At 34.1% G+C, this 72,089-nt stretch overlaps 4 protein-coding genes, 1 long non-coding RNA gene and 1 other non-coding gene across 9 annotated transcripts; 2 read left to right on the plus strand and 4 right to left on the minus strand.

The window, feature by feature from the left end:
- Window positions 1-3,638: 3,638 nt before the first annotated feature.
- LOC133696677 (translocase of chloroplast 159, chloroplastic-like) lies at window positions 3,639-8,355 on the minus strand. The gene has a single exon (XM_062118925.1). It carries the CDS (start codon window positions 8,103-8,105, stop codon window positions 4,209-4,211), a length of 3,897 nt encoding a protein of 1,298 aa, XP_061974909.1. The 5' UTR covers window positions 8,106-8,355; the 3' UTR covers window positions 3,639-4,208.
- Window positions 8,356-10,270: 1,915 nt separating this feature from the next.
- On the plus strand, window positions 10,271-14,842 carry LOC133696042 (uncharacterized). 2 transcript variants are annotated; one of them, XR_009842598.1, is made up of 3 exons: window positions 10,271-10,537; window positions 10,713-10,763; window positions 14,062-14,842. It is a non-coding gene; the product is annotated as an uncharacterized LOC133696042 (long non-coding RNA). The 2 variants fall into 2 exon arrangements; XR_009842597.1 differs by lacking the exon at window positions 14,062-14,842 and adding an exon at window positions 12,393-12,913.
- Window positions 14,843-15,118: 276 nt separating this feature from the next.
- On the minus strand, window positions 15,119-16,849 carry LOC133696041 (uncharacterized). Its single transcript, XM_062118056.1, has 5 exons — window positions 16,479-16,849; window positions 16,253-16,359; window positions 16,017-16,161; window positions 15,704-15,898; window positions 15,119-15,597 (listed from the first exon to the last, which is right to left on the minus strand). The coding sequence occupies exons 1-5, from the start codon at window positions 16,650-16,652 to the stop codon at window positions 15,364-15,366; spliced, it is 855 nt and encodes a 284-aa protein (XP_061974040.1). The 5' UTR covers window positions 16,653-16,849; the 3' UTR covers window positions 15,119-15,363.
- Window positions 16,850-33,654: 16,805 nt separating this feature from the next.
- Window positions 33,655-37,843, minus strand: LOC133696940 (pentatricopeptide repeat-containing protein At3g06920). Of its 3 annotated transcripts, none has more exons than XR_009842769.1 (3): window positions 37,583-37,843; window positions 34,590-37,376; window positions 33,655-34,208 (listed from the first exon to the last, which is right to left on the minus strand). XR_009842769.1 is itself a non-coding variant. In XM_062119239.1 (2 exons), the coding sequence occupies exons 1-2, from the start codon at window positions 37,599-37,601 to the stop codon at window positions 34,699-34,701; spliced, it is 2,697 nt and encodes an 898-aa protein (XP_061975223.1). In that variant the 5' UTR covers window positions 37,602-37,843; the 3' UTR covers window positions 34,425-34,698. The 3 variants fall into 3 exon arrangements, 1 of the variants encoding a protein (XP_061975223.1); XR_009842770.1 differs by having other exon boundaries at window positions 34,536-37,376; XM_062119239.1 differs by lacking the exon at window positions 33,655-34,208 and having other exon boundaries at window positions 34,425-37,376.
- Window positions 37,844-38,087: 244 nt separating this feature from the next.
- Window positions 38,088-44,168, plus strand: LOC133696941 (uncharacterized). The gene is made up of 12 exons (XM_062119240.1): window positions 38,088-38,466; window positions 38,556-38,739; window positions 38,840-38,908; window positions 38,989-39,087; window positions 39,816-39,895; window positions 40,001-40,835; window positions 41,219-41,907; window positions 42,360-42,444; window positions 42,555-42,606; window positions 42,701-42,750; window positions 42,976-43,023; window positions 43,456-44,168. The coding sequence occupies exons 1-12, from the start codon at window positions 38,210-38,212 to the stop codon at window positions 43,630-43,632; spliced, it is 2,625 nt and encodes an 874-aa protein (XP_061975224.1). The 5' UTR covers window positions 38,088-38,209; the 3' UTR covers window positions 43,633-44,168.
- A 22,726-nt stretch (window positions 44,169-66,894) lies between these two features.
- On the minus strand, window positions 66,895-67,024 carry LOC133698079 (U6atac minor spliceosomal RNA). Its single transcript, XR_009843003.1, has one exon. It is a non-coding gene; the product is annotated as a U6atac minor spliceosomal RNA (small nuclear RNA).
- Window positions 67,025-72,089: the final 5,065 nt, after the last annotated feature.

The following is a 72,089-nucleotide window of genomic DNA, read 5'->3' on the forward strand; positions in this document are numbered from 1 at the left end:
TGTACTCTCACAGGTCCCTTAGCTTACCCGCCTGCCTTCATTTTCAAACTGATCAACTGAAAGCTGGCTGACCATGCCACCTAAAGCTCCACCAGTCTCAGCAGCTACAACAACCTGAAAAGACAGTAGTAAAACATCAGGTATAAAAAGTCTGGTGTAAATATGCATATTTCATGCCAAACTTAACTTAAGATCATATTCAAAAGGTCCGTAACTTTTTATACTAACGGTAACTTGATGAGCCTTGGCAGCAGCCAGAGTGCACCGATAGCCTCAGCTCTGCAGCCAGAGTACTCAACACCTTTGCTCATTATCCTGTGTAATGATGCACATTGAGAAACTCTTTTAATGATGCATACCTACTAACATCTAATAAAAACAAAAGACCAAACGCAGTGGCTGGCGTATCTGGGTCCAGGAAGCATGGCATTTTCTGTGCTTACATCAGTCTACATGTCACCATTTACTGGGGCGAGGGAGACAGTTTCAAGTTCTACAACACAGTTTTTTTAATATATTATTATTTTAATATTTCTTTAATACTTCAATGTAGTTTGTTCTTTTATTTCTCAAATAGCTGTCCAATGAATCTTTTGATTCGGAGATAGGTAGATTTTTAGATGATGAGTTGATTTCTTTTTCTGCTTGTATTGTTCTTTTTTTGCTCTTTTTTTTTTTCGAGTGTTTCAATTGGTATTTTTGCTTATCTTCGTATCCTTAAAAAATTGAATTTGAGGGGGGGTGGGGGGGAGCACCACAATGGATGCGGCAGCATGGGAAGCTGCAGGCGTTGTTTCATCAGCAGCCAGATCTTCAGCAACAAGTAGATCATCGAGCAACATCACTACGCGTAGACAAAAGTTATGATGCTACAAATATAACGTAGAGCTAAGAGTCAAGGGCCATATGTTATGCTCACATCGACAATCCATTTGAAGGATTATTATAAACCATTGCTTCATGAAGGCATCGTCACCTTACAAAAAGTTTAAGCTTATTGGCTACCAATCATTTGAGCCAATTCATATAGGTTAGCAACATTCCAGCCCTGTTCAGGCTTCTCCAGGAAATTCAGAATGTTTGTTCTAAAACTGTCAACTTTTCGAGGCACTGAAGCACATATTACGCCAATTAAAAGCTATATATGATATATTAGCAAATCTGCTCGATTATTTAACAGCATTCCATATCTTGTCAAATTTACTCCAACGAATTCTAGCATTATGTCATATTCTGCCAGTCACATTTCATTTCAGAACCTACCGAGAAGCATCAAGTAAAATCCTCTAACAGGTGTCCCTCATCCATCTTTTCATAACATCCTGATAATTTTGCTCATCACAACGCAGAATTTACCTATACAGTGATTTTATGGTGTTGGAACCATGTAGGCCAAAAGGGCAAAAGAAAACTGGCAAGCGAATGCAGCAATTGTTATAGTAGGATCATCTCATACCACCGCATAAAACACCATAAATAAATATCAAGTCACCCACTGCAGCGGCTACAACATCTAGTTAGCTCAACTATGGTATCCCCACCAGCAGCATCAGCACTGTACCTGTTAGTCCTTGGACTGGTAACAACAGATTTGGTCTCACAGCAAACTCCTGCTGCAGTATCCAACACTATTATGAAAACATGAGGTTATAGTTAGAATAATAGGTAGAATCATTTATTGACTAATTACACAGTAATAAATAAATATAGGGGTGTTTAGGAGTGTGATAACGGTTACTTTTCAAAGTGTTTTTCGCTCAGAAATGTATCAAAATTGTTTTTTTTAATTTATTTTTAACATCAGCACATTAAAATGATTCGAAAACATAAAAAAAAGAAAAATTAAAAAAGAAAAATTGAGTTTTGGCCAACCTCTGTTTGGGCCGCACTGCTAAACAGGGGCTGTACAATCTAATAAGTAGCAACAAGATCACTGGAACTGGATTTGTTTCCACTCCACTCTAACGGCTAAATAAAAATGATGATGATGTTGAATGCGGCGTTATTAGATGCAAACAGTGCAGAAAAAGGGACAAAAAAATCATAAAACCTTGCAATATCAGCTGCAAGAGTTTTGCATCCTTGTAGGACCACATGGCACTCAGCTAAAATAAAATCTCTCTCATAGTTACATGTACACCATGAAACCGGTTAAATCAGGTATCTACCAGAAAAGCAGACAATTTCAACAACCTAGGCTGACTAAACGGCTAAATATTTGCAGGCCGTGTTATGTTTTTGAGTAATGTGTCTAAAACCATCTCTTAAAAAACCATAGGTAAAAGTCCTAAAGATTGCAAACTCAGGATTTACCTGCAACACTTGATGAATCTTCCACCATGCAATCACCACCAAGTGCCCCTCCAGAGTCCAGATACATGGAGCCTTGCATTTGCAAAGGCATAAATTGCAACATTGAGGAGCGATTAGCCTTTATGGAAAGTAGCAAGTCAATTAAGACGAAAGATAATCAAGCAAAAAGACCTGCTGCTGCATGTTGATATCTTGGAGACGGAGAGACACGAGGAGCAATTGCCCATTCCCAACAAGCATCCCTGTGTAAACAAGTCCATACTTGCAAGTGGCTGAAAAAGTTGAGGCAATGAAACAAGCAACACATATTTTAGTCGATCCCTGCCAAACCTGTCAGAATTTTTTTGAAACAGAGTAATTTCACTATGTTCTTCCCATAAATAAAAATTTCCAACTGAAATGAAGATTAGGAAGGAAAGTGCCATGATTTCAAAATTATAAACTCCTTTACTAAAAATACAATTATTCTTGTAATATTGTTATTATCTAAATATACAACGAGTGCTGAGAAGATAGAATTACATACATATTTTAGTCGATTCCTGCCAAAGCTCATTAGGTGGTTAAGATAAATTCCAAGCAATTAAAGAACAGATTTGTGAGACCACATTGATCAAAAGATTCAAAATTTCAGATAAAAGAATGGAACTCAATTGACTAATGACTACAAGAGAAAGCATATGACAAGTTTCCATACCTTCAAGGACCCAACTGACCATGAACCTTATTATGGAGGGAAATAAGTAAAACAAAATGAATTCTCACTTTTGCCTTCAATTGGTTAGGAAACCTAGTTCTCCAAAATTCATCTCCTACACTTTTACATTTAGCTTTTCCAGGTTGGGTTATCTAGATTAATAAAATAAACATCCACTAATCATTCTAGTGTAATTTTACAAAGTTTTATACACATACTCGCAAGCAGACAATCAGCTCAACCCAGAATCGAGGCTGTTAAGAACTAGACAAATCAGCAACCCAAGCAACAGAGAATCAATTGAAACCAGACGCAGATACAGCTACCAACAAAAGAGACCAAAACACATCAGATAACTATGGATTCCAAAAAACAATAGCCCATAAAAAAACACAAGAAACCATATCCAAAAGAGCACGGTGAAGACTAAGAACATGACCCTGACACAAAAGCCCACAGGAAAACCAAAATAATTCCATCTTCGAAACAAGAGAAAATATCCTGACCATGGCCAAACCGAATTCCACAACTTGCAAATAAAATTCCTCACCACCGCAAAACCAGGATTCACGCATTTGACAATGATCAAGGCATATCAAAACGATACTTGCAGGTGGGCAAATCCATGTGAATCCAAGGCAATACTGTATATTATATAAATAGCTAGCTGGAATTAAAATACAAATAAACTTGGCTGGTGTTAAGTATACAGCAGTAAACCACTGTCAAAAAATACAATGAACCAAGTCCTTTTAATTTTGTGTTTCACATTCCTATATGCTCTTTCACATATTAATTAAGATAACTAGTAAAAACAAGAATCAAAAGAGTTAACAAGCCACTTCATAGAGCACTATATGTAGTCTTCATCTCATAATGTAACAACTTGGTAAGCCTAATAAATAAATAAAATGTACAGAAGACTGAACGAAGCTGTTGTGAACATGAGCATATGCAAGACAGTGAATAGCCTTTGCTGAAAGTTTATTTCCCTATGAAAACTTGGGTGATGATTAATAGCACTGATTAAACTGGAAAAAAGCACTTGATAATCTCGTATATTTGAGTGTCCTGCATTCAAACCAGGATAAATACTCTGAAGGATGAAGGACACTGCAATTGGCACAACACCAAAGTTTATTTCCCCATGAAAACCCAGGTGATGACTAATAGCACTGATTAAACTGGGAAAAAGCACTCAATGATCTAGTATATTTGTGCATCCTGCATTAGAACCAGGATAAATACTCTGAAGGATGGACACTGCAATTGGCACAATACCAATAAGTGCAGCTTGCAGTTCCGAGCTGCTCGTCTTGATGGAGATCTGGCCACTTCGCTTATTGTTCATTCCAACATGGACAGCCATTTTGGAATTCCGACCAATGGAGAATTGAGACTGTAAATGGGCCATCAGACCTAAATCACCCCTCCACTTCATCAAGGACAGACCTAAAGTGGATTGGTCCTGCTCTATAGGAAAATCTTTACTCTTGAGCCGCACTTCAAAGTTGGCTCCATAGGCAGTATCGTTACCTGATCTCACAGTGCCAGCATTTCCCACCAAAGCCAAGCGCTTTCCAACTGCAATCTGATCCTCAATCTTGAATCCAGTGACTACATTTTCACCTAGTAGAGTAACAGATATCCCGGCTGATGATTTGTTCATCTTAAACTTTTTGAGTTTGGTCTCACTTCGCAAGATATAAGCAAGCTGCCTTCCAATAGTCTGGATGTCGAATCCCGCCATAGTTGATCCATTTTCCCCATGCTTAGCGCAAATTGAAGAATCTAATTGGATATTGAAGTCTTTCTTATCTTTTGTGATTTGAACTGTAAATGCACCAGGAAACTGACCAGCAATAGCAAGATTACTTTCGATGTTAACACCATCATATCCGCAATCATGATCCCAGCCCTGGGCATCCAAAACTGGCCTGACAAGAAACTGTGATGCAGGCTCCAAAGCTCGGTACCTGTATGAAGGATTGTCACTGTCAAACGATTGTGGGAGGACAAAGTCAGGCAGAGGCACAGGCACTGATGCTGGACCTTCATCTTCCTGGTCCACATCTTCCCCAATGTCATTACTGCAATCTTTGCCTCTCTTCTTTATCTCCTTCAGCCTTTTCAAATTGTCTCTCCACTGCTTCTTTAGAAGGAGTTTCACCCGATAATCATACTCCTCAAAATAAGCTTTCTTTTGCTCTTTGCTGAGCTTCTGAACCTGAGATTTCCTCAAAGGCTTGAATGGTGGAAGCTGGTCATATTCATCCTCATCTTCTGCATCCGAATCAGGGAGGTCAACCAAGTCCATGTCTGAATCAATGTCCTCATCACCCAGATCAGTAGGGAGTTTTAGATGAGGGCGAGAATGCAACAGAGAAGACACGAGGTGGGGTAGAGGTAAAGAGCGGAGCCGTAAACCAAAAGGCTTCTTGTGGTCAATAAGATCTTGAGGCTTGGATATAGAACTTGCTTCAGACAAAACCTTCAGTGAGTAACACAGCAGTAATAATTGGGGTCTCCAGCTTTGTCCATTAGGGAGGACATTTTCTCCGTTCTCGTTCTTCAGGCACAAAGAATGATTCTCAACAAGAGACACCGGATGCTTCATACTCGGATGCATCAGGTACGAATCACCAACTCCTTGGCTGATTGCTTGCTGGATAACATGAGATCGTTGAGCAACATACACCTCAAAGGCTAGGGATGACCCAGATGGTCCATCAGGAGGAGGAGAAGTGGCATGCGTCAGAGTGACAATTGCATTTTTCCATATTGATGAAGTTAGAGTTCTGGAAAGCGAACTTAACAACAGCAAATCATTGCGATCTCTATCATGGGTGTCTAACCGGTCAACATAGAGGACAACATCTGGAGGAAACTTTTTAATCAGCTTTTTTACAGATGCTAGTATTTTCCGGTTGGTAGCCTCTTCCTTTACAGAGGACCTGAGACCTGGTGTGTCGATGATTCTGATTTTAACTCCATCAACTGTTCCAACAATCTCATTAACCCTAGTTGTGGCAGGTGCAAACGCATTGATCTCAACTCTCTTCTCACCAAAAATAGAATTAATGGTGGCACTCTTCCCCACTCCAGTTTTCCCGAGAACCAAAATGTTCAAAGAGAAGTTTAAATCATCTTTGCCCTCTGCTTCAAGCTGCATGGCCATACTCTTAGCAGTTTCAAGGCTAAACTCTCGACTAACACGTCTCCCTTCATCTGGGTCCAGCCGATGTAGCACTGATTCAACTATAGAATCTTCAGGAGACTGTCGTAGTCGCTGGACAAGCCTCAAGAACTTCACCCTTATGTGCTGTATCTTCTCTAAAATCTTCTTTTCTTCTTCACTTAAAGTACGCTTTACCATATCTGGTGGGGGAGCATGTCTCCTTGTGCGAAACTGGAAACCTGAACCAGCAGGATTTTCAAGAGAAAATAATCCAGAACCATCAACAGAGCTTAGTGCTATTCTGCCTCCATCCAATTCAGCACCAGTTGCTGCTTTTAAAAGAGCAGCAAATGCAGCAGAATCAAATAACTGTTTTCCTACTGGCTCTCTAACTACGTCTGCTTCTTCATCTGAGTCTGTATCTTCATCTGAGTCAATAGTAATCTCTCCATCTATCGTCTGCGGATGATCATCATAAGCTTCAATACCTGGGGGGGAAGAGAAGGCTGAATTTTGCTCTAATTCATTCATGATGAGCTTGGTTGTTCCAGAGCCACCAAAAATTAACTCTTCAATGTCATCATCAGAAAGTAAGCCTTTTTGTCCTCCTATTGTTTCTGAATCACGGTTTGCTTCATCTTTGATACCAGAGGAATTTGTTTTGCTTTCTCGCACATCTTCCATTTTATCACCTTCGAAGTTTTCAGGAGAAAGTAAGCCTTTTTGTCCTCCTATTGTTTCTGAATCGCGGTTTGCTTCATCTTTGATACCAGAGGAATTTGTATTGCTTTCTCGCACATCTTCCATTTTATCACCTTCGAAGTTTTCAGGAGAAAGTAAGCCTTTTTGTCCTCCTATTGTTTCTGAATCGCGGTTTGCTTCATCTTTGATACCAGAGGAATTTGTATTGCTTTCTCGCACATCTTCCATTTTATCACCTTCGAAGTTTTCAGGAGAAAGTAAGCCTTTTTGTCCTCCTATTGTTTCTGAATCACGGTTTGCTTCATCTTTGATACCAGAGGAATTTGTATTGCTTTCTCGCACATCTTCCATTTTATCACCTTTGGAGTTTTCAGGAGAATCACCATTCACCCACAAGTTCGTGGGCTGAGTAACTGTTACAACATGACCATAGTCCTCGACCAATTTAACTGAACCAGAGTCATTAGCAGAACCATTTCTCACAACCGCATCTTTAGGACCCAAAACACAACTATCAGCTCCAAAATCCCTCTCCGTTGACAGCCTAGATTTGTTGTCATCAGAAGAAGAATTACTCTGAACCAATAACCCATCTTCTTTATCTTCTTCAATATCCAGCACCTTAACTAGAGGTGCAACATCCACAATCTCTTGAGCCCCAAAACTAGGAACGTTGACAACACCTGAAAAGCTTCCATCGTCCACTTCACTCACCATTCCCACATCACCAGTCACCTTATCAAATTCATCATCATCCATTGACAACTGAGCAATAGGCCTAATTCCATTCGAATTCGCACTGTCCAACCCAACAACAGGGATAAATTCATCATTTACACCACTCTCCTCCTCCTCCTCTACCTCCTCAAGAACTGAAATTTCTTCATCTGGGTCAGCCACAAAAGGCCTAGAAACCCGATACACGCCACCAAAATCATCCTCTTCACTGTTTTCCTCATCTGGGTCGCCTACAAAAGGCCTCTCGGATGCAGAATCAAACTCTTCTTCACCACTCACAAACCCATTATCAATATTACTACCAGTACCACTACGACTACTGCCAATGTCGCTATCAGAGGTGTCAGTTTTATAACCATCTGATTGAAAATCATCAACAGTTATAGGAGCTCGGATAGGGAGAAAACCTGTGGATGATGGTAGTGAAGGTGGGGTTCCTTGTGTTGTGGAAACAGGGACGTGGATCTTTGAGGCCATGGCTTCAAGTTCTTTTTTTTATATATCAGCAAACACAGTATAACAGCACACACATAAATGCCAAAGCAAGGAAAATCTCTGGTCTGGTGAGGCAGGGCAAGGAGATAGGGTTGTGTTGGTGGGGAAGGAATAAGAGATAGGGTTTTTGCTTTTGCTGTTGTTTCAGGTTTGCCGAATTGTGATGATGCCGCTTAACAACAGGACATGTGGATTCATTGCATGAGACGGGGGGATTTAGGTTTTGTCTCTTTTGATGTTTTTCCTTTGGTTTTTGTAGGTAGTGTTTGGTAATGTGTCCATGTTTAATTTTTAAAATATTTTTTATTAAAAAAATATTTTTTTATTTTTTAAAAATAATATATCAAAATAATTTAAAATTAAAAAAAATTAAAAATACTTTTTAAACAACCGTTTGAAAGTGTTTTTTAAACTAATTTTTATTTAAAAAAAAAGAAATTATTTTTTATATATAATTTAATAATTTTAATGTATTAATATTAAAAATAAATAAATAAATATAAAATAAAAGATTATTTTAATTAAAAAATAGTTTATAAAAACATAAAACACCGTGTTACACAAGTTTACCAGCACAACATATATCTTATCTATTTGTGTGATCATTACGCAATTGAATTCCCAATTAAGATTTTCACCCACAAGTTTTCTTCTCCTAGTCAGCTTGGTTTCATGTTAGATTGATAGGTTTGTTCCTTCCTGAGTTTTTGAGGTTCGAATTTTAAAGTAAGTATTTTTTTTATAAAAAAAAAAGAATCTATTTTTAAAAAAATATTAAACTAAGTAAAAAAAACTGTAACAGCTGGAGAAGATAATTTACTACGGGTTTCAGAACATGTATAGATCATGTTTTTTAAAATTTTAATTTTTTTTTAAATAAAATTTTTTATATATTTTTAAATTTTGATGTGTTGATATAAAAAATAAATTTATTTTATTTTAATACATTTCTAAGCAAAAAATACTTTGAACTGTCACCGTTATTATAATTTCAAACACAATTGAGTTAAAAACAGTTCAAACGTGTTTTGTAATTTTTAAAATAAATTATTTTTTATTTTTTTAATATTAAAAATAAATTTTAAAAAATAAAAAATATATATATTATTTTTATACATTTTAAAATATATATATTTTAAAAAAGAACTACTTCAGACACTCTAAAACACTAACCCGGACCAATAAAATATTAGTCTAGTGATTAAGATACTGTTATATCTCTGTAAGGATAAAAATATAAATTCGATTCTTAAAAAATATATTTATTAAAAATAAAAACTATAAACCTTAAACAAAACTAATTTTATCTTTTAAAATAATGTGAGGATACTTTGATTAAAAAAAAACACTCCCCCCGATATCTTTACTGAGCCAAAAGAAAGATTAATGGTCGAACGAACAAAAGAAAAAAGAAAAAGAAATGGTAAATTCCCAAAGGAAAAATTCTAGAGTTTGTCCAAGCAGCCCCCTACCGTATCCTGAAGATTTTTAATTAAATTAAGGGCCCCTTCATCTTCGAAGACATCAAATTTAATTTGAGTCACGGCATTACAAAGTAAAACATGCGATCATAGCTTCTATTTAGTATCAATTCTATTTCGAATTTGAAGGGTCAGATGATTTATTATTTTTTTTAGTAGAACAATCTTGTTTAAAATAACGTTTGATTATTATTTAGAGATAAAAAAACAAATCAGCATTACTTCCTGTTTTAAAATATTTACCCTTATATTTTTGATCAAATATATTAGTGTTTAAGAGTATGGTAGTTGTTATTCTTTTTAAAAAATATTTTTTGTTTAAAAACATATAAAAATAATATTTTTTTATTTTAAAAAAATTATTTTTTAACATCAATACATTAAAATGATATAAAAATATCAATAAAAATCAATTCAAAAAATCACAAAACACACAATTTCAACAATAAAATCAAACATTACATCATCTACCACATTTCATGGAACAAATCTTTTTCAAGAAGATGTTTGGCGTTGCGGCTGCTAGTGTGGTTATGTTAAAACGCAATTATATAGTGTTTGATCAGATATCAATTACACTTTTATGCATCTGGGTCCCACCAGAAACTGAGGCCAAGCCTCTGTTTCTGAAAAGCAATTCTCATTTGCTTTTGCGTGTATTCTCTCTCTTTGAAAGCATTCTCTCTCATCTTCATCACCAAAAATTTTATAGAGGAGAAAACTATTGGAAAAAAAAAAATACCAAAATATCTCACAGATCTGAAAATCAACAATACCATTACTAACAATTTCTGAGATATATCATTATCATCTCATTCCCAAAAATTTCCAATCTTGTTATTCCCCTTTGTTCCCTTCTCTCGTCTTTATTCTTCTAACTTGCCTCTTTTTATTTCTCTAGAAGTTTTCCTTGCTAGACTTGTTCAACCAAAGGTAATTGTCAATGATTAATAAGCTCATTCATCAAAGCTTTGTATTGTTTTTTTTTTCTGTAAATTAAAATCTTATATCAATGCACCCCTTTCTTCATTCATCTTCAAGTCGGATCAAATTCAATGTAGATTTTCATATGATGTTTCTAACATTTCTTTACTATTTTGGTTTGCAGAAATAAACAGCAGATCCGTATTGGAGAAACTTAAACGAGATAAGAGTAACCGTGAGTTTTTATTTATTTCCATCTTAAAATTTATTTTAATTATCTACAAATTTTAATTTTTGTGATGCTGCATTGTTTTTGTTTTATTGTGATTAATTATCAATGTTGTTAATTAACTACAAATTATTGCACTTGTAAGCAACCTATTCTTGAAAATATATTATTTTTCTTTATATATATTTTTTCTCTGTTGAAATTACTCATGTTTTATGGAGTTTTGTATGTTTGATTAATTTATTAACATGGGTTTCGTCTGTTCTAAAATGGGTTTCCTTTAGTTTGACTAATAGTTGGATTTAATTGTTGCTTCTTTTATTTTATTTTATTTTGTATATAGCTGGAAAAAAGTGTAATATTTTGTTTTGTAAGGATTGAATTATGGTGTTATGTAATTGATGAAGTTATAAGGTTTTTTTTGTTCATATAAAGGAGTAAATAACCATCTTGTTTGTAACAATCAAAAGTTATGAATTGTAAATTGGGCTTGATTTGTAGAAAATAGTGTTTAAAGTCTTGAACAAATTCACTTGGTTTGTACTATATGATTGTGATGCTAGCTCTGATATATGTCCCTTATGCTTTCCATTTGATATCGAGGGAAACAAGAAATCTAAAGGCATCCAATGCTTAAACAGAACTGAAATTCACTTAAAAAAAACTGACAAGAATAATTGTTGCTCCAATAATAACCCTAACAAATAGATAAGGTAGTTAGTTTCAAAACTTGAAATCCAATAAGTAGAAAGCCGGGAAATGAACAAATTAAAATTCATTGTTGATTTTTACAGTAAGCAAGCGCATGACTTGTCTATACTCATCTTTATAATTACCCCTCATAGCCTACTGTTTTTTATTTTGTTTTGTCTTACAAATTATTAAAACTACATTGTATCAACACCTCATGCTTTCAGTTTTCCTTAAAGAAGGGTTGTTAAAGTGTTCTTTGTTAAATATATTCAATAAACTAAAGTCTTTCACAACATGCATTTTATACTTTTCAGTTTTCCTTCTTATTTATAATAAGTATTTTGTATTTGTGTTAATGTTGATTTTTACATATAACATGATATCATTGCTTATTTTCTTTTGTTAAATGTTTTAAAAGATACAATGAAAGGTCTTGAATCTATTGATAAGGCTGCTTGGACAAAGAAAATATTACATACATTTTGTGACCTATACATTAAAGCCATTGATATGGGAATGAGACCTAATACTCATTTTGATAAAACGAGATGAAAATTTCTTATAACATCATTCAAAGAACAAACTAGTCATGCATTCACTAAAACACAACTGAAAAACAAATAGGATGGATGCAAAAAGGATTTTAGGATATGGACAAAGCTGATTTCTGAAACTAGTGTGGGTTGGAGTAATGAATTAGAAACAATTTTAGCTAGCGATGAGTGGCGGAAAGCAAAAATTCATCTTAATTCCTCATGATCCTAACAATTTCATTTGTTGTTGTCAGATTTCATAAATTTTTTAAACACATGATGTTGCATTAATTATTTTTATTTCTTTTATGTATGAAATTAGAGGAGCCAAAAATTTTAGACATGCTAGTATTGAACCATCTTTGAAGATTGAATTTAACAGAATGTATTCCAACATTGTTGCTACTAGAGAGTATGTATGGGCTTCATCGCCAGGAGTACTTGGTGGCAATGATGTCGATCCTGACACAAGTAATGTCAGCATTAATGGTGTTGATCTGGAAGAAGGAAGCGATGATTTGGAGAAGGATGGGATTCCAAATTTGGAGAATGACATGTCTCGAATGGTTGGCGGGGTGAATATATAGAGCAGCGGCAACACAAAGAGTAGTGACAAAAGAAAAGAAATAGATCCTTCTAAGGTTCGAGGTAGAAAGAAAAAGACGTTTTAGAATTGGTGTTCAGCTGCTGTCAATGTGGGATCAAATACTTGAGAGTATGTCGACTAGAAGTGATTCCACTTCTTTGCATATGGATCGACAAGGCTGTAGTATTCCACTCAATTCATAGAGTTTTAATTGATGATGATTTTCATGACTTTGTTATGGAGTATCTGAGTTTAAGAAGAAAAAGAGAAATGTAATCTAGTATGGATGGTCTTGAAGAAAAGTTGAAATGATTAATGCGAATATATGCACGACGTAAACGTGCTTCGCTAACATGGTATGATTTTATTTTCTAAACGTTAATTTATTAACTATGTTAAAGTGATAGTTAAATTTAATTTATTATGTTATTTGACATTCTTGATAATTTATTTATACATGTTTACATTTGCAGAATAATGAACTGACAGTTTTGAAAAGAATAGTTTCCAGTTGCATAAGTTAGTTTTATTCATTGTTGTAATTATGGACTTTTTATGTGAGTTATCAGACTATTGGGTTGCCTGTATTTATTTTTATTCAGATTGTAATTTAAAAGACTAGTTGTTGTTCCAAAACAGATTCTCTTTTACGAATGTTGTGTTATTGCATTGTTTAGCTCGATGTTGTTTAATTTAATGTAAACATGTAATATTTTAGTGAGTATAACTATTTACTATAAATATGTAATTCTTTTATTTTTATGAATGTTTATTTCAATAATTCAATATGTATGTCTGTTGTGAATATTGGTGGAAATAAATATTACAAAGTGCAACGGTTTGGAAGGGAAATTTTTGAAAAATTCATGTTACGATATGTGACTTTTAATATAATACCATACTTTAAAAAATAGGGAAGGAAACCTTGTATAGTAGTAGCTTTATTACCCAAAAAAGATGGATGCCAACATAATAAAAAATGAAAAGTGGGAGAATGATAATAAAGGTGAAGACAATCAGCCAGAACAAGAAAAATATATAAAAAGAAGAAAATAAATGGTACAAAAATAAAGAATGGTCAAAGGCTATAAATGAATGTCTATTTGATAAAAGCTGCCAATAAAAATGATGAATGTGATAAGTTTTAAAGTGCAACCGGCCAAGCAAGAAAAAATTCTAAAATTATAGGGATAAAAAATCTTGAATAACAAAGAAAAAAATGCAAGGATAAAGAATCTTGAATAATAAAGGCAGGATAATAATTTGCTAAAAACCACATAAAAGTAACAAGATGTTTGATATAAAAAAATATTTATATTTAAATTTTATAGCTTGAAACTTGTATAAATAATTATATTGAAATTGTATAAATAACTATATTGAAAGCAAAACATGTACAAAAAGATAAGTAGATTTCTTTTGTATATTTTATAATGATCCAGATGCCTCCTAATCAATGCTCTAATATGGAAGGAAATTTGATTCTTTGCAGGAACTTCATGAGGCAGTGAAATCGCATTCGAAGAAGGTTATTGTTGTGAAGAAAGGGGCAGCTTAAGCTCTATGTTGGACAACCATTTTCTGAGGAGGAGATGGCTTTGTACTCTTTGCTGGAACAAAATTAAAGCGCCTAAATAAATCAGCAAGCAGAGAAGACATACGAACCAGACGTGGTTTCTTTTATGAGTTTACCTAACAATGGAAGCCACTGTCAATCTGCAGGCTTATTCTTATTAGAAGTTCCCTTTCGGAGTTGGTGACTCTGCATGACAATGAGAAGTTACCGGTGGAGTTAAGGAATTTGCATGCTTATGTGAAGTTAGTGGGTGGAGTTGAAGGACTTTGCATGCCACTGGTCTTCTAAATATATGAATCCACTGTTACCAGGAAATTACACTGGCCATTCAAACCAGAAATTCCCAGCATGGCTTGCTGTTCCTCACCATCAGCTGTTCTCATAATCTGAGCCAAAAAGATGATACTTTTTCTATGGTTTGCGAGTGACAGTTTTGTCTGCTAATGGAAGTTTAAAAGATACAACCACTCAATTTTGTGCAGGGAAAGACTTGATTCAAGTAGGAACTAAATCGGTGTAAACGATTATTTTTCTTCTCATTTGAAGGATTCAGTACTCCTGTACTACTTGCTCGATAAGCATTCACTTTGATTCTTGCTTTTTTTCCCTGTCAACGCAAACAATTTGTTCGGCGAGAATTTTTGCACCAGTTGTGACACATCAAGGTTATGCTGATGGCTGAAGCCTGAAAGATACATTGGACAACAGTTAACCTTGTAATTTGATTCAATAGAAAAGGGCAGTAGCTCTGAGCCAATGACATGCTGCGGCAGTGAAAAGATTGAAAACCCAAGGATCCATAACAATGCTGCCTTTAGCAGCTACTAAAAGCAAACAGGAGAAACCTAGATCCAATAATTCCAAGAAAAGCTGTGAAACTGGATCCTATCATGTTAATCAAAGCCATTTCTTGGTATGTAAAGTTGGACAACATCACAAGAACGAATGCTAATGCATTTCATGCTTTGCCATCTTTTAATCAAATGAATCTGTACGATTAGCAATGAAATCCAATAGTCCTGTATACCACATCCTCTATTTTTTCAACAAGCAAATGCAGAACTGAGAAAAAAGAACTTGAAACACCAACCACATCACCAGAACACCTGTTACTAAATCATGTAAAAATAGAATTTACACAAAAACTCAAGGTATTAACTTCTTCGCGTGGTTCTGTTGCCTCTGCTGATAGAGTAAACATTATCACAACACGGAAAATTATTGAGAACTAGTAATTTTGACCATAGACTGAGCATGAATAGGTGGTAAACTGGATTGGCAAAAGTTTTGCCATGATTCCTGCTTCTGCTCCTCATTTCTGGTATATGCTTCATATATACAAGTCACGATGTTCCTTGCCGCTTCTCTTGCCTCAGGCAATCTATCATTCAACAAATCTGCAGCCATTTGAACCAGCGAAACCAACCCAAATTCGTTCATTGCTTCTAGGCCCTGAAATCAACACCACATAAACTCTCACCAGTTAAATATCATTCTCCCCTTCACAAGCTAAACTCGGCAACATGAATACAAAATATATAGCTTTATATAATTTTACCATCTTGGAGACAGAGTTAGAGATTGTTATGGCAGCTTTGGCCCTGATTCTAGGGTTGATATGTCTAACATAAGGCCGGAGCTTATTGAGCAAAGGCAGAGGGGTCATGGATTTCACCATTGCATTTAATGCTTTATCTGCTTCTTCACACACGAACCTTTTGTCTTGGGAAGCTTTCAGTAGTAGTTGCAACAGCTGTGCAACCACATTACAATCCAAAAACATTAACCACGATTCAAACAAGAAACATAACAAATCAAAATGCAAGCCGCAACAAATTAGGAATTGAAAAAAAAAAGTCACCAGTCCTCACCAAGTTATCAAATGCGTTATTAGCAGAGTCAAGTGACTGGTCACCAAAGACCTTGAAAATATCAGATGAAGCCATGATAGATGTCTTGCACAAAGCACTTCTTGGATTCTTCATAGCTTTCACCACCATTAACATCACCTTTTCCCTATAACAACATATTTACCCAAAACCCCATCATCAAAACACTTCAAGAAACACTACTGATCATCTCAAATCTGAAAAAAAAAAACCCTTACAAGATTGGCAGCAAGAGCAACGAGTGATAGAGTGCAAATCTCCTAACATTATTCAGCGACTCGCAAACCCTTGTCCAGTCCTTTGAATCTAACTCTTCTACTAAACCCTGAAAAAAAAGAACCCAAAATTAATATCCACACAAAAAAAACCCATCAAAATCTAAAATGAAATGGCATCTGGGTATGGGTCTAAAAATAAAGAAAGATCCAAAAAAGAAAGACTTGCCTGGATCTCGGATTCAGGATCTGAAATGGGTTCAAGATTCTCAGAAGAGATATAATCAATGATCGGATCTGCAGGAGGAGGAGGCAATGATGCAATCTTGCTTTCTTCATTTACTCCAAATTTGGCAGTTTCATGTGGAAGTGGAAGAGCGTTGTCAATAGGTTTCAGTGCCATTTCTTTTGACCAAAGTACTGTGAAAGAAAGATTGATTTTTGAAATCAAGAAGAGGGTTATGCTATGTTATTGATGCTTTCTTCTCTTGCTTGGCTTGGCTTTGGGTATGCAAAATGTGAGGATGGGTGTATGACTGAGAGAGTGATGAGACAATTATAGAAACAAAGAAGCCCTTTTTTCAACTTCCTTTTCTACTCCATTTTGTACCTCGTACTGTGATGTTTATACCAGCTGCCGGTTTAGATAAAATTTGAAATTTTTTAAAAATTAATTTTATTTTTAAATGAATTTAATATAATAATATCAAAAATTATTTTTAAAATATTAAAAAAAAAATTATTTTAATATAATTCTTAGTAAAAAGCAATTGGTATCACACTCTCAAACTTCCTTTAAATCATAAAGTAGTTAAGAGTCGTAAATTTTTTATGTGTTTTTTATATAAAAAATCAAAATATAAATTCAAATGATTATGAAAATACCTAATTAAATAAATTGATATTAATCTATGTAAATAAATAAAAAATAATGATCTATAGTAACTAAAAAAAATTTAAAACAATGAAGAGGTAAATATATATCAATATATTCAATCACACAAAATAAGATACTTACTGATTGAATTTATTGAACTTGTTTATTTAAATCAACTACACAAAAAGATCTTTTAAAAAATTAATTAAAAGAATGAGGGTGAATATCAAAATAAAAAAAAATTAATTAAAGGGCAAAAAAAAATCTTAAATTGAAGGGTTAAATTAAATTGAAAAATAACTTTAACTAGAAGAAAAACAAATCAAAAGAATGAGGGTTAAATTGAAAAAAATAAAACAATTGAATGATGAAATTGAAAGTCAATAAAACTTTAACAAAATGATCAAAGAAAAAAAATTAAAAATTAAAAGAATAAAGACCAGAATGAAAAAATATATATGAGAAACTATAATTAAAGGATTAAATTGAAAACAAACAAAACTTTTATAAAAGTTATAAGAACGAAATAAGAAACAAGAATGAGGACTGAGATTAAAAACTAAAAAACAAAAAGGACAATTATGCACTTTATATAGCAATAACAATCTGACCACCATACGCTGTCATACACCACACCATGAGGAAGAGGACACGGTGACATTTTAAAAAACACAATGAAAAGTCAGGTTTGGCCATTGAGCAATGTCACACGTGTTGCCCAAATGGTGTGGATGCCACCCACTCATTGATGCGTAATGAGCATGCGTCAACAACTTTCTTAAATAAAAAATTCAAAATTCAACATAAAAATACCAAAATACCCCATATAACCCTGAAAATTACTAAAAAAAACATACGTGAAAGGATAAGGTAGCGTTTGTTTACGCTGCTGCGGCTGCGTTTTGAGTAAACCGTATATTTAAGTTGTTTGGTAAAGAAAAAAAATGAGATTTACGGTGCATGGGCCCCATTGTTTACTGCGTTTACAACGCAGAGGGAGAAGAAGCAGCTTGGAGTTGTTTTTTTACAAACTGTGTTACAGCACAGTAACCAGAGGCGCACAACTGAGCTTCATTCTAGTAACCAGAGGCGCATGTTTTTTCTTCTTCTTCTAGTAACCAGAGGCGCACACTTTTTCTTCTTCTTCTGCACTTACATGTCTCCACTGTTCACGTGAACAGTGGAGACATGGAAGTGCAGAAGAAGAAGAAGGAGAATGAGGGGCAGAGGAAAACAGGGAAAGAGTCCAACTCCAGCACCAAGCAAACACTATGAGAGGAGAAGGAGCAGAACAAAGGAATAGAAAAGTGCTCAACTTTCTTCTTCCTCCCGCTTTACTTTTATCAACATTACACTGTTCAAGTGAATTTTAATTCACTTGAACAGTGTAGCAACACGCGTGAATTTAGTACACGTGTGTTGCTTTGCCCAGCCGAGTCACTGGCTTGGGCCAGTGACCAGGTCGGGCTGGCTAGGTTTAGCCCAGCCCATATGGGTCGGACCGGGTCCGATCCAAATCTAAATGCATTGACCCGGGTCTGTTCCAAACCTAAATACATTGAACCGGGTGTGACCCAGTAAAATAAAAAAAATCCAATAATATTTTACAGATATTATGTTTTATTTGAAAAACTAGTGTTAAATATTATTCAATGACGCTACATTAATTAGACGGAAATTGTTTGATGAGGTAGCATTTGCAGAATTTGATCACAATCCTAATTTTGTTTCTGATTATATTTTACCTGATATTGTTGCACTCTTAAGAAATTTGTGAAAAATGTAGTCCTTGTCTGATGTATTTCATACGTAATGGAATTGTAGATAGTTTAATGGAACAATAAAAAATATTTAAGTATTATTTATTTCATGATGTAATAGCAATAGTTAATCTATAATATTTAAATTAAAAATCATAAATATTAATATATATTTTTTAAAATTATTTTATAATCTCAATTTCAAAAGCATTTTTAACCAAACACATTAAACTACTTTTTGTTCAACCTCAATTTCAACCATAATTTTAACCAAACACATTAAACTACTTTTTGTTCAACCTCAATTTCAACCACAATTTTAACCAAACATATATTTTTCCAAACCAACTTCAACTAAAAGTACTTTTTATAAAAACAACTTTTTTCAAACCACAACCACAACAGTTACCGCAATACCAAAGACACTCTAAGAGTACCCACGAATACATACCTTATTTTTTGTGTTTTCCAAGGTCAAATAAATATTTTAATTGTATATAAAGAAGGGAAAAACAACAAAAACTTTGGTCAACAACTCTATATATTTTTTATCCTAGGGGAAAAATAATTATTTTTACTATTTAAAAGTTTATTAAAATTAAAAAAAAGATTTAAATTCTTTTTCCACTCTCCAAATCTTCTTAATCATTAAGGTTATGTTTGGTATTGCATTAATTTTTGTGGTTAAAAAATAAATTAAAAAAAATTAAAAATTATAGTTTTTTCATAATTGAGGTTTTAAGAGAGCATTTTTAGTGAAGACATATAAAAATATAATGTGTTTTAATTAATTAAATACTTTCAAAACTATGATTATGACAAAACACAATTCCAACCATACTTAAATGTCAAGCAACCCCTAAACCAATTCCTCTTGATTGTCCTTTAAACTTCAAAAATTAAATAATTAGCTTCTAAATCAATATCAATTATGCTTAATTTATTTTTTAAAAATATATCTTCATGGCCCATCAATTTTTCCATTTGTTCTTCTTAGAAAAATGAATTGAAAAGAAATATGAAAATGATTAAGGATACTAGTTAATTAGCTTGTGAAACTAAAATAATTGTTTAATTTGTTTTACAAAACTAAAGGGACTAATTTATAATTTACTCAAATCCTACACAAATAGTAGAAAACTAGACCTGTGACCAGCGCTACGTTGCGAGGCAATCATTTTTTCAATGTACAATAGGGATGTTTAGGCAATGATAGTATCTATAAAGAAGAAAGAAAAACTTGATGCTCGAGTCATTAACTTAACTGAATCCAATAAGGTCGAGAAATGTGATAGTATGATTTAAACTATAAGTAATGATAGCATGCAAACCGTACAAAAAATATTTGGTCACAATTAACTAAAATAAATGAATCACCAATATTATACCTAAAAGGAGAAGAAAGAAAAGATCGATGCAAACTCATCATCATTTCATTGTGGACATTGTCCACCACTAGAAGAGCTTGTTGAGATGGTCAAAACCCCACTGCAAAAGACTATATGACAACATTAAAAGAAGTCATATAGGTCGCTAGAGTAATGACTTATAAAAGAAAACAAAAAAAGAAGAAGTGACCTTTCGCTTATATTCAACCAATCAATTCTATTTAACTAAATAATAAAATTTATTTTTAAAAAATAAACTTAATAAAGAACAATAAATAAAAATACTTGAGAGAACACAAATCAAATAAAAAACAAAGGACATAAAAAGCTATAAAAAAATAAAGCTCAATCTCCAATTAAATAAATAATGAAGGATAAAAACAAAAAAAAAATTAGTTTTATAAAATATAAACAAAACAAATAAATCCCAAGCAAACCCTCTAAAGGTGGGCTAATTTTCAAAATTTGAAACCCATGAAATCCTATACACGGGATTAATAAAGAAGCTAAAATCCAAAGAAATTAAAAATTGAAGGATGAAATCGAGTTAAAAAAACAATTTTAAAAACTTAGCAAAGTAAATAAAAAGAATCAAAAGAATGAGGGTTGAATCTAAAAGAAAAAAAATAATGGAGGGTGAAACCGTAAAAAAAATATGCTCTAAATATTATTTCAAATTCTATACATATCAATTAAAAGAATGAGGATTAAATTTGACAAATCAAGAGCTCGAATGAGGATGAACTTGATATAAAATTTTCATAACTTATTTAAAATAAAGCAAACAATAACTAAAAGAAAAAGGGATTAAATAAAACAGAAAGAGAAGTGTAATGGTTGATCTGAAACATTGAAAGGCAATGCAAATAACGAGGAAAAGAGAGGAAAGAAAGGAGAGGAAAAAAAGAATGGCCACCAATGATAAATTGGCGAACTTCGATGTGCATGCGCTGCCTTTTCATGGAGAATATTTTAAGACACATCATACCCCACCCCAAAACAACAATCTTGATTATCATAATCAACCACACGCGTTAGCCTTTTTTTAATTCATTTTTTATTTAGTAAAATAATAAGATGACCCCACTAGTAGTTAGAAAAAAAATGACAAAAATACCATTTAACATAAGGCTTAAATTATTTAAACTCAAGGGTGTTAAGGTCTTTTCACTGTTTATTTGTAATGAGAATATACGTAAGGCCTCTTCAAGCATTAGTAAGTTTTCTTTCCATTCCAAGGGTAAATAGCTTATTTTATTGTGTATTTTATTTTAAAAGACAAAAGTGATGTGCCTTGGGTTTCTAACCCGAACAAACTAGTAATATGATATGAAGATGAAGGAAGATAGGTTTGATTATATGGTTTTTCTTATGATGTTTAGGTTGAAAATTATATGATTTGTAATGAAAATGAGGGATAAAGTCTGAGTGAATCTCTTTGATAAGTAAGACATACCACAAAGGAATTCTAATCAGGATAAAGGTACCACACTCATTGCGATTAAAAGTAATAAATCTGATTTGTTTTTCAACCAATTTTAAAAATGAAAGAATAAGGAAAAATTCTCTCTAAATGAGAAGTTGAAAAGTTTTATATTGTTTCCAAAAGTTTCTAATACTTGTTCAGAAACATCATTTTATACTTGGAATAATCCTTCAAGTCTAGGAAATACCAAAATGACATAATTGAGATCCAGATAAATAATTTTGTTCATAAAATTAGACAAATAATAAATAGCACATATTTTTTTGACTTATAGAACACACATACACAGAGACACACACACACACATACACACACATATAAAAATAAAACAACTATAACTTCTCACACACAACTCCAATGCATGCATGGTTATATAATTTGGAAAGATGACATTTTGAACTTGAAAACCATATAGAATAGGTTTGTTTTTCAATGCAATAAGGTGGTGAAAATTCAGACTCAAATCGACCTAAGGGCTGATAGAAAACCCAAAGTCTCTAAAACTCTCAAATCATGACCTAGATCTTATTTGAAAACAAACAAAAAAACATATCTGAACCATTTCCATTCAGTTTATAAGCCTCCAAACTTCAGTCATGTTAATCAAACTTGTTAAGACACTTTGTAGTTGTTTCACCGGAACTCTCATCATTGGACCATCTAAATACCCATACACATTAGAATCAACCCCTTCCATGTTATAATCATAATGCATATCATCACCCTTGGGTTGAAAGTGATTTGTCCTCAAAACAGAATCGTCAACATCTTCCAAGTAAAGTGACAAGTGTTTTACATTAAAAGAAGCCGAAACATTGTACTCACCAAGAAGGTCAACCTTGTAAGCATTATCATTTAACCTTTTGAAAACTCAAAATGGTCTATTAAGTCTAGGTATTAATTTGGACTTTAACTTGCCTGGAAATTTGCCTTTGCTAAAATGAATTCAAACAAGATCTCCCGGGTCAAATCTGACCATCTTTCACCGTTTATTAGCAAGTTTTGCATACTTTGCTGTCTTCTCGATATGAGATTGAATCTTGATTTGTCCATCAATTTGCATATTACATGTCATACTAAATAGTAGTTTTATTCCAAGCTTCCTTTAAAGAAACTTCCAAAAATGGTTTAAGAACTTTTCATCATAATCAGACACAATACTTTTAGGGACTTTATGTAAACATACAATTTCTCTAAAGAACAAATTAGCAATATTCATAGCATCATCAGTCTTATGGCAAGGTATAAAATGTGACATTTTAGAAAATCGATCAACCACAACCATGACTATATCCTTTCCATATTATGTTATAAGAAATCCAAGTATAGATTCCTTGCTAGCATTTGTCATAACCTAATTCTAGGTTATTCCTAAAAAATCACCTTTTTTAAAATAAAAATAAAATAAATAAAATAAAGGTTGGTAACGTGAAGAAAACAGGTTGGGGAATACAACTGCAATTTTAAAGAAAATTCAAGGCCTAATTGTATCCCATTATGCCCAAAAATGAAGAAACAATGAAAATTCAAGGTCAAATTAAATGATTATTGGATGAATTTGCATAAAAATTCAGTCCAAGGACATAATTAAATTTTTAATAGGCCAATTTAATTTAATCATGGGCCAAATTGATTTTTAATTATGTTTAAGAATTAATTTTGGTTCAATTGAAGGATTTAATTAAGTAAAAGGACTTAATTACACTTTAAATAGGTCAAATTAATTTTATTAGGGGTTTAATTGGTGAAAAATTAAGTTTAAGAGCCCAATTCGGGCTTAATTGAGAATATTGGAATTTTAAAAGACCAAATTTAATTTTATACCAAGTTAATCGGTTGAAATCATAGGTAAAATTGCAAGAAAATTAAAGTTTTAGGGTCAATTAGGGGTCTAGTTGAATATTTTTGCAGCCAAAGACCAATTTGTAAAAGGCGTCGAACTACAAGGGCTTAATTGATTGAAACCGGGGGTGAAATTGAAGAAATTGAAAGTTTAATGATTAATTAAGGGTTAAATTGCATAAATCCGAGACCAAGAACCAAATCGCAATAGTCGCGTAACTTCAGGGTTCAAATTGAAGTTCATTAGGGGCTTAATCATATTAAATCGAAAGTTTATGGTCAATTAGAGGTACAATTGCACAAATGTGTAAGCTGGAGACTAAATTGAAGATCAACAAAAAAAATCTCTAATTCAACCTAAAACGACACCATTTTGATTTTTTTTTTTAAAAAGGTCAAATGACGCGTCGTTTTGTCACTGTTTATTGTCTTCCCTGATTTTGCAATACTGCTCGGGTGACTACTTTTCAGATGCATTTAATACCTTATATGTCCACCAAAATTGACAATACATGAACCAAAATAGTCACCTGACATCCCTTTATCCCTGAGTATAATCCGTTCAGGATCATTATCAAAACAGCCCCGACGCTGACTTAAAGTAGCCAACTCAGGCAGCCTTGAACTGTCAGATTTGACAGTTCATGGTGCCTATTTTGAATCAACAGTTGGGATCTTTACCAACCGAATCAAGAGTTGGAATTTTTCCCTTGTGAATACAAGATTACCCTCTTCCAATTTCTATAAATAGAGGTGGATTTCATGGCCTGAGTAGGAAGAAAATGAGGTGTAAAATCAGTCAAATATCAGCTTCCCCTCCCTAATTTTTTCTGCAACAAGTTCTCTCTCTTCTTTCTATCTTCATCATGACCTTCGGCCACCACCACACTCACCATCGGCTTGAACACCATTGTCTCCACCAACCCAGACCCTTACCAGTGGCAGAACAACCGTCGTGAACTCCTTCTTCTTCCCTTTACAAATTTTCTTCTTCTTCTTTTCATTCCTCTGCCACCGACCGCCAACTTTTCCACCGTTCCTCGCAACAACAACGCCCGAACCATCAGCTCAACCTCCTGATCACGACCGTGACCATTGCCTTCAATAGTCTTCTCCTACACTTGTCTCCATCTTCTGCAACCTTTTTGGTTGCATGCAGAATGTGAACTACTATTTACATTATGCAAATAATTCACTTATATGGTGGGCCTGACCTGATTTGGCCCAGCCCAAATGGTTGGGCCTATTCCGGCCCACTCTTGAAAAGAAAAAATATTTGTTGAGCCGAGATCGATCCAACCCAATTATTATTAGACTAAGTCTGACCTAGTTAGCTAGGCCGACCCCGCCCAAATATTTATTATAATATTATATATTTATATTTATATATTTAAAAAAACAAAAAAATCCAAAAAAAATTTCAAAAATCATTTCAATATTTTTTTTAATTTTCTCAAATTTTTTTCTACCAATTTTGCATAATATCGGGTTGTATATTTACACTGTAAAATACAAATCCGGTATTAAAATACCCGGTTTACTCTAAAATATTTCAAAAAAATTCAAAACATTTAAAAAAAAGCTCAAAAACTTTTAAATTAATTTCTCATTTCAAAAATAAAAAAGGAAAAAAAAATTCATGCATATGTCTAAATCCTAAAACTTTTCTAAGCATATTTTCATAAAAAAATTGCATCTTTCTCATCTTTCAAAAATCCAAGAAAATGGATATCATAACCAATTTGTGATAATCTATTAGGGTTTGGCAAAAATATTAAAAACTTTTTTCCAATCATTTGTTTAGGGTCCAGAAGTAGACTTTAATATCCGTGGGGTGTAAAATTACATGATAAAGCACACCCTTCGGTATTAAAGATACAACGTATAAAAATGCAATGCTAAAATTTAGAATTTAGAACAGTAGGATTTAACCTGATAAGGTAAAGACTTTCTCATGAAGAGAGATCTACCTTAAACCTTAGAAAAGACCAACGAATAGAAATTCAACTTAGAAAAAAACAATCAAATAACAATGCAGCTTACCTTAGGTAGAGTGCATTGGGGGTGATGTGTCTTTCCCTTGCACAACCAGTCTTTTACCAAGACTCTCGCAGACCACAGGTTCCTAGTGATCATAATACTAGGTGGCGACTCTTGAATATTAATCAAAATTTTATGATTAAATCCAAAAACCTTTCCAACACAACACCTCATCAAGAGGCATGAAAAAAGCCTTAGCCATTGCCGACGACGTCGCGACGCGACCCCGCGACAATATTCATCAATGGATGCTTCGAAATAGACAACAACATATATAACTCATATGCATTCTCCTTGCTCTTAGCCTTCTTGCACACAACACATCTCCCAATCACTTTGCGAACATCCTTCAACATGCCAGGCCAAAAGAAATGTTCTTTTAGTAGCTTATAAATCTTTTTTTCACAAAAATGACCACCAAGACCACCATCATGAGCCTCTCGTACAAGCAAACCCCATAAAGAACCTGAAGAAATACACATTCTACCCATCTTGAATAAGTAACCTTCATGTATAAAGAACCCATCACAAACTCCTTTAGCACATTCGACAACCACATTAGCAAAGTAATAATCATTAGTATATTGATCTTTTACTTGTTTAAAACCCAACAACCTTGCATTCAACATAGAAATTAGTGCATACCTCGTAGAAATAGCATTGACAACTAAATTAACTTGTCTCTTTTTATACTTTATGACATATGAAAATGACTTTATAAACTCTACCTCCTTAGCATGTCTTTAGTTTAGCTTCTTTGACCCTTGATATATTTTAAGGATTCATGGTTAGTATACGCAACAAACTCATTTGGTAATAAATAGTATTGTCATACCTCTAGATCTTGAGTTAAAGTATAGAACTCTTTGTCATAAATTGATTAGTTCAATCATATACCATTTAGCTTTTCTCTAAAGTATAAAATAGGCCTTTTTTCTTGTAATAACACAGCCCCAATTCCAACTCTGGAAGCATTATACTCTATCTCCAACATCTTAGAAAAATCTGGAAGTGCTAAAACAAGAGCAATACATAACTTCTCTTTAATCAACTCAAAAGAATTCTGTGCATTTTTGCTCCATCGAAACTCTTTTTTTTTTCAAACATTCAGTTAAAGGTGTAACTATAGAGCTGAAGTTCTTATCAAATCACCAATAAAATAAAGCTAAACCATGAAAACTCCTCACATTAGTAATACTAATAGATTTTAGCTAATCTTTAATTGCTTTTATCTTTTCCTTGTCAACCTTAACCCTACCACTAGAAATGATATAACCAAGAAACACAATATTTTCTTGACAAAAATGACAGTTCTTTAGTTTCCCATATAACTTAGCATCTCGCTAAGTTTCAAATACAACCTTAAAATGCTATTTATGATCATCAAAAGTTCTACTATACACCAAAATACACGACAACAAACAATCCAATATGCTTCCTTAAAATATGATTCATGAGTCGCATAAATGTACTAGGTGCATTAGATAACCCAAATGACATTACCATCCATTCATACAACCAATTTTTAGTTTTAAATGTTGTTTTTCATTCATCCCCCTCTTTCATCCTAATGTAATGATAACCACTCTTTAGATCAACATTAGAAAACAACGCAACACCATACAACTCGTCAAGCAAATCATCAAGTCTAGGTATAGAAGATTGATACTTAACTGTTATCTTATTGATTGCACGATTGTCCACACACATTTACATGATACCATCCTTCTTCGACACAAGCAAGCTAGGCACGAAACATGGACTAAGTGACTATTGTATGTAGCCTTTCTCTAAGAGCTCACCAACACATCTTTGAATCTCCTTTTCCTCCTATGGATTGCACCTAAAGTTTGGTCAATTAGGAAGTGAAGCTCCCAACACCAAGTTAATTTGATGCTCAATTCCATGAATAGGTGATAAACTTTTAGGCAACTCTCCTGGAAACACATCTAAAAACTCCTTAAGCAATTTCATAATCTATCTTAGCAATTCCACATTCACTACTTGCAATAATGGTTTCACTCACACCATGAAAACAACCCCAATCAAAGCTAGTGCTTATTCAATGTCTCCCTTCTTGGCTAACATAATCCCTTTACCTAATTTCACCTTATTTTTTTACTTCACAACTTATTCTCTCTAACTTGTCAAGAACTTAATAACAACAAATTCACCTTCTTCTCATTTAGTATAAATGATTAAATATTCTTCCATCCATTGTAGGTCACATCATTATCAAATTACCACTGACACCATAATAATATATGGCTAGCTGACATCGGAGCCATATCACACAAAGCCTCATCATGATAGGTTTTGATGGGAAAAAGCACACGAACTTGCTTTGTCACCCAAATCTTTCCATTCTCGTTAAGCCACCGTAGATTATACGATTTAGGATGTGGAACAATAGCTAAACATAATTTCTCCATCAAAGTAGTGGACGCAACGTTAGTGCAACTTTTATTGTCAATGATCATTCCACACACCTTATCTCGAATCTGGCATGTTGTATGAAAGATGTTCTCATATTATTTTTCACATACATCAATCTGTGCATTCAAAACCCGCTGCATTACTAATAAATCCCCTTCCGCTGGCTCAAGATCTTCTCCTTCCCCATCCTTAACTTCAGTTTCGACGTCATTACCACTGACCAACTCCTTATATTTCCCATGAACCGCAATAACTCTCTTGTTTAAACATTTAGAAGAAATATGTCCATTCCACAAATATTTGAAACACTTAATGTCTCGTAACCTCTTAGGATGTTTAGGTTCGATCACCTTTTCTTTACCCTTCTGAACTTGTACCCCCCTTCCTAAACCCCATTTTCTCATCTCGTTTAGGTTCGATCACCTACGGGTTTGCCTTTATTAGGGGTTACAAATTGTTCCTTTGCATCATTTGTATGAGGACATATATTTGATCATGAATTCCTGTTATTTCTTCTTGAATCTCATCATAAGATCGTTGTAACCTAATAATTTAAAATTGTTGCAAACTGATTTCCCTCAAAACTTCATCTTTTTTTTCAGCCATAGTATATCAATTTCTCATAATTCACTCACAAATTCAAAAAACAATGTCTTTCAACTCAGATCACAAATTCAATAAAGAATATGAATAGCCACCACAATCACCAAGGAAACATTCGTTCCAATTCGAATCCAAGTTGAAGAAAACAATTTGTTTTAATTCATAATCCTTGATATTTCTGATTCCAAGTCAGCCATATTCAAAGTCCCAAATCTGTTTTGAAACCTTTGTTCTGATACCAATATGATGCGCTTTGGGTTCTTAACCCGAACAAATTAGTAATTTGGTATGAAGATGAAGGAAGATAGGGTTGGTTTTATGGTTTTTTTTATGGTGTTTAAGCTGAAAATTACATGATTTTTAGTGGAAATAAAGGATAAAGTTCGAATAAAATTATTTGACAAGTTAGAGATACCACAAAGGAATTTCAATAAGGATAAAGATGTCATACTCTTTGTGATCAAGAGTGATAAGTTTGATTTGTTCTTCAACCAATTCTCGAAATGAAAGAACAAGAAATGAAGCTCTCTAAACGAGAAGTTAAAAACCCAAAGGTGTCAAGGTTTTTTTTACTATTCATTTGTAATGGAAATTTACAAAAGAGCCCACCAAGCATTAGTCTTTTCATTCTAAGGTTAAATATGCTATTCTATTGTGCATTTTATTTTGAAAAAACAAAAATAACCCTCAATTTAAGATAAAAATCTATTTTTTTAAAGGGCAATGATGTGATTTTACTATACAATTAAAATGTAAATTGCTTGTCTTATTCCTAGTTAATATTAAAATTTTAAAATTATCATGATGCAAAGACTATTTTACCCTCAAAGATTTAGCTTAGAGTCTATTTTTTTTAAAGGCCAAGAAGGAGAAAACATTATTACCATCCACAGTAAATTATGTGTAGATAAACATTGTTTTCTCCCTCTTCTTTTTAGTTTTAGTTTTAATTTTAATCTAACTCAAATTTCTTACTCCCAGCTCCTTCACTCCTTAATTTGAGTTTTATTTGCCAGCTTTTACAGCACATCAGTCTTGTACCGGCTCATTGTATAGGATTAAATTATTTTTATGGAGAAACTATCAATATAATATATAGTTCTCATTAAAATACGTCATACCAACACATTAAATATGGAATTTAATTTTTTATTTTATTTTTTGAACTAATCTTCTTGCATTAAAATTAAATATATTTCCTATTCATATTTTTATTTACTTTTTTTAAAAAAAAGAGAGTTAATAGCGGCACTTGATGGCTTTATAAACCCTAGCAATAATAATGGTGATTTCCTCTTGTTAACTTTAGGAATTTCAATGACAATGAAAAGGTAATTTTGTTTTCTAAAAGTATTATATAAAAGTTTCATAATCCTGAAAATTTGCTTAATTTCTTGCGTATCAGATTTTTTAAAGAATGCTATGAAAATAAAATAAAATTTTGAGAACTAAATACCACATAATTAATATTGCCTTCATTTTTAAGAGAGGCATGCATGTCAATGCAATATTAGATAATTTGTAGTCACATTTGAAAAAAAGAAATTCAAGTGAAATATTCTACCATATAGAGGGAATAATTACCGAAAAGACCCGTTAAATATTCTACCATATAGAAAACCCATTAAAATATTTGTGTATGCATAAATTTCAAAGTAATTTTCTTTTCTATAAAAACACCCTACTAATTAACTTTCCATTTAACTTTTAAATAATTATTTTTTAGACTACAAGTGAAACGAGTCGAGTCAACTAGTATCATCATTGATTCGTTTAAATTAAATATAGTCTAACATATCAATGAAGTGTTGATCTAGAAGTTAAGACACTGCTATATCCTTATAAGGATGAAAACACAAATTTGATTATCAGGAAGCGTACTTATTGGGAGGGGTAGTCACGAACCCCGAACAAGACTAATCTCACTTTTTAAAAGAATGTGAGGATACCCGGATTAAAAAAAAGAGTCTAACATGAATCTAAGTATCATGTTGAGTTCTAAAATAATATTCAAGCTTGGTTGGTTATTTTTGTTTTTACCAAGCTTGAGCTTGCTCATGAACAATATAAAATAAAATAAATATGGATATTTTAATATAATTATTTTTTTAAAAAAACTTTATCCTTTCATCGTGTGTGAATTTTATAGTTAATTAATAAATTATTTCCTTATAATAATATTCTTTTTAAAAAATATATAACATGTTCAAGAACTTTTAAAACCAAGTAGTAAATTATTCAAACTTAAAACAAAAACATTTATTTATATATGTCGGTACATTCTACATGTCAATTTCTGCACTTCACATATTGTACTTCTGACTATTAATTTAATGTTTAATACTCTCTCTGTGTGTGTATCATAAGGTTTGCCTAAATTGACACTTGTACACCTTTAGCTCTAAGAATTATAATTACATCCCTAGAACATTAGTCGCTGCCGATTTGTTAGTTGAGGTATGAATAATAAGATGACGAAAATACCCCTGGATGATGGTGAGTCATTCTCTCATATCTCTCTTTCTTCTGTCTCGTTGTCACCATCAATTTTGGAAAATAAGAAATAATATCTCTCTCAATATATGGCATGATAATCAAAGAAAATAAGAGATTCTATGGTTTTATGGTAATTAAATTCTTGTTCATGTATTAGACAAAAATCTTCAAGATTTATCAAGCATTTTAAGGTATTTATCAGGTGAAAATAGATTGAAATTTTATTTTTTTGAATAAAACAAACATGTTTTCAATGGTGGAAAATTAAATTACTAGACAATGTGTTATTCACCACTACAAATGACATATCATTTGCATAATTTTTTAAAATGAAATGACAAAGTAAAGAAATACAGGCACATGAGCCTGTTTTTATAGGCCTATTAATTTCTTTGGGCTAGATGTTTGATCTTTTTCTATAATTTTTTAAAAATTATTATTTTATATATTTTTATTTTAAAAATAATGTAATGATTAAAAACATATTTTTTTCGCTAAAACAATAAAAAAGATGTATTAATAATAAAATGAGGTTTGGGTTGAAGATATATATTTTCCCACTATATTTCAAATGATTTAGATTTTTAACAAATTTATATTCTAATTGTAACTGTTTTTTATGGGAAAAAAAAGGAAAACATGTTACTAATCAAAATTATACCATCACGTTAAAGAATATTATGACTTTTTTTTATAGTGATATTATCTATTGCCTTATAGATCAAATAAAATATATTCTCGAACATGATTTATATTTTTATATTTATATATGATTTATATTTTTTGAATAGCATAAATCATACCAATTATAATAAGCGTTGATGTGATTTTTAATTTTGTTCTCATTTACATTTTTTAAATCAAATCAATTATAATATAATATTTGTCAATTATGACATATATCTTGATTGAGTTCATTTGTTTTTATATTTGTAACTATGTTTTGATTGTGTTTCAAAAATATATTTTGCTTCAAAAAGTATTGAATTAGGTTTTTTAGTGTTTAATTTCTGATGATTTTAATGTGCTGATATTAAAAAAATATATTTTAATATATTTTCAAGTAAAAAATATTTTTCAAAAATACATGCACTACAATATTAAACATACACATATGATGAATGTGAAGTGATAGGTATCTATGAAATGTTAGAGTTATTCTTGAGATGATGATCATCAAATTTTTCAATGAAATAATTCCCATTTAAAATATTCCAATGATATTGATACTGAATGAGAATAAAATATTTATTTTTTTAATTTTTTTTATTGTAAATTTCTTATATAATTTTCTCAAATATATTATTCTCATATTTGTTTTTTATATAGTTGTGTAAAGATGATCAATTAATGATTTTTTTTTATTGAAACTTGTTTTCATGATTATAATAAGTTTTTTTTATTTTAATAATGCTTTTTATAAAAACATTGTTTTCGAAGATTTTTTTTCATGCCGCTGATAAAAACATTGTTTTCAAAGATTTTTTTTCATGCCGTTGATGTTATTGCCAAAACATAATAAAATCTCTTGAATTAGAAAAGATAATTTTGATTTATTATATTTTTTTTAGAATATATATTTTTATTATCATATAATTAAATAAAAAAATAAATTTAAAATCAAATTGGTCTATAATCCATGTCAATCCAAGATACTATCTTTTGATGTTTTAAAAAATGTTATGATGACATTGTCTTGAAATGTTTTTTTAAAATCAAATTAAGTTTTGATCGGTTTTGTCAAGTTGCATCTGAACTCATTAGATTAATCATATTATATCAAATTAATTTTTATATATTTTAATTTAAAACCTAGTCAAGTCAACAAGTCATCATGTTAACCGTAAAGCCAGTCAGGTTTTCCTAACTAGTTACAAGAAACCAAAAACGTATTCATCAGGTAACAAATCAGTAAGTACAATGATCTGCTTAGCAAGAAACCTTAACCACACACACGCTAATGATCTGCTTCAAATCAGTAGTACGAGAAAAACATAAATCGGACCACACCGCATCACAAAAAGAAAAAGAACCTGAAACATGGACAATCCGAACAGCGAAAAGACAAAAACAGCATTGCATATAGCCGAGGCTATCCTTCGTGGACAAAATGTCACTTGTTAATGCAAGTAAAGTTGGCTGCGGTGAACCATGATGGTCCAGTAATAAAAGTTTGGGATCAAAAAGTTTATTTTCTTTGTGGTCTCAGATTCGAGCTCTAGGTTGCTCATATAATGACTACTGAAGGCTTACATAGTTGTTAACTTCAGGACCCGTAGGATTAGTCGATGTGCGCATAAATTGGCCCGAACACCCACGTTAAACAAAAAAAAAAAAATTAGCTGCGACGCATGCTAAAATATGATGTGTCAGATGTCACAAAAGGAAGACAAAAAGAGAAGCTGTAGGGGGAGGGGCATGAGTGATCACAACAGCAGAACATGAAGAATGAAAAAGCATCTTCAAACAGGAAAAGATAGTGCGAGCAACAAAAACTGTATTGAAGCATTATCAGTTGAAAAGTATCAAATCCCATACCGCTGCCATTCCAGTTAGCATAGATCTGCGTCTATAGCAGCTGAGGTTGCAAGTTTTGCTCTTGCCAGATTATAAAATGTAACTAACTATTCCTTGGACCTCTGCCTTTCTCTAAGATTACAGTAAAAATATAGTTAGTGCAGAAAAAAAATGGCCCAATACTTGTTCTACGTTGGCATTCAAGCTATTTATTTGAACTGAAACATGCCACCTCATAATTATGTGAGGATTGAAAAAACTTCATCATGATACAAGAAACATCCCTGTCGGAGGACAAATCCAAGAAGGAAACTCAGATATATGTACCCCTTTAATCAGTGGATGAACAAAAATGAGCATTCTGCTTGTACTGTCGGTTCTGGACACAATCTGATGTTGCTGATCAGCAAGACAATGAAGTATTCAAAGATATTATCATGTATGATGTCAGCTGTGAGCATCAAATGTACAACTTCGGCATCTGATACTTGCAGCATGAAGTCAATACAATTACCTGCAGAAAGAATTGCTTGTGAAAAACCAAGAATCCGTAAAACCGCATACTCAGCTCAGCAGCTAGACATTTTGATTAGTTTTTATTTTTGGTACTAATCCAGCGACTATGAAATCAAGGGAACAAAACAAAGAAAAAAGAATATGGGAACACACAGTACTATCCTTTACATTCCTAATAGTCTCCGATTATCACTAGGGAGAAAATGCATTTGGATGTCCAGAAAGAAGTATAATTATGCAAAGGTTTTTCCTTCCCAAACTGGTATTGCATAGAAAAGTTACATTTGTATTCAATTAATTTCAGAATTAACAGATAAGAACATACTGCTGCAAGGAGCAAGTATGGCTCCGTTAAGGAAGTTAGGAAGTAAGGAATTACATGTAACTCATCCACCCAGTGAATTGATCACTGCTATGCCACCGAGCAGTTGCCAGGTTAGCCACAATGGCCTGTCCCTCAGAACCAAAGAAAAAAAAACCACCTGATATTACCAAGATCTTACAGCATGTTGAGATTTTGCTGTTTCCCTCAAAACAGCCCCCACTATTGCCGCCTGCTCAAGACATTCGGCCTTATGCAGTGCATCCAAAAGTGCAACACAAGTCTTGGTATGAATACTGCAACCCTTCAACCGAGTTTCCTCAAAAAGTTGATATGCGTCCAGTGCCCTATTTGCGATGCTCAGCCCTTCTATCATAGCATTATAACTAGCAGAATCAGGTATTCCCCCACTTGCCCTAAATCTCTCAAATAGACTACTTGCCTGTGCAACATTTCCAGACTTCGCAAGTCCAGAGATCATGGCAGTGTAGGTGATGGTATTGGGTTTTAACCCTTGCTTTTGCATCTCTTGCCAAAACACAAAGGCCTTGTTAAATTTCCTAACCTTACAGAGGCCATTTATGAGAATGCAATAAGTTATCTGATTTGGAGTGCATTTCAAGTCTTTCATGGACTGAAAGCAGACAAGGGCCTCATTAATTTCCTCGGCTTTCACCAATCCATCCAGCAAGCAATTCCATGTGTATACATTGGGCGTTAAACCTTTCTGCATCATTTCTTCCATAACTAGATATGCTTCATCAACTCTACCAACTTTTCCAAAACCATCAATAAGACTACTATAGATCACCTGATTTAACTCTATGCCATTCGACTTTGCTTCCTCGAAGAGCATGTATGCTTCATCAAGTCTATCAATTTTAGCAAGGCCATCAACGACAGAACCATAGGTCACAACAGTTGGATGGTGGCCCATTGCCTTCATTTCCTCCAGTAGCTGATAAGCTTTGTTCACCTTACCTGACTTGCAGAACCCATCAATAACAGTGTTGTATGCACGGGTGTCCAAAACACAGCCCTGGTCCTTCATTGCATAATATAACTCGTAGGTTTCCCGTGCGAAACCAGCTTTCACAAGGCTATGGATTAGGATCGAATAGCTTCTTGTATCAGGAAGAAACCCTCGAGCCTTTATTTCCTCAAACAAAGCCCTGCCTTTCTCAGTTTCACCAGCCTTGAAAACACAATCCATGTAGGTATTCAGGAGCATGAGGTCAGGAGAACATCCACTACGCATCATTTCTTTGTACATCTTGTGACCATCCTCCTTCCTGTCACACTTGAAGAAATTTCTGATGAGGGATGTATAAACAACAACATTTGGAATTTGATCAGCATCCAGCATCCGTTCATAAATCCTGTAAGCATCATCCACTCTACCTTGCTTGCCCAAACCATCTATAAGCGAACAGAATGTAGCACCATCTGGGGAGCAAACTTTATGATCCATTCCTTCAAATATTGAACAAGCTTCATCAAGCTTTTGAGCTTTACACAGCCTATCGATCATTATGTTTATGGTTCTGACATTAGGAAACAAGCCAGCCTCTTTCATGGCATCCCGAACCTTGAAAGCAGCCTCGACATTTCCAGCCTTGCAAAGCATGCCTATTATAATGTTATATGTTGGAAGATTGGGCATTGCATCTCTCTTCATCTCCTCAAAAATTCTTAATGCCTTGTCTGTTTTTCCCTTCTTCCCAAGGCAAGTAAGAATGCAATTATACGCAACCACACTTGGAATGCACCCTTTTGCCCTTTGCCTCTCAAGCAAACTGTATGCCTCGTCAAACTTTCCAGCTGATCCATAACCCATAATCATGGTGTTGTAAGCATACGCACATGGAACTTGTCTGTTTTGCTCCATCTGCTCAAATATCTCCACGGCTTCATCAAGTCTGTTGGCTTTGCATAGAACACCCATCATGCTAGTATAAGTCACATCATCAGGCACTATACCATTTGCCTTCATCTCATGAAAAAATTTCCAAGCCATATCCACCTTTCCCACCTTACCAAAGCAGTCTATGCAAACATTATAAAGCACAATATCAGCATCAAAAGTGTTGCTCTTCATTTCATCCAGTAGGGAGAGAGCAGCATCAACACGACCCTCCCTGGAAAACACACGAATTAGAGTCGTAAGCAAATGCACATTCACTTCGTAACCCAGCTCTTGCATTTCATTGAAAAGAGCAAGCATGCGATCAGATTCACCTACTTCAGACAAAGCACCGATCAAAGTTGTGTAAGCAGAAAACGCCGGGCGAAATTTAAAATGCCTCATCATTTGCAGGAGATCAAAAGCTTCTATAAGCTTCCGTGATTTAACACAGCTCGCAACTAACTCCACGCAAGTGTAATTAGTAGGCCCAAATCCTGCAATACTCATCTCTCCCAGAATCTGCTCTAAGTAATCAAAATTCCTAGTTCTAACCATCACCATAAGAAGTGAATTATAAGCTTCCGGACTAAGTGGTTCCTCACTTTTCCTCTCGACCCAACGGAAATAATTCACTGCTTGATTAACATCTTTCAACCTCCTTAACACTCCAATAACCAACTCAGGTTGAGGTTTTTCATTAAACATTGACAAAGAATTCTCAAGGGCTGGTCCCCATGAACCACTTTCCAAAACATGGCACACGTCATCTACTCCCCGTCTCACACCATCAGAACTCCTCGAGTTTTCTTGATTGACCCCTTCATTACAGAGATGAGATTTCCCACCCAAATCTGAAGGAGGGCCATTAGAAAATGAAGCCAACTTCCTTGAATTGATTAAAATGTACCAACACCTTGAATTGTAACTCAATACTATTCCTGCAGCACCAAAATGAAAGTAAAAAAGAAGAAGTATAAGATAACTAGAAATTCAAAGATCCCATTTTTGTAGCAAAATCTAAGAACAAGATAGGGTTCAAATTAAATACAAACATCCCATTTATGTAGAAAAATCCAAGAACAAGATAGAATTCAAATCAAATAAAAAATCCCCATTTTTGCAATCTTTCCATAGAAAACTTTACCCGGGTTCCTCAACATCATCTTCACCTGTGTGCAATCGCTACGCTGTTTTATCTTGCAGATCAATCTTCATAATAATCCATGTTTCAAGGAGATAAATAAAAGTAAAAAATAAATTGACCCTAAGAGGTTTTAGGGTTTAAGAGAGTGTTTATCAATGCCACAGAAACTAGGAACCCTGACAACAATAAATGAACTTAACTACAAATCAGTACCTCATCTTCTAAATCTATTCATATCCGTACAAAATGTACGGCCCAGTACCAGATTCTATATATATATATATATATATATATATATATATATAAAGAGGAAATCTCAATAATATATTCTTGAATCTCATCTATTTAAAAACAAAAATACTGTAAAAAGGAATAAAAAAAATATTGTAAAAAGAAAAAGATAGGGACTGATTTGTAGTTTCGTAACCACAGCTTCACCTTCAGAATAAACCCGATGCCTTAAAACGCGGCGTTTCACCTTCCCCGTCCCCCTCATTGACTGGTAGGAATCTTTTTTACCCCTTTCCACAATAACACTCCACAGAAGAAGGGAAAATACAGAGAGCTTTTCTCAAAAAAATAAAGAAAAAAAAATCAATGCATATCTTCTTCTGTTAAATCAATCAAATGGCAGCAGCAGCAGCAGCATCGCAATATCCGAAAGAAGGAGAGGGTTCATACAGGATGGAAATGACAATTCAACCCTCAGACAATGACGGAACAAGCACCGAACTCCGTGCACTCGACTGTAACCTCACCTCTCTCTGTGATCACATCCAAATCGAAGGTTTCAATTCAGGTTCTTTCTCCGATATCATCGTCCACGCCATGGGCTCCACCTACCACCTCCATCGCCTCATCCTCTCACGCAGCTCCTACTTCCGGTAATTACTCACTCACTCACTCGCTCACTATTAATTAATTAATTAATCATCATCGTAATTACAATTGATTTGATTGATTTTATGATTAGGAATATGTTGCATGGTCCATGGAAAGAAGCGAGCTCGCCTGTTGTTACATTAAAAGTGGATGATAAAAATGTGAATGCGGAGGCAATTGCTATGGCTTTGGCTTATTTGTACGGACATCACCCTAAGCTTAATGATATTAACGCCTTTCGCGTCTTAGCTGCCGCTTCATTTCTTGACCTTCAGGTAATAATTACAAAAACAAAATGTTTTTTTTTTAATTATTATATATATGAGTGACGGTTGCTCTGGTGTGTTTAGTGACTTTGGGTTTGGAGTGGTGCAGGATTTGTGTGCAATTTGTACGGATTTTATTATTTCCGAATTGTGGACTTCGAATTTCTTGGCGTATCAGGTTCGGATTTTATTATTATTTGGTTTGGTTGTTGTGAGGTGTGTGTGTGGTTTTTTATTTATTTTTTTGGGTTTTCTCAGGTGTTTGCGGAGAGTCAAGATTATGGAATACACGGGGAACGTGTGAGAAATGCTTGCTGGGGTTACCTTTGTCAAAGTGGTGCGATTGAGTTGAAAGAGGTAAGATTTTATGCTATTGTGTAAATGGGGGGGATTGTGGGGGATGATCAAATGGGGAACAGATGTTTAGATAATCATCGATGATTGTATTGATATCGTAAGAAGAACAGTGGAAAAATCTGCATCACCAGGGTCGATTTTTTAGATTATGATTCATTTGGAATTAGTGCCGCTTCCTCCCTGGGAAGCAAGATTTTTGAATGACAGGTTTGAGTGACTTGTGATGAGCCTTTTCTGATGTTATAGGAGAGTGAAATGTGTGATGTTGTATTAGTATTATTATGCTCTCAAGGGAAAGTGAGGAAATTGTAATGATTATCTACACATTTATCATGTTGAAGTTTCAATAGTCATGATTTTGAGTTTTTTCCCCCTTTTAATGAATTCTATGTTTTTGTTTATGTAAGATGTTTATCTAAAAAGGTGAAATTTTTTGAAAATTTAATAAAATTTGTTTGTACTATCTTATGATTTTGTCTATCGAAACTTTGTTTTGTGTGCTATTTTCTTTCAAGTGGACCTGTTTCTTAACATTTTTAATGGAGTGATTTTATTTCTTTGTCCTCTCTGGAAATGATGATTTATGATGTTAAAGTCTTCGTGGCAGCCTAAATTCATTTTCTGAAGATTGTCTTAGCTCATATGTGTGTTTTGATATTTTGGTATTTGGTTCTATCATGTTGTTATATGTGCAATCTATAAATTATGGATCCTTCCCATTGTGGTAGGTACTTCCAAAACTTTCCTCTCAAACTCTGCATGCATTACTGACTTCAGATGAACTGTGGGTATCTAGTGAAGAGAAACGGTAAGGGGTAGAGGTAGCTGATAAATCTCGTTTTCTAGACACAGGTTGAGGTTTAATTACTTTTGTTAACTATTAAGTTTTTCCTTTTCCATTTCTGTTAAAAAGGTTTGAACTGGCACTGTACACTCTTCTTGCAAAAGGTGCCTTTTGCAAGACTGAACATTCTGAGCAAGGAAGTCCCAGTGCTGAGGAGAACATGGATGTTCATTCTGACCCTTCAAAAGCAAAGGGAAAAAACTTGAGTGATAACTGCACTAGTAATGCATTGGAATCTGAACTTGGATGCTTAGCTCTCAAAGATGGCCTTGAGGGACATGATGCTGCTCGTAATCTTCTGGTTGAGCTTGCTGATGGTGTGGTTGACTTCCAGCCAGGGGTTTCTGTTTCCAAACAACAGGCTCAACAAGCTGCGTACACTCAATCGAATTTGGGGACACTACATCCTTGCAATATGGGACAATCTTCATCACTGAGCAACTCATTTTCAGTGATGAATGCAAATGGAACCTCATGTTCTTATGTAGAAATGCCAATCAGTGCTGGAACAAGTGGACTAGAATCTAGTGGAGTGGCTATGGAGGGGCCATCTGAAGACGGCTCATACCATTTGAATAATAATAATTGGCTTGCAAGCAACCAATCTAGGAATTGCAATTCTCTGGACGCTTCCGGTAATGGGCTCATTCTCAATGATTGGGAAAGATGTGACATGCCTCAACTTTCATGGGGTGGTAGGGTTGTGGGCAGAAGACAGGTGAAAGGTTATGCTAAAGGGAACTGTGGAGTTCATAGGGAGGATTATGATACTTTCATCAACATATTTGAAGGGGGTTCTCTTTTGTATTGCAACATGTCTTTTGAGGCACTTTTAAATGTAAGAAAGCAGCTTGAAGAGTTGGGTTTTCCTTGCAAAGCTGTGAATGATGGTCTTTGGCTGCAGGTTTGTTCTAACAGCTGTTGGCTTCCAATATTGTAAATCTTTTTCTATTTCATGAGAATTATATATTTTGCTGTGTATAAAAGATACATGAAAAAGGGAATGGGATATTCCATGCTGCTTATGCACACACAGAATCCAGTTCATAGGTTTTCAGGCTGGATCTGGGGTATCATCCCCTTGCTTCATACATAAACCATCTGATTTATCTGTCTTTTTGAATTTACTCCTCAATTAAATCTTGGAAACTGCCACCAGAGAATAATGCTACCAATATTATGCCTTTTATTCATCTATTGGAAGATTATACACCATTTCCCATGCCAATACAACCATTCATTTTTTTCATAAACTATGCTGAATTCTTGTTTGTATGTAACATGCAGATGCTTCTGAGCCAGAGGGTGCAGGAAATTGGTGCTGACACTTGTAAAATGTGCTGCCTAATGAGTATGGCATGCACTTGCAGGCAGCCATTTGGGATTTCACATGGAGTTGCCACCACAGGTTATTACATGCAAGAGCATGAGCACCACAATTCTCCTGGGGGTGTGACTAATGTATATGTTGCTGATTCTGGTCAAGGTGAGGGAAATGGCCTCTTTAGGCCAGTACGAGTGCATGTTAGGGGACCTATTGATGGGCTTGCAGGTATTGGGCGTGGAACTACATTTGTGCCAGCAGCTGCATGGCCCCCTACACGTTTTGTTTTCTCTCGTGTGCCATTTGGTATGGGCAACAGAAATTGCCAGCAGTCTGTTGCTAGTGATGATTCGGAGAACAGAACTGACCACAATGGAGACCTATCAGGGGATGGGTTGACAGCTCTTGTCGGGTTAAGTCAAGGGGGGAGCAACTCGACTATTCATGGAGAGCATATGGAAAGAGGATATGAAACAGATTTGCACGGAAGATTGTCTAAAACATCAGTTTCAGCACCGAGCACCAGTGGTATCGCTGTCCAGATGCTAGAATCACCAGAACATGCCATTGGATTTGAGTGGGAGAATGCAAACAACTCCATATCGCTAGATATGAAAACACCTTTAAGTCATTTCCCTCCATTTCGTTTTGGGTGAGAGTTTATTGCATACTTGTTTTCTTGCATTTCTCAAAATTAGTAATTTTGGATAATGAAAGATGTTACACAGAGAGGCTTAGGTGAGTGGACACATTGAATGATGGAATGTCTTTTGGCCATAACCTGTGCTCTGGATAATTTTTTTTTTTTTCAATTTCCTCTTCATTTGAGGCTATCACTTGTACACAAGAATTGCAAATCACAACCTGATTTCTCAGGATTGTAGTTTGACACTTTGGAGATAATATCTGAACTCAAATCATAGAGTCATGGTCAGCTTTATCCGCCTGTCTCAAGAACCAGCCATCATGAGTTTGGTCATCCTCTTCATTTGTGCTACAATTCCACCCATGATTTAACTCTCATTTTCTCCCTCGGCCTTTTCATTTAATTGGTGAATGCTTTGTGGAACAAGTTCTTACATATCTTCTGCTGAATTGACACAGGGTTGAATTTGAGGATGTGCACAGGCTCAGTGATGGCCAAGTCAAGCACTCTCCGGAACTCTTTTATGCTGGTTCTCTCTGGAAGGTATTTAAAATATCAGCTGTTCACTTGTGAACATCATTTACTAGTTTTACGAGGGTTCTTCAAATGTTCTTATAGAGGTTGATCTTTACATGATCTGTTTGATTTTATAGGTTAGTGTTCAAGCCTTTAATGATGAAGATCCTCAAGGACGTCGAACTCTTGGTATTATTCTGTTTACTAAAAACTTTTATGCTGAAAACATGCTATTCTACGTTCATCAGGATAGATGGAAATTTTGTTGCCTTTGTCTCTGCAGGGTTGTTTCTTCACCGAAGGAAGGCAGAGATTACTGATTCCCTCAGAAAGGTTAGCCTTACTTACCAGAGATGATCTGTTATCAATCATGTATCAACTATGAAAGATATTCCTCCTTTATCATGTTCTTCCTCTTCTTTCCTTTTTTTTTTTTTATGGTTTCCCTTTTTTGATGATTACCCTGTCACTGGTGGTGTATTCCTAGAATTCATGATTGCCACGTATTATAGTTGAAGCTATCAATTACCACCAACATAACTTGCTTTCCGGTTTCAGGTTCATATGTACGTGGACTCTCGCGAAAAGGTTACTGCTCGGTTTCAGGTAAACTTGCAACTAAACAAATGAGTCTTGATTTAGTTACTTTCATTAGTGCCACGAAAATGCAAGGAAGAAGGGCATTCACACGCAAAAAATATATTTCTGAACCATTGAATTGATGGGCCCCCGAATGGGTTCCACCTGTAACTGTTTCATGGTTATTTTCTTTTTCAGTGCACTGTTTGTGGATGCATTTGCATAGCACCGTAAAATTACTTACCATCAGAAGGGCATTCACACGCAAAAAAAAATATTTCTGAACCATTGAATTGATGGGCCCCCGAATGGGTTCCACCTGTGACTGTTTCATGGTTATTTTCTTTTTCAGTGCACTGTTTGTGGATGCATTTGCATAGCACCGTAAAATTACTTACCATCATTGCTCACACAATTACATATTTGTATAATTATGGCCCCCTTCTGGCTTAATTTCAGCTGATTTGTCCATCAAAGAGAGAAGTAATGGTGTTTGGAAGACTCAAACAAAGGGGCACTCTTTTACCTAAAGCTCCTAAGGGATGGGGCTGGCGTGCTGCTTTGTTCTTTGATGAGCTTGCAGAGCAACTCCAAAATGGGACCTTGCGAGTGGCTGCGGTTGTGCAACTCGTGTGAAATCAGAAAGTGGGTCTTCCTGAGTATTTTTATCTCAACTATGGAAATATTGATTCTTTATGCAAGCTCAAAATTGCTCTGCCGTGCTGTGTGCCGTGCTGTTTAAGATGTAAAAAAGTAAAAAACCATGAGAGCATTCTCCTTGTGCCTCACTTTGGCTGCAATATGATGCAACATTTCCATAGTTCAGCTATAACTGGAGACTGTAATCCGGCGCCCATTACTTTCCCCAGATTGTAGTGATAACCAGGAGTGTCACCACCACATGAAGCAAAGTGATACTGGACGGATAGAAAATACTCCTTTGTTTGTTTAGTCTTCTGCTTGGCCTTTGCCGGAATCAGGTTGATTTGATTATAGAATCGATAGTTATACACAGAAGAACGTCTGCCCCACCACAGATCTTATGTATACTCATGCTTGTACCAAACTAGCTATTTACAACGATAAATAATTTTTAAAATATTCTTATGATAGCTATACACCTATTGTATTTGAACTAATTCTTGAAATATTTTGGTAATGTGTTTGCTTAATTTTCTTTGATTCATCTCATCCTCGTGATAAAGTCGTTGTCGTCTGCATGGTGGATGATAGATCCATCTTCCATGAACATCCAAACTCTCAAGGGCGAGGAGTGTTTAAGATGAAACTAGCGGTTATTTTTTTTATTTTTTTATATTTAGAAATATATTAAAATAATATATTTTTTAAGAAAAATAATTTGATATCAAAACCATGGTTGTTGAAAATGTGTTTTGACTCGTAAAATTGTATGATTTTACAAGTCAAAACATATAAAACGTGTAAAATCAGGGTTAAAACTTGAAAATCAGTAAAATCGGTCAAACTCGCATAAAATCGGGTCAACTCGTAAAAAACGTTAAACATGTAATATTTTCACGTGAAATTTAAATCCAGCTGAGAGAGTGCTTGTGTTGACTTAGCACTCCCTTTTCCCAGTCCCCATCCCACCTGTGACCGACACTCTAGTGACTCCGCCCTTTATCCCTAACTCCCTTCCCCTTTCCCCTTTCCCAGCAGATTAAGAAATCACTTTCCCCAGATTAAGATTAAGAAATCGGTTGATTCGGTTCCACTCTCCACTCTCAGTTGGTTTTGCTTGCTATCGAGATCCAGAGTGTTCTTAGCAAGATGAAAGTAAGAATTTATTCCCAAGCTTTCTTTTTTCTGTCTCGTCTGGTATATGAATAATGGTGGTGATCAGAGACAAAAACATTATCTGGGTATTCTGTATTTATCTTCTACTATTAATTGGTTTACTTCTGTTCTGTTAAATCCATGACGCAAAGAACAACATAATATATTTTTTGATGTTTCTTGTAATTTCTAATTTTCTCAGAAAGGGAGTGGTGCTGCTAGTCCTTTTATGTTGTAATACACCTGTAAAGGTTATGTGCCTATGGATGTCCTTGTTTTATTCAATCTTTCACCTTCCCCTTTTTTTTTCCTTTTTAATGTACATCTCTGAACTGTATCAGGTTTCTCATTTCTTAATAGTTATGTTGTGACAGTTTCACATTTTAACCATTGATTGAAGCTATTAATGATGTTGTACTTTTGTGTGTTGTGAACTTGAGTTTCAATTTACTTGTTTGTTAGCTGTTACCTTTCAATTTCCAATTTAGGAAATTTACATCACTGAAATGTATCTGGATCCTCAACTATATGCTCTGATTGATCTTGCTTGCTGGTTTTGGTGTTGCAGAGTCTGCATAGACAACGAAGCATACCAAGATTGCACTCTTGTCAAGGTCACTTTCCATTATCTTTAATTAAGCTTTTTAATTATATGAATTTCATGTTATTTAGAGTACCTATGTTTAATTTTATTTAGCCATTTTTTTTCTTGTTGGTGTAGAGTTGATAGTTTCTAGTTTGTGGATAGCAAGAAATAGGATCAAGATCCCATCTCTCTGATTGTCCACTGAGTACGTACCCATTAAAACTTGAAAGAAAAAAAAAGCTTTTGCTGCTATCATAAAGTATAACTACATATTTTTATATATGTATGACACAATCTAATTGCAAAAGGAACCAACCTAGTCACAGGACTTCGAAAGGAAACCCAAGAAGATGGAAAGGTCACTCACAGGAAAATGAGTTAAAAGAGTTGTACTGTAACCTAGTTTCCATGGAAATTTCGCATGCCCATTTAGGCTAGTTAATTGTTACCTAGATTTGCAACCAAAAAGGTTTCATTAAAATTGAGAAATTTAGTTGTTGCTTGCATTGTGGTGTTATTGGCAGCCTCAACATTTATTAAATTTCTTGAACTGCAGGAGACAACATGCATATTTGAACTGTAGGATAATTCAACATGCATGCTCTCCATTTATTGAACTGCAGGATACAATGTGTATTGAATCGCCGAGAAATTGCATAAATCTCCTTAAAAAATACCTCCCATGTATACAACATGCATGCTCTTCATTTATTGAACTGCAGGATACAACATGCATATTTGTAATTATTGATGCATATATTGATTCTTGAACTGCAGGATATATGGCATCTAAAAAAACTACAAGTGACAATAGACTTGACATGGGATGGTCATATGGTATAGATGTTGATAAGAATTCAAGAAGAGTTCAGTGCAAGTATTGCCAGAAAATTATCAGTGGAGATATTTACCGTTTCAAGCATCATTTGGCTTGCACTCGAAAGGATGTTGAGTCATGCCAGCAAGTACCAGAAGATGTAAAGAAGATGATTTTGAATGTTTAGGTGAAAAATCAAGAAGCAACTGAGAAGAAAAGAAAGGTTTTCCAATATATTGGAAAAGATGAAGATAATGATGAAGGGAATGAAATTATCTCAGTGGACAAAGGAAAAAGAATAGCAAGTGGGAGTAGAAGTACACAAACCACCATCAATCAGCTGCTAAAAAAGGATCTTAGAGAAGAAGCATGTCGATAAATTGCAAGATTTTTCTACACCAGTGCAATTCCATTTAACTATGTGAAAAACTCTGAATTTGTTAAGGCACTTGAATTGATTGCAAAGCATGGGCCAGGTTTTAAGCCTCCATCTCACCATGATATTAGAGAGAAGTATTTGAAACAAGAAGTATATCACACGATGAACTTGCTTGAAGAGTACAAGTTAGAATGAAAAAAAACAGGTTGCTTGATAATGTCTGATGGATGGACTGATAAGAAAAGACGTTCTATTTGCAACTTTTTGGTTAATAGTCCTATATATATATATATTATCATCGGTAGATACCTCTAATATATCCAAGACTACTGATAAGGTATTTGAGATGTTGGATGCTATTGTGGAAAGGATTGAAGAGGAAAATGTGGTGCAAGTAGTCACTGACAATGCTGCAAAGTATAAAGCAACAGGGCGATTGTTGATGGAAAAAAGAAAAAGATTGTTTTGGACACCATATGCTGCTCATTGTATTGACTTGATATTAGAAGATTTTGAGAAGAAACTAGATGTCCATCAAGTAACTATTGCTAATGGGAGGAGAATCACCTCATACATATATTTAAGAACTATTCTCATTTCCATGCTAAGACACTTTACAAAAGAAAAAGATTTGATTAGGTCTGCTACCATTAGATTTGCTACTGCATACTTAACTCTTGGATGTTTGAGTGATTGTAAGTTACAGTTGATTATAATGTTTACTTCCATCCAGTAGAGGTCATGTAGGTTTTCAAAAACAGAAGAAGGAAAGCGAATTCAAAGTTGTGTTTTAGATAGCAAGTTTTGGCATGATGTCACTATATGTATTAAGGCAACATATCCTCTGATAAAAGTTCTTCAATGAGTTGATTCAGATGAGAAACCAACTATGAGTTTTATATATGAAGCAATGAATTAAGCAAAAGAGAAGATACAAGTGAATTTTAGTTATATATAAAAAAAGATACTTGCTAATTATTTATTTACTACTATCAGTTGATACATAATGTTTATTTTACTTTTATATTTTTTAATTTAATGTTGATGATAATATTCTTATTTTTATTTTGTAGTTATATACCTATATGGAATATCATTGATGCAAGATGGGAACTTCAACTTTACAGACCTTTACATGCAACAACTTATTATTTGAATCCTCATTATCATTATAATTCTAATTTTAAAGTTAATGCCAACATTAAAATTGGATTCAATTATTAGAAAGGATGGTGTCCGATGCAAGTGAAATGTGTAAAATTGACTTACATCTTGATTCATTCAAGGATGCAAATGGGTTGTTTGGTATTGAGGTTGCCAAGATAACAAGGGATAAAAAGATTCTGGCTAAATGGTCGGATTCTTACGGGAATGAATGTCTAGAGCTACAAAATTTGCAATTCGAGCTCTTAGCTTGACCTGTAGTTCATCTGGATGCGAGCGAAACTAGAGTACATTTGAGATGGTAAGTTTTTTTTTCTTTTTTCTTTTTATGTTTTTATATTTGATAAGAATCTTATATGTTATCAATTTGAATTTCTTACATAGGTTCATACAAAACGAAGAAATCGTTTGCACCAGAAAAAAATAAATGACTTGGTATTTGTAATGTGCAATCTAAAATTAAATAATAACCAAGTCAAAAAGCAAGCTAATGATTTTAGTGAAGTTTTTGATCATCTCTCATCTGATGATGATTGGATAACCGAGGGAGAGAAACATGATGATTGGATGACCGATGAAGAAAATCTTAATGATGCTGAAATGGAGTGTCATGGAACTGAAGATGATTTAGAGATTCAGAATGATGTCAATCCAGATAATTCAAGGAGCTTGAACTTAAATATTATTATTATTTTTTAATTTAACATGGGTGTCCGGACTAGGTTGCACGTATCTCGACTAATCCCACGGGCCCTGAAGTTAACGACCATGTAAGCCTCCAATGGCCATCATATGAACAACCACAAGGCTCGAACCTGAGACCATAGAGGGAGCAAACCTCTTGGTCCCAAGTTCTTACCACTGGGCCACCACCTAGATGGTTAAAATATTATTGACAATATTGGTGTTGGTGTTGGTGTTGGTACTAGTTGTAACACTAATGTCAATAATATCGGTGCTAGTACTAGTAGTAGTAGTAATAATCTTTTAGATGATAATGATTTTGATTAATGTTTTAGGAATAATGAGGAAGATAAAAGCAATGAGGCTATGTTTAGTTTACATGACACACCAACAAATTGTTTGTTAACTTTTAGTTAATGAAATTATATGGACATGTATTAATTTTTATTTGAATTATGTATTTTAAGGTGTTTGGATATTTGTATTGTTTATTTTATTTTTATTTTTATTTTTATTGTGTTATATTATTATTTACTACTTGACTGGATCTTGCAATTTAATTAAAATATTTTACTTGTGATTTTACAATTTTAGTTAAAATATTTTACTTGCAATTTTATAATTTTACGATTCGAGTTTATATTGTATGTTCCGTGTCGTGTCAAAAAATTTTTTTTGACAACCTTGATTAGAACATGAAAATGATCTAAAGATATAAAAAAAATTAATTAATTTAAATTTTTTTTTGAAATACAAAAACATATTGGAGAATATACCATGAGGGATTCCTATATGCTATATCTCGTGATCATGACAGCTTAGATTTTTAAGGTTGGCACCATGGGTGTTGTTACTTAGGTTTGTAAGAAATAAAGCACTTATTGTATAAAAAATGTGAACTTCATTTTTATCTCAATTGATTCATTGTTCTTCTTCTCTCGCCTATATTGTTTAAAACTTTTCAACATTATTCCCCTAGTCCTCTAAAAATTCAGAAATTGCCACTTGTTCCTACGGCTAAAATTTTTAGATTTTTTATAGAATTTCTTGAGTATATATGTAAAAATGTAAATATGTGAGTTATAGTATGATTTAGGGCTTGATTTGATTTTCTCTTTGCTACTTGTATTTACCTCATTCACATTATGAATTCATGAAATAAGTTGATGTGATATAAAATTTCCTTAAAAATTCAAAATTTAATTACATCCGTTTTCTTTCTGTTTTCATTTTTATATATTCAAAATTTAATTATATTTGGTTCAGTTTTATATTTGATAATGATGTAAAAAGATATAATAACTATTTTTATATTCTATTTGGTTAATGGTGGATAAAATAAAATAAAAAGTAAAAATATTATTTTACTTTCAGTATATATCCTTATCAAACTTACATATTTAAAGAAAATAATTAATTTTTTTGTTCAAGATAACATTATTTGGCCTTTAAAAAAATAATTAATTCAAGTTGATCCTTCTTCTATTTAGTTATTTTAGTTTTATCTTGGTTCAATATTTAATTAAATTTTAAATTATAATAATAATTATTTTTATTTTTATATATTGTAATTAGACAATTAAAAAAAAAACCTCATCCTGAAATTGAGCTCTTCCATCATGAGAAAATAGTGAGAAGATTCATTTATTACAACCATTGAAAATATCGTGCCCGAGATACTGGCAAATCAACTATAACAATGGAAACTACTGTGCCATTTACTATGGTCAACATTGTGGTCGAGGATGTGGAAATTATTATGCTATAAAGTTTTAGCAAACCTGACAATAACTGTGTCTAACATTATACTCTAGGTTATGACAAACACTCTATTATGATGTTAAATGAAAAATAGTTTTTCAAAATTATTTTTAAATTGTTTTTATGTTTATTTACTATTAAAAAAGTTATTCAATGAAAAATATATTCTAGAAATTTTTTTGTTTAGTTTTCGTAAAAGTATTTATTTTTTATTTTAGATGGAAAATACTTTTCAAAAATTATAAAAAAATAAAAAAAAATATCTTATTATTTATTGATTATATCAATTGTGGTTCTTATTATTATTACTATATATTTTTTTAAAAAAAATTTAATTTCATCCCTTACAATTTGATTTAATCTTATTTTTTTTATCAACTTTCATCCTTATTATTTTTATTGTTATTTGTTTTTCTCTTATTTTTTTCTTAATTGAATTTTTTTATTTACGAATTTGATCCTTATTTTATTTTATTTGAAATAATTTATGAAATTAATTTTTTTTCTTTTAATTTCATCATTTTTCAACTTTTCAACCAATCAGATTCGGTATCTATTCTTTTAATTACTATATTTAAGATAATATATGAAGTTAATTTTTTTTTATTTTATCATTCTTGAACTTTTTTATTTATCATATTCGGTCTTCATTCTCTTAATAAACTTGAAAATAATAATTAAAATATTAATAAGTTATTTACTACCTCATGTTTCATGACACTAATAAATATAAAAAAATAATTTATAAAAAAAATACTTTATAATAAACAAATAGATACGAAATAAAAACTCTATAGCTAGATTCAGCTGAGGAAACCTTTGTGCTCGTATATTTGATGAACTCAACTATGTCTAAGATTCTTCACATGGTTGCATCACCAATAAAAATATGTAATATCATGCTCGTTTTTTTTTTTGTCCATCAAGGGTAAGTTTTTGGTACTCTCTGTTAATAAAAAAATATTTTCAAAGATTTATTTGGTGATGAATTATTGATTTGTTTGGCCTTTTGGTGTTTTCAATGTAAATTTTGTATGATATTTTGTCGAAATTATATTTGGTAATTGATATATATATATATATATATATATATAGACATGTGATTAACTTAAATTTTTTTAATCGATTATGATTAAGAGGGAAAGGTATTTAATGTGTTTGGTAGTGATTTATCTAAACTTTTTTCAATGTTGGTTTATTCATATATGATCATACAATGTTGTCTACAAAGCTAAATTGCAAAAAAAAAAAAAATGTTTTAAAAAAATGTTTTTATATACTTGTAATATATTATAGGGTATTTTGATTTTAAAATATATTTTTCATTTGAAAATACATTAAAATATATTTTTTAATTTTTAATATCAATACATCAAAATAATAATAAAAGATATTAAAAAAATATTAACTTAATAATATTTTTAAATGAGATTTATTTTTTTAAAAAAACCACCAATAGCAACAAGGATGTTTTCCTGTGATAGAATAACATAAATTATATTTTGTGATTTTATATAATAATTTAAATTATTAGATTGAAATAATTTTTTGACATGGTATTAAAGCCTTAATAACTAAATAGTTACGAGTTCGAATCTCATCATCTCTATTTATTTAATAAAAATTAAGCACAAAGTAATACGGGTCTGTGCAAGTTTTAAATCTAAAAGAGTTTTTATTTGAGAAAATATATCAGAAAATAATATAAATCATATGTTGAAATCTTACCTAACAGTTAAGCTAGTTGAGTAAGATGTTTTTTTTAACAGTTCATACCACCAGTCAAGGAGAAGGTGGACAAGCTGAGGCAAAGCTTGGTGTCGAAGATATTCCTTGATGACAAGATATTCAATAATCTTTGTCAGCCATGGGGAAGATGACACGACCAAAAGATTGATGTCTTTTTTCAAGTGCAGGAGTGTCGAAGTAATAAATAACCCGGCAAGACCGGGGTCGAACCACAGGGAGGTTAATTGTATAAATTATAGATAATAACACAAAAGTAACAATAACAACAACAACAACAATAATAATAGCGATAATAATAATAGTGAGAAGAAGAGGAAGAAGTTGATGAGAACTTTGAGATGAAAGATTAACGTAAAGATTAAACAATAATAACAACAAATGTCAAGGTTAGAGGATCCACTAATGGTACTTCAAACAAGTATAATACAAACCCTTATTATTCAATTGGAAACCACACACAAGGAGGTTCCAATCAGATTATAAATTGTTAACATGATTACATTAGCTATCTTATTCGAATAATGCTAATACTTGTAAATGTTTTCAGGCATTCATGATTATAACTTATGTTAACAACAAATCAAGTTCCTTTCATAGCTTAGGTGTCGGTTATACCATACAGTATGGGCTATGAAAGTGCCAAGTATTTGTTGTACCAAGTGTTATACAACATAAATCTAGATTAACCATTTAACAAGCAAAGTATTAAAAGTGAATAAGATAACAAATATAAAGCATGTTAGTATCCAACATTAAGGTCCATGTTAAGTTTATATTATACTTATTCTTACACCATTAGTGTACCCTTTTCACCTTGACATAATTAATTTAGCTAGACATAATGAAAGAACGAAACATAAATAAACAAGGAAAGGAAATGAAAAGCACAAGCAAGAGATTAATATAAGCAAAACTTAAGCATTACAAAATATAAAGAGAGAGCAAGACCATGATCTTGATCTGGAAACCAAGATGCCTAAATACATGGCAAATGCCTCCTTTTATAGGCCAAAATTCGGAACTATTGATTTGTTGACTAATTGATGAGTGGGTGGCCACATCTTGACTTGGTGACAATTCTTATCTTCTTGTCTGCCAAAAACATCATTGATGAAGTCATAATTTGAACAAACTTGAATCATGAAAGTTCTAGGAAATTGTCTCATCTTTCCAGGGTAAACATTTGAGATCATTTGGACTTCTAGAACTCGAGATATGGGCTGAACACTGAACAGTGTCTGGGCTGCAGGACAGATTCGGACTTCTTCGTTGTTGCTACAATTTGGACTTGAAAACGGCCTTTTTAAATCTTAGGCTCCACATGAAAGTTGTAAGCCTATGTCTTATCTTTCCATCCATATAAAATGGACCTAAATCCAAGATCTACAGCTCCAGATATGACCCAATTACCGAACTGTGTTCCAGTTTGAACTGCACCAGCATCTCTTTGGCCATCTTTTTGTCCTTTCAATTTCAGTACTTCAACTCCTCAATCAATTCTTTCATTTATGTGATAGGCCTGCATTTAAGATGAACATTTACCATAAATTAAAGGTATCTTATATAATTAGATATGTTATTATAAAACATGCTTTAGTTAAGGAGTTATTGATACTTTAAGTGCAAAATGATGATATAAAACCTTGATGAAAATGCACTTTTAAGTACTAATCAGAAGACATTAATCTTTAAGCTACTGGGGAAGAGGATAGGCTATACCCATATAAATACTGTTGAATATTACACTCAATCTAGATGGTCAAGGAAGGCAACCACCAACTGCCACCGACCAGCCGCCACCGACCAGCAGCCACCGACGCAGCCGCCAGCCGCCACCACACCTGCAGCCGTCAGCCGCCTTCACACTTGGAAAGTTTGAAATTTTTGTATTTTGAATTCGTGTATAAATAGCAAGCTGAGCTTATGCTATTATGTGTGGAGAGAGTAGAGAGAAACACTAGAGAGAAAGAGAGGGTGTGTATTGTTAAGCTTTTGTGTTAATTAATTGTAAGCTTTTGTTCTTGTAATAAAACCTTGTGTTTTATCCCCTCTGAGTGTTTCAAAACCACCACCAGTGGTTCCTCCCACCAACAATTGGTATCAGAGCCCCGTTCGTCAGAAAACAGAAGTGTTTTGGGAGATAGCTGAATTTTCAAATTTGTCAAAAACAAGTTTTTATCATTTCACTGTGTAGAGCTCATCCATACGAACTCACTGCTGCAAAAATCAGCTCAATCGGACACCGAGGTGATCCACACGCGCCGCCTGAATATTCGGCGCTGTTTTCCCACGCGCATCCCACGCGCCCCGAGGTAGACGACGACTGAGCCACATGCGCGCCATATTTGAGAAGCCAAGCCTCCAGCCGAACCGAAGAATATTCCCGAGAATATTCCCTTTTCAAGCCGAGCTGCTATTAGTTGAAGCCGAGCCGATAGAATATTCCACAGAATATTCCCGGTTCAACCCAACAACCTGCCCGCCGTATAGAATTGGTGTTTTGATCGGTTCACCCATTTTCTGACCTGATTTCAACAAAGTCAGACCGGTTCCCAACTATTTCGACCATTCTGGATCGATCTACAGTGTCCGTTTTGCCAAAATTCAATTCCCAGAAGGTGATATAGGCATTTAAAGAGCAAAATGACTATAGAAAGTACACAAACACTCATCCCGAAGCTGACCAAAGACAACTATGATAGTTGGCGCATCAGATTAAAGGCATTCCTTGGTTCACAAGAGTGTTTGGAGATTGTACACTATGGTTATGATGAACCAGAATCCAAAGAAGAAGAAGATGCTTTACAAGAGGCACATAAGCTAGCCCTGAAAGTCAACAGAAAGAAAGACAACAAAGCAAAGACGATCATCTATCAAGGTCTTGATGAAGACACATTCGAGATCATTGCTTCCGCTGAAACATCACATGATATATGGGAGGCTCTCCAACAAAAATACAAAGGTGCTGACAGAATCAAGAAGATTCGTCTTCAATCTTTGCGAGGTGAATTTGAGTTATTGCAAATGAAGTCCTCAGAATCTATTTCTGATTATCACACAAGGATTATGTTGTTGTCGCGATTGAAGAGTCCAAGGAAGTGGACAAGTTAACAGTTGATGAGCTTATGAGTTCTTTACAAGCTCATGAGCAGAAGATTGTAAAGCGAAATGGAGATAAGACCATCGAGCATGCCTTACAAGCAAAGCTGTCTCTCAAGGACAAATATAAGCAAGGGGAGACTTCAACAAGTGGATATACCACTCAAGCAGGAAGTCAACAATCCAGAGGAGGATTCCAGATATTCCAAGGAAGAGGTTCTTGGAATACAAGCTTTAGAGGAAGAGGTGGTAGAAACACCACCAGAGGAGGTCGAGGACAACAAGCATTCACTCCTAGAGGAAGAGGAGGCGGTTACAATAACCGTGATAAGAGGAATATCCAGTGTTATAGTTGCAATCAATTTGGGCACTATAGCACTGAATGCAGAAGAAAAGCTCCGTTGGAGATACGTGAGCAAGCCAATTATGCAGAGAAGGATGATAGAGAAGAAGCTGCATTTCTTGTCCAACAAGAACTTGGCGAGAAACAGGAAAATATGTGGTATCTAGATACTGGAGCCAGCAATCACATGTGCGGCTACCGAGAGTTATTTAGTGATCTAGATGAGACCAAGCAAGGTCTAGTTACTTTTGGAGATACCACAAAGGTTTCATTCAAAGGTAAAGGCAGCATCCCAATCAAGTTGAAGAACGGCGATTCTAGCTACATCGCCAATGTTTATTATGTCCCAGCCATAAAGCAGAACCTAATCAGCTTAGGTCAACTTTTGGAGAGAGGTTATACTTTTTACTCGAAGAATTGTCATCTGACAATTAGAGACAACAATTGGAGATTAATTGCCTATGTGAAAATGTCCAAGAATAGGATGTTTCCTTTGAACATCCAGTACGATGCAGCAAAGTGTTTGAGTGCCATCACCAACAGTGAAGAATGGCTTTGGCACCTGAGGCTTAGACATCTGAATTTCACAAATCTGAAGATGCTAGCAAGCAAGAAGATGGTCAAAGGTTTGCCTCACATTGATCATCCAGATGAAGTCTGTGAAAGTTGTGTCCTCAGCAAACATCACAGATCCAGTTTTGCCAAAGAAGTCAACTGGAAAGCAAAGAGGCCATTGGAGTTAGTACACACAGATGTGTGTGGCCCAATAACGCCTATGTCGACTGGAAAAAATAGGTACTTCCTCACTTGTATTGATGATTTTAGTAGAAAGACGTGGATATACTTTCTGAAGAGGAAGTCAGAAGTATTCAATTGTTTTAAAGATTTTAAAGCAATTATGGAGAAGCAAAGTGGCTACATGATCAGAACAGTGAGATCTGATCAAGGTGGAGAATATACAGCAAATGACTTTGAAGTCTATTGTACACAACAAGGCATCAGACATCAGACATCAGACAACACCAGCTTATACACCACAGCTGAATGGTGTAGCTGAAAGGAAGAATCGCACGATTCTTGACATGGCAAGAAGTCTGCTCAAAACAAAGAAGTTGCCCAAGCAATACTGGGCTGAAGCTGTATCATGTGCAGTGTATCTACTGAATCGCTGCCCAACCAGAAGTTTGCAAGGAGTCATTCCAGAAGAAGCATGGAGTGGTCACAAACCAAGTGTTACTCATCTACGAGTCTTTGGTTGTGTGGTATATGCAAAGATCCCAGATGTAAGAAGGAGAAAGCTCGATGATAAAAGCGAGAAATACATCTTTGTCGGATATGGTGAAAGAAGGATGGGATACAAGCTGTATAATCCTATCACGAAGAAGGTGATTATGAGTAGAGATGTTATCTTTGAAGAAGATAAATCTTGGGAATGGAATGATGATCAAGAAGCAGTCAAATGGATCAACATTGATTTGATAAGTACCAACAGTACTTGTCGAAGAATCGATTGTGCCAGCAGCTGAACCACAAAGTCCGGTGATTATGCCAGCAGCTGAATCACAAAGTCCGGTACACAGATTCCCTGTATTCAACAGGAGGAACACACCAGGAGCATCATCATCAACACCACCGTCAGCATCCTCATCAGAAGAACCAAGAAGGATGAGAAATCTTAAAGAGCTGTACGATGCCACTCAAGTAATGGAAGATACAAATTTGTTTTGTTTCTTTGCAGATAGTGACCCATTAAGCTTCAATGAAGCTATCACAGAAGAGAAATGGATAACAACAATGGATGAAAAAATACATGCCATTGAGAAGAATGATACCTGGAAGCCGACTCATCCACCAGAAAACAAGAAAGCAATAGGTGTCAAAAGGGTCTACAAGACGAAAGCCAAATTAGTGGATAAAGGCTACAAGCAGAGAGAAGGCATTGAAAGGAGAAGTGTTCATGCTTGGCATGACATCCCTCGATTGAGTTTAAAGGGGAGATTTGTTGAATATTAAACTCAATCTAGATGGTCAAGGAAGGCAACCACCAACTGCCACCGACCAGCCGCCACCGACCAGCAGCCACCGACGCAGCCGCCGGCCGCCTCCACACCTGCAGCCGCCGGCCGCCTTCACACTTGGAAAGTTTGAAATTTTTGTATTTTGAATTCGTGTATAAATAGCAAGCTGAGCTTATGTTATTATGTGTGGAGAGAGTAGAGAGAAACACTAGAGAGAAAGAGATGGTGTGTATTGTTAAGCTTTTGTGTTAATTAATTGTAAGCTTTTGTTCTTGTAATAAAACCTTGTGTTTTATCCCCTCTGAGTGTTTCAAAGCCACCACCAGTGATTTCTCCCACCAACAACTACGAGGTTAAAAGGAATATGGATGTTAACAAGAGGTTCTGAATTAAGAGGGCTCGGTTTGCGAGAATTTGTATGCAAAAATGACTTGAATCAACCTTTGGGTACTGGGGAAGGTCTGGATATAGGGTCACTGGTACAAGGTTGAATATGAAGGGTTCCCTTGAAGGCTCCTCGGACAAAAATCCTATCATAAACATGGCGGCGAGTGGAGAGAATCCCAATGATCCTGCAATTATCCCACATCCTGAGAAATCAGCATCTCAGGAAATGACACAGAGTATTACAGTGGAATTCAAAATCAAAATAAATTCACAAAACTCACGGAGCGATAAGGGGAGCATGTATAAGGGTAAAGAGTCAGCGCAAAATCAAAATAAATTCACAGCTCTTAGTGAACCTGCTGCCAAAGCTACAGGGATAGAGAATCAAGCTGGGCATAATATTTTGGGTGAGTCTAAGAGTCCATATATATAAGGGAAAGAAGGTTTTTTTTTTTTAAAAAAAAAGGGACAGCCTAGTGGAACCAAATTTAATGAAGACCCTTTTGATCGGAACCCTAAAGATATTCCTAAACAGAATAAGAGGTCACGTCGGGATGATACAAGTTCTATACAGTATATGGCTAATAGAGATATCAAGGGAAGAAGAATTCGCAAGGGAGTTACTGGAGGTAAAGAGAAGGGACACTTGGGGAAGCCTTTGCAACCCAAAGGAAATTCCAATGCGACTATATATTGGGATGTGTTAGGTTTGGTTGCCATTGCATGTGCAGCAAATGGTTGGCACCAACCATTGACTATTGGCAGCCACTATTGTTGAATGAGCTGGAGTTTGGCAGCCACCAAGGTTGACAACAAAGCAAGAAGAGCTACCATGAAATGCCTATAAATAGAGGCATTATGTGAGAGCAAAATGTGAGAGTTGTGAGAGTGAGGGAAAACATGAAGTGAAGAGAAAGAGGAGCTGCTGCCATGGGCAGCAGCCCTGCTGCCATATGCAGCTGAGTGTGTGAGTTGAGAGAGTTGAGTGATCCTCCTCCATGTATTTATTGTATCCTTTCTCTATCCCTAAATAATATAAACTCTCTCCCGTGGATGTAGGCGGATTTGTCGAACCACGTAAAATATTGTGTCAGTGTGCTTCCCCTCCGTTGAGCAACTATCAGTACATCACCGGTCGGAATTCCCAACAGGATGGAGTTTTCTGCTGGTTCTAATGATGAAGCTACGTCCTCACCGGGGACCATTAAAGGTGCTCAAGGCATGTTCAAGGAACAACTTAGAAGGGTACTTTCAGCAGTGTTAGAAACACATGTATTGCGACCTGATAACCCGATAGAGTACCGTGGCAACAAGCCAGTGCAACTTGGTATTTTCATTCTTAATGGACAACATATTGAGCAGTCAGGGGGCTCAAGTGAGAAGACAACAATGACTGAAAGCGTGAAACTTGTGGGGGACAACACTGAGATGTATATGGAGGCTATACGAGCTGATCAGGGTCGGTCTCTTTATATATTTTATTCTAATGATGAACATCTTCAGTGATTTTTCAGTCTTATCGTGGAATGTGCGAGGTGCTTCTAGCTTGAGAAGTAAGCGTCATTGCAGGGAATCCATTAGCGGATATCATCTTAATCTGTTTGTTCTTCTTGACACTCTTACTTAGTTTATCATAGTAGCTAGCTTCTGGAGAAAGGTTGGTCATAGCCCGGCTACCATTGTGGAAGCTAGTGGTCATGCAGGAGGAATGGATTTTATCTTTAAGTGGTAGCGTTAACATCAATGTTATAGATATAATGCCTCAATGTATTACTCTAACCATTGTTAAGGATCAACAAATTTAAAACTTATCAGCAATTTATGCTTCTCCGATTTCAAGTTTACGTGTGTGTCTTTGGGATCATCTGAACGGGATTAAATCATGTATAGGTAGATCTTGGGTAGTTATTGGAGATTTCAATGAAGGTATCCACCTCTCGGAGACATTGGGAGGATACTTTCTAATGGCAAGAGCCAAGAAATCCAAAGAAGTAATGGAAACCTGCAGCTTGATGGACCTAGGTTCTAAGGGTCAAAAATATAACTGGCATATCCATATTTATGTTGTAATGCGTATTGCTAAATGACTGGATAGAGCCATAGTAAATTGTGATTGGCGTATGCAATTTCCAGAAGTCTTCGTTGAAACTTTATGTGGGAGACAATTACTAAGAGATGCTTTAGTACCATAAGTCTAAGGAAAGATAGGTGAAGCTTGTATTGGTGTAGTTTGTAAATGAATAAATAAAAAAAGATATATATAGAAAAAAAATTAATGTTTATAAGTATGAGTTTTTATTATGTAGTAAATTAAGTCATGGTAAAAGAACTTTTCTAGTGGATTTTCTAATGCTATTATATGGATATTTATAATATCAAAAGATAACACTTGAAACTTAATATATTAGTAAGATTAATTCATCTTTAAATTAATTTTTGTAATTAATTTTAATATTTATGACTGTTGAGATAAAATTAAATAACAGCAATTAGTTTAATTTAAAGTATATTGTTTAATCAACAGTTATACTATTTGATTAGCAAACATACTGTTTCATCAAACAATCATATTGTTTCATCAACAGTCATATTGATTCATCAACAATTATTTATTTCATCGTTATGTTTCAAGTTTATAAAAACCTGTTACTACACAAAAAATTACTCACAATGAAAACATCTGTTATTTTCTTGGTCTTATCTTTTTATTCTTTTAGAGGTTTATAGGGCTTAGTTGTATCTTAGAGATGTTGTCTCTATATGGAACAAATAAACATCTTAAAAATAGTATTTTTATATCTCTCAACTTTATATTTATTTCCATCCTAAATATTTTCTAACAGCTGGGTGATAAGAACATGAAGTTTTTCCATACGTATAGGAAGCAAAATCAGATAAATGGTTTGTTTTGCAAACAGGGATTGGTGCATGAAAGACAGTAATTTGTAAGGAAGCTTTGTCCTTTTATAAAAATCTCTTCTCTTCGAATGTAGCGAACATGCATTCAGATCTGATTCTTAATAACATTATTGTCCTATCTAGTGAAGGAGTGACAGCTTTCACAAAGGAAGTTACCAATGAGGAAGTTCATACAGCCCTCATGAGTATGGATTCATACAAATCTCCTGGTATGGATGGATTCCAACCTCTCTTTTTAAGACATGTTGGGGAATTCTTGGAGATGATGTCTAGAATTTGGTTAAAGATGTTTTCCAAACTGGTAGTTTCGACACTAAACTAGTAGAGACCTTGATTGTGTTAATTTTGAAAGAGGAATGTCCAACAAACATGAAATAGTTTTGACCCATCAGTCCATGTACAATGTTATACAAATTAATTACCAAGGTACTAGTCAACCATCTGAGACCTTTTCTGAACAGTCTCTTTAGCTCTTTCCAAAATAGCTTCGTTCCTAGTAGAGAAACTACAGATAATGCTTTGATTGCTTAGAAAGTTTTGCACTTTATGCACTGCTCCAAAAGCAAACAGAGGGTCAATACAGTGAAGATTGATCTAAAGAAAGCATGTGATAGAGTTAAATAGAGCTTTTTGCACTCAACTTTGGTAGACTTTAGCTTTCCTCAGAGTACAATCAACCTTATCATGTTCTGTGTCGGCTTTACTACCCTTTCTTTTCTTTGGAATGGGTCAAAGCTTCCTAGATTTACACCTATGAGGGGCTGCGACAAGGCGATCCCATGTCGCCTAACTTGTGTTGTGTTGTGTATCGAAAAACTATCATGTCCGATTGCTCAGAAAGTTAAGGACAGAATATGGAAACCAATTTATGTATTGTCGAGAGGAGGTCTATGCATCTCACACTTATTTTTTGTTGATGATATTCTCCTTTACAAGAAAGCTAAGTCTTCTCATATATGACTAGTTGATAATGTCCTATCTGATTTTTATGACGCCTCTGGTTTAAAAGTTAATATTGAGAAATCAAGGTTCATGATCTCCAAGATGGTAAGTCAAATGAAACGGGTAAAGTTTGCCTATTTATCATCTCTTGGAGTTGCTAATGATCTTGGCAAGTATGTGTGGTCTCCTTTTTTCAAGGTAGAGTGAGAAAAGGTGATTTTAACTTTATCCTTGAAAAGATCGATGGGAGATTAGCAAATTGGAAGGGGAAACTTTTACATAAAGCAAGGAGAAGTACTTTTGCTAAGTCGGTGATTAATGCGATCCTTATTTATCAGGTGCAAGGCTACCTCAATCGACTTGTAATGGCATCAATAAGGTGGTGGAAATTTTAACCAGAGGAGTAAGGACACAGGGTGAGGTATTCATTTAGTGAAATGGGAAAGATTGTAAGAACCATAAAACATGGAAAAATGGAAATGAGATGAAGCTTGGTTGTCCTCACTTAGCCATAGATCATTGTATTATATTTATAGATAATACATTGTAACTGTAAGTTAGTAAAGTATGGAACAAACTTATTCTAAAAAGAGGGCACAATATTAGGAGACAATCAAATTGCTAACAGAATGGATACTGAAATATGTTACTGCTGCATATCCTCCATGATTTTCTCCTAAATTATCTGATGATCTAACACCCCTCTTTAAATTGATGGGGGTGTGAACGAACCATTAATTTGTGCTTTAGAACTTCAAATCATTAAGCAGACTGTCCTTTAGTAAAAATATCAGCTACCTGATCAAGTTTCGAGATATGTTGGATTTTGACATCACAATTGTAGACTTTTTCTCTAATAAAATGGTAATCAATCTCCACATGTTTTTTTCGAGCAAGGAACATTGAATTTGATACTAAAGCAATTACACCAATATTGTCACACCATAAAGTCAGTGTAGACGCAATACTAATATCTAACTCTTTGAATAGCATGCGTATCCAGTATAATTCAGTGGTAGCTAGAGCCATTAAATGGTATTCTACCTCTATACTGGAGTGAGACACTACATGTTCTTTCTTAAAACTCCAAGACACTAAGTTATTACCCAAGAACACTCCATAACCGCTAGTAGACCTTCTATCATTAGGATTGTCTACCTGATCTGAATCATAATAAATATGAATCTCAATGAGAGGAGTGTAGTACAAACCATCTTTAATCGTGCCTTTCAAATAATGTAGAACCCTCTTTATAGCCTGTCAATGTGATGACCTCGTTTGATAAATATACTAACACAATAGGTTTATAGCATATGTTATATCTGGTCTTACAATTGTGTAGTATTGTAGGGCCCCAATAATATGTCTATAATTTATGAGATCAGAAAGCAAATCACCATTAAAGCTAGATAACTTGGTACCTGATACAGTAAGAGAGGCAAGGGGTTAGGCTCCAGCCATTTTGGTGTGATTTAATATATCACAAATATTTTTGGTCTGGCATAAATAAAGACTCCATGAACTCCTATCAGCTTGCACACCTAAGAAAATGGATAATAAACCAAGATCTTTGATATGAAAAATGCTTTGCAGGCTTCGGATTTGACCATCAATTTTGAGGAAGTCTGAACTTGTGACAAAAATGTCATCTACATGGATTAAGACAAAAAGTTGTCAATATGTAGTGTGAACAAAGAGTAGCCATTTATTCATTCTTCGAACCTAAATTCAACCAATTGCTGAGATAAATGTTGAAACCATGCTTTTGGAGTTTGTTTGAGGCCATATAAAGATTTGTGTAGTCTGTAGACAAAATCAGGTTTTATATCATCAATAAAGCCTTGTGGTTATTCCATAAACATTTCATCATCAAGAAATCCATGTAAGAAGGCATTGGACACATCCAACTATCGAATAGGCCAATGAAAGAAAATTGTTATGGTCAAAACCAATATGATGGTTGTCAGTTTAATCATAAGAGAGAAAGTTTCATGGAAATCAATTTCACTACTTTGATCATACCTTTTGACCACAAGTTTAGCTTTGAAACACTCAACACTACCATCAAGTTTCCTTTTCACCTTATATACCTATTCATTGCGCACACTATGTTTACCAGGTGAATGTGGATATAAAAACCAAGTGTCATTCTCCACCAATGCATTAAATTCTCTACCCATTGAAGCACGTCATTGTGAATCCAAAACAGAGCAAGGATTATCAGAGACTTAATTGTTGTAAGATTCTGATTTAAAGTGAGTTAAACACTGTCAATTTCTTATCTAGGAAATTATGTTCATCAAACACCACATGACGTGAGATATATACATGGTTGGTGGTTAAGTCAAGACAAATATACCCTTTTTGATAGCTGGAATATCCAAGAAAAATACACTTTTTACTTTTGAATGCTAATTTGTGGTCATTATAAGGTCTTAGGAAAGGGTAACATGCACAACCAAAGAAACATAATCTGTATATTATGGTTCAGTTTTATAAAGTAAAAAAATAAGGTATTTGATTCTTTAAGACCTTTATAGGTAGTCTATTTATCAAGAACACAACAATAAGAAAGGAATCAACCCAATATTAGGGTGGTATATTAGAGTTGGCAAGTAACGTGAGTCCTATTTCCTGAATGTGTTTGTTTTTGTTCTGTGATTCCATTTTGTTGAGACGTTTAAAGACACGTTAAACGATAATAAATTCTTTGGGCTAACAAAAAAGTTTTAAACTGATAGAGGTAAACTCATCATCATTGTCTGTTTGTAATTATTTAATAGAGGTGGAAAAGAGTTTTTCTACAATTGTTTTAAATTTAACAAAGGTTGCAAACAAGTCAGATTTTTGTTGCAAATGATATAACCATGAATAACGAGAATAATCATCAATAAATAAAATATAGTACTTACATCCACCAATTGATTTAACAGGAAAACCCATATACCATAATGGATTAAGCTAAAGAAACTAAGGATTTAGGACTAGTTTCTGAGAAAGGGAGCTGTTTAGCTTCGCCAAGTCAACAAACTGAACAAAAATCTAAATTATTAGAATGGCTTGTGATAGAGTTTATTTAAACGACACAAGATATCTAAGACAATATTAGAGGGATGGTCGAGTCTGAATTACCAATTATAGTGGTAGTATGAACCTCTATGTTTGCAGACAAATATGCAAGGCTTTTCCAAGACGACTTACACCCAACTAGCAGATATAGGCCATTTTCAACCACATCTCGCAGTAGAAGTTTTTCTATCAAGTTCTCCTTTATGATAAAATCACTAGCAATTAGTATAAACTAACAATTATTATCTAAACAAAACTGATTAACATAAATAAGATTGGTAGCTGCTTGTGGACAATAAAGAATTTTATTGAGATGGAAACTAAAGTGACCTAATCAAAAGGATGAAGAGTAAATGTTTTTGGATTTGCAAACCTAAACCATTGCTGACAGTAACAAAATCGAACTCACGAAAAGGTTGCTGAGTGGTGAGTTTAGATGCAATAAAGGTGATATAGACATTGGGTCCATTGTTCATATACCACACTTGATTATCATATTTGACATTAATGTTAGTGACCATAGTTGCTAGTTCCCGAAGGAGATACATGCTTTGATAGGAATAGTCAAAACGATGAAAACAATCAATAGCAATGTGTCCAATTTTATCACAGACATAATAGATAGGATGAGTTTTCTGAACTTGTGAAGTAATAGATATGGTATATTGTGGAACACGATAGTTGGATGGTTTTGGCTTCTTTAAAGGCTGGTAGTTTTGGTTTACGTGTAGTAAAGATAAAGTGGCCATTATTTGAAGTAGGAGCAGACTAATTGATTTTTAAAAGGTTTTCAAAGCCTAGAAGCTTAGTTTAAAAATCTTCAAATGTGAACTTGGTGTCTCGGGATGCAAAATTAAAAGAGGTAACAAATGGTGTATAGGAACTTTGTAGGTAACAAGTGGCCATTATTTGAAGTAGGAGCAGACTAATTGATTTTTAAAAGGTTTTCAAAGCCTAGAAGCTTAGTTTAAAAATCTTCAAATGTGAACTTGGTGTCTCGGGATGCAAAGTTAAAAGAGGTAACAAATGGTGTATAGGAACTTTGTAGGTTAATTAGAAGAAAATTGATGAGGTTTTGATCATCCACATGTTTGCCAGCTACTGCCAATTGATCAATAAGACTTTTGGTAGTATCAAGATGCGTAGAGTAGGTTTTTCCTCCTTGAGTCAACATTTGTAGTTGATGTTTGAGGTGGAAGATGTAGGATCATGATTAGGATGAAAAATGATTTTAGAGAGTAGTTCAGACTTGCTTGGATGTGGTCAATCTATAAATGATGGAGATGGCCCTTAAAAAATGGAGGCAAGTATCTATCCAAGGAGACAAACATCCTTCTTGCCAAACATCATAGGCAGGGTTCAATGAACCAATAGAAAGATTCTTGAGAGGGCAAACTTCAGTACCATTAATGAAGCCTGCCATATCATGGTTGCAGAGTAGATTAAGAAACTACATCTTCCACGCCAGATAATTGTTGGAGCCATCAAGTTTGATGGAAATAGTGGTGGATATGGGGATGGCAAGTGTTGTAGTAGTAGAAGTGGCATTGGTGGTGTTGACCTTTGAAAAGTATGTGAAAATTTGGGGATCGGTTAAGAAAACGTGAGCTTTTAGGGTTTTAGGTCAATACCATGTAAGAACTATAAAACATGGACATATGAATATGAGATAAAGCTTGGTTGTTCTTACTTAGCCATATATCATTGTAGTATACTTATTGTTGGTTATTAGGTTAGGCCTGGTCTAAGCATTTAGAGGAGTTACTAAAGGAAGTAATTGTTTCCTCTACTTGTTTATATATATATATATATATATATATATATATATATATATATATATGGAAAGACATAACCCATATGAAAAGACAAGTTTTCACTGTTAAAATAAAATAATTCTCTCTTTCTATTCTCCCATCTTGGGCTCTCTACATTAACTTGACAAGATTTACAAAGATGTTCGTATAGTGAAATATCATTTTGGTTCTAGTAATTAAAGCGGCATTGAAGTAATTGATCCAGTTAAAAGAAATCGAATTCTCACGTCATAAGTAAGTTTCCTTTCAAACCTATATTGGTATCAGAGCCATGGTTTTAATATATTTTTTTACGAGTAAAACATTTGTTACAGCATAAACGTTTGTTTTACATTCTATGTTGAAAAAAAGATGCATTGGAACATAGATAATTAAAATTGGGTTATAGATCCACCTATAAAGTAGAGAGCTTTAACCAGATGTGTGGTAACAGGGAAGCCAAAAGGTTGATCCCATCCTTGTCAAGGGAGATGCCAACCATCTCTCTTTTATATTAACAATTAAATTTGCATGAAGCAAATTTTTCAACAAAAAAAAATGCCAGAACACATCTGGATTTGGCAGATATGTAATTGTCATTTGGCAGTTAAAGGAAAAAAACATGATAACACATCTGGATTTGGTAGATGTGTAACTACTATTTGGCACTTAAAAAGAAAACAAAATGTTACATGCATTAATTAAATATTGATTATTATATTTATATGCTTTTGAAATATTTTGTTGTAATGGATAGGCAATAACAAATTGATTATTTATTGGGTTATAGCATTAATCTTGTTCATAAAATTCAAGAGCACATTGACTATATATATTATTGGATGAGTAAATTGATTATGAGTGGTGTTTATAAATTTTACATGGAATATCAAATGTTAATTGTTCTCAATTCTATGCTTGAGGAATGCATGTCGGTTCGACTATTGTTGGAATATAGGTTGAAATCCTTAGATTTCAACAATCTAGCTGGTGAAATGTTGCTTGAGAGGAAACATCAGTATACCGAAAAAGATATACGACACATTGGAAGAATCACAAGTCATTTTTATGTTGCAGCTAAATTCATTCCATGGTTTGAGTAGAATGAACTTGGAGGAGTTGACTTTGATGAAGTAGATGATGTAATTGGAGAATCTACTTATGTACCTGTAATATAAAATAATTCTAAAATTTATTATTCTTAATTTTATATTTTTTATTTCGGTAATTTTTTTATTAAGATAATTGGTTGTTTATTTTTTAATTGCATATTTTATATAATTTAAGTTTTAATTACATTATATGCATGTATATGAAAGTATTTGCAATTTGATCAGTGGGAGTTGTTAGTTGAAACATGTTGTGATGTCGCGGTCACACAAATTAATTACCCTATCTTAAAACACACAAGATAGTATAGAGCAAGCAAGAGGTCGATCCCACGAGGAAGTTTCAAGTCAGATTTTTATGTTGTACGTTATGTAATTGGGGGGATTTGGTTTGTGATTATCTAAACTATGACAGCAATTAAACTAGCAAACAAAATCAATTAAAACCAAAACTTATCAAGAAAACAAACCTTGGTCGCAAGCACACATCCACCAACGGAAATTAGAACCGATCCTTGAAATGAAATTTGCAGTTTATGTTCTGAAATTTTATCTTTTCTTAACGTTGATTAATTAACGGATCCGCCGTATAATTAATCCTAACCAACAAACAATCAAAGTGTCCGCACTAATGATTTAATTTAATGGTAGCTTTAAGAACTAAATAATTTCATCAAGATTAACATACAAGCTGTCCGCAGCTTGTGTCACTTTGTTCAAATGTTGTCCCTAAGTTCAATAACGTAGTTCCGCCACAATTATCAAGCTTAGTTGCTTCACAAGTTCATATATCACAACTTCGGTTTTGATATTAAACTTAGCAATAGATTGTTCACAACAATAACTTAGAGTCCGCTCTAGCAATCATCAACAACAATCATAAGAAATATGCATAGGAAAACAATCATACTCATTCATAACATAAACTAAAAATAAAAGGAAAAATAAATCTCATGGTTCTTCAAATCCGAAGGTTTGTTGTGTCCTTGCAACCAAGAAAAGAGCTTAGCCTTGCATAACTATTGAACAACTACTTCTAAAGAAAGAAAAGAGCATGATTTTTGGGTTTGTAGAGGAGAGAATTTGTGTTTATTCTCTGTTGGCTGCTGCCTCCTGCTCTCCCTCTTTTCTGTTGGCTACTGCCCCTTCTCTCTTTCTTTTTATATGCTAAGAAACCCTAGTCTCTATTTTACAAAATAGTCCTTCCTTAAGTTGATAGTTTACATTTAAGTATTTCAATAACTATTTTTTCTAAAAAGAAGAAATAGCCTTGCATGAAATCTTCAAACTCTGATTTAGAGGAGCTAAATTGCTGATATAAAAACTTGGATGTCGGTTTAGATGCTTTGGAATGTAATTTGGACTTGTTTCTTCATGAAACCTGTTTGCTGGCAGAATTCAATTGTCATCTTTGGAAACTCATATCTCCCTCATATGACATCGTTTTTTGCTGCAATTTGGAGCGTGGATAGGTCTTTGAATTAGGAATCCAAAAAAAATTATTTTGCATCTAAACCGACATCCAAGTTTTTATATCAGCAATTTAGCTCCTCTAAGTCAGAGTTTGAAGATTTCATGCAAGGCTATTTCTTCTTTTTAGGAAAAATAGTTATTGAAGTACTTAAATGTAAACTGTCAACTTAAGGAAGGACTATTTTGTAAAATAAAGACTAGGGTTTCTTAGCATATAAAAAGAAAGAGAGAAGGGGCAGCAACTAGCAGAAAAGAGGGAGAGCAGAAGGACGCAGCAGCCAACAGAGAATAAACACAAAACATTAGGTACATTCCTTGATATTCTTTGTTTTATGTTTTGAAGGCATTTTTGGATGAAAGATGCAAAAAGGAGTAAATTGGAGGTAATTGACAGATTTGATGTTTAGTCGATGTTTTGTGCAGAGCGTGAGTTCTAGAGATCGAAATGAAGTGATTCTAGTGGAACTAAAAAGCTAACATCCATACCTTTCTGGAAATGTAATGCAAGAAAAATAAAAGGAGAAAGATCATGGAAATCAGATCCTGCAAAGTCAAATCTCGCATTCTGCTAGTGTTGACCTTTGGCCATTCAAAATTTAATAACTGGAGCTACAGAAGTCCAATTGATGCAAAATAAATTTTATTGGATTCCTAATTCAAAGACCTATCCATGCTCCAAATTCAGCCACAAACGATGTCATATGAGGGAGATATGATTTTCCAAAGATGACAACTGAATTCTGCCAGCAAACAGGTTTCGTGAAGAAACGAGTCCAAATTACATTCCGAAGCATCTAAACCGACATCTAAGTTTTTATATCAGCAATTTAGCTCCTCTAAGTCAGAGTTTGAAGATTTCATGCAAGGCTATTTCTTCTTTTTAGGAAAAATAGTTATTGAAGTACTTAAATGTAAACTGTCAACTTAAAGAAGGACTATTTTGTAAAATAGAGACTAGGGTTTCTTAGCATATAAAAAGAAAGAGAAGGGGCAGCAGCTAGCAGAAAAGAGGGAGAGCAGAAGGAGGCAATAGCCAATAGAGAATAAACACAAATTCTCTCCTCTACAAACCCAAAAATCATGCTCTTTTCATTCTTTAGAAGTAGTTGTTCAATAGTTATGCAAGGCTAAGCTCTTTTCTTGGTTGCAAGGACACAACAAACCTTCGGATTTGAAGAACCATGATATTGATTCTTCCTTTTATTTTCAGTTTATGTTATGAATGAGTATGATTGTTTTCCTATGCATATTTCCTATGATTGTTGTTGATGATTGCTAGAGCGGACTCTAAGTTATTGTTGTGAACAATCTATTGCTAAGTTTAATATCAAAACCGGAGTTGTGATATATGAATTTGTGAAGCAACTAAGCTTGATAATTGTGGCGGAACTACGTTATTGAACTTAGGGACAACATTTGAACAAAGTGACACAAGCTGCAGACAGCTTGTATGTTAATCTTGATGAAATTATTTAGTTCTTAAAGCTACCATTAAATTAAATCATTAGTGCAGACACTTTGATTGTTTGTTGGTTAGGATTAGTTATACGGCGGATCCGTTAATTAATCAACGTTAAGAAAAGATAAAATTTCAGAACATAAACTGCAAATTTCATTTCAAGGATCGGTTCTAATTTCCGTTGGTGGATATGTGCTTGCGACCAAGGTTTGTTTTCTTGATAAGTTTTGGTTTTAATTGATTTTGTTTGCTAGTTTAATTGTTGTCATAGTTTAGATAATCACAAACCAAATCCCCCCAATTACATAACGTACAACATAAAAATCTGACTTGAAACTTCCTTGTGGGATCGACCTCTTGCTTGCTCTATACTATCTTGTGTGTTTTAAGATAGGGTAATTAATTTGTGCGACCGCGACATCGCAATAAATTTTGGCGCCGTTGCCGGGGAGGTAATTTTAGTTGATTGTTGTGCTTGTGCTGTTATTTTTATTTGCTGTGATTCAAAAAAAAAAAGAGAAACAGAATTTTTGTTTACGACGGTACTGTTCACTTGCAGCAGCAGTATTGTTCAAAACAAAGTTTTTGGTGGAATTAGGTATCAGTCTTTTGTTTCCTAAAGGAAAACGACGTTCTGAACAGGACTAGTTCCGCTGTTTTCTAGTGTTTTTAGGCAGTTTTATTTTTCTACCGTAGGATTTTCGTACAATTTGCATTGTTTTCGATCTCTTGTGTGGTTACTTTCTTTTGAGTTTTCTTAGCAATTTATGCCTGTGACCCGTTCTACTAATCAAATTCAAGTGCAGATTGATCTTGAAATAGAAAGCACTTTACACAGGTTAAGAAAGGAAGCTCGCCTCAACACCATGGCTATTGCACGACAACAAACACTCAAGGAGCTTGCTGCTCCTAATATGGAAAATCAACCATTGTGCATAAACATTGACAATAATGTAAAATTTGAGCTCAAATATGGTTTTATACATTTGTTACCAACATTTAATGGTCTTGCAGGAGAAGATCCTCATACTCATCTCAAGGAGTTCCATATGGTTTGTGTTGGCATGAAACCGAATGGAGTTGATGAAGAACAAGTTAAGTTGAAAGCTTTCCCTTTCTCTTTGAAGGGGGCAGCAAAGGCATGGATTTTCTCTATTCTCCCAGGATCTACTGGAACTTGGAATGCTATAAAGAAGATTTTCCTAGAGAAGTATTTTCCAGCATCTCGAGTTGCCAATATAAGGAAAGAAATATGTGGGATTCGACAATCTCATGGAGAGACACTTTCCGAGTATTGGGAAAGATTTGAGCAACTATGTATTCAATGCCCTCATCATCAAATACCCGATCAGCTGCTCATTCAATATTTCTATGAAGGATTGATGCCTACTGACCGTAGTATCATTGATGCTGCAAGTGGAGGCGCATTGGTGGATAAGACACCTGAGGCTGCATGCTAATTGATCTCAAACATGGCAACCAACTCAAAACAATTTGGCACTCGTAGAGACTTCTCTAACAAACGAGTAAATGAGGTAAGTATTT

The sequence above is a fragment of the Populus nigra genome, chromosome 6 (assembly GCF_951802175.1).
Source record: "Populus nigra chromosome 6, ddPopNigr1.1, whole genome shotgun sequence".
Classification (NCBI taxonomy): Eukaryota; Viridiplantae; Streptophyta; class Magnoliopsida; order Malpighiales; family Salicaceae; genus Populus; species Populus nigra.

What these genes read in the sequence shown, in the direction of transcription:
- LOC133696677 (XM_062118925.1), bottom strand. Translation starts at nt 8,105, where the DNA reads ATGGCCTCAAAGATCCACGTCCCTGTTTCCACAACACAAGGAACCCCA.
- LOC133696041 (XM_062118056.1), bottom strand. Translation starts at nt 16,652, where the DNA reads ATGGCACTGAAACCTATTGACAACGCTCTTCCACTTCCACATGAAACT. An exon ending in TTGCTCTTGCTGCCAATCTT is followed by an intron (nt 16,162 to 16,252) that starts GTAAGGGTTTTT and finishes ATGTTGTTATAG; the next exon opens with GGAAAAGGTGATGTTAATGG. An exon ending in ATAACGCATTTGATAACTTG is followed by an intron (nt 15,899 to 16,016) that starts GTGAGGACTGGT and finishes GTGGTTGCACAG; the next exon opens with CTGTTGCAACTACTACTGAA.
- LOC133696941 (XM_062119240.1), top strand. Translation starts at nt 38,210, where the DNA reads ATGGCAGCAGCAGCAGCAGCATCGCAATATCCGAAAGAAGGAGAGGGT. An exon ending in TCACGCAGCTCCTACTTCCG is followed by an intron (nt 38,467 to 38,555) that starts GTAATTACTCAC and finishes TTTTATGATTAG; the next exon opens with GAATATGTTGCATGGTCCAT. An exon ending in ATGATGGTCTTTGGCTGCAG is followed by an intron (nt 40,836 to 41,218) that starts GTTTGTTCTAAC and finishes TGTAACATGCAG; the next exon opens with ATGCTTCTGAGCCAGAGGGT.